Raw genomic sequence first — 51,077 nt, 5'->3', positions numbered from 1 at the left:
CTCGTTCCAAACATTTCTTCCATCTCGTTGAGCTGCTACTTCACTTGAACTCCACATTAGTATGATATTGTACTTTGGACCCAAGCCCGCATGATTTTTTTTTACCACCTTTCCAAAAGGCCTTATACTAATAAAGTTGGTGGAACACTAATCTGAAGTTCTGTTTAGACAGTGTCAAGATGTCTTACACAATGTAAAATTAATGTACGTGACAACTTAAACTAAGATAATAGACGGATAAATAAATAGATGGTGCGTAAGAAAAGACACAAGATATGGTAACCCAGTTCGGTGCAATGTCACTTACTCTGGAGGACAATGTACCTAAGTGAAAATGAAATTTACTATATGAAAAAGTATTACAAGTACAACAATGGACTAATATGAACAATCTTTGCTTCAATTCCCTTTACCTAATACTACCTGTAAATTTCAACTCAAACTTCCCCTAAATCTGAGTTCCCCTCACTTCTAGTCTCAACCATTCTCATGTGTGTTTGATAGATCTCAATCTCAATGCATGTGAACAAGCAATCACACAGTTACAGTACCCACAACAATTCTCCAACACCCAGTAAATCTGAAGATGTGTTTAGAGAATTACAAAACATTCATCAAAACAATTAGCTTTTTAGTGCGCCGATCGTGCAGTCTAGAAACCCTAAAAGAATTTATGAACGCGTAAGAGCTATTAAGGAGAAGCACACGGATTTTATAGTAGCAAGAATCTCCGGAAGTCAATCTAGGGTTTCCTTACCCATATACGCGCATAAAACTAATGTAGAAAGTCCTTAGCGAAACATTCTAGCAGAACGGAAAATTTGCCAGAAATACAAACCAGCGTACAAAGACAAGCTGACTCAGAAGAAATTAGTGCAACATGATGCACGGCATCTTTCCAAACAAACTTGTAGTATAATATAAGCCAACAATAAACGTATCAACACAATCTGTACATATTCTTCTTATGTGGGACTTGGGTTATTACCCCAAAAAACCCTCCCTTCAAACCAAAGACCACATACACGTGACCTTCCCTCCAGCGAAATCATCTCATACAGCCGTCAGCGACCAACGAGACACGTGGCCTGACTTTCAACATTGTCCGGAAGACTTTCTACACAAGGCACTCTCATCGGAGTTCATCATATTGAGGGCTTCTCCCTCTACATCGCAAACGCATCGTAATCTCGTGCTCATAAACCTTAATTTGGTTATGATACCATTTGTTGGACCCCCGTTCTTCCACTTCGTTGGGCTGCCACCTTACCTTAACTCCACGATATTATCCAGTTTGGGTCTAAGCACGCACGATTTTTATTTTTTGGCACCTTCCCAAAAGGCCTGGAGTTGGTAAAACACTTATATCTAAGGCAATTCTTATCTATTATTCTTATGTGATACTTGGATTGTTACTCCAACAAAAAATAGGTAAGTGCCTCCTAAACGAGCTTCCATAAAACTTAGAATCCAGGTACATGCCTCTTTTTATAGTTGGTTTAAGGTTCATCTGGCTTGACTGTGGTAATTGAAAGATAACCAAGTTTACCCGGACATATAATTCTATTGATTGAGACCATCCTATAAAGTTACACCCATTGAACTTATGAGATAATGTAATAGCTTTGAAGAGATTCGGTGGTAGAGATAGAATTCGATCCACCAGGCAATATTCAACAAACTTCCTAACCATTCTCATCATATAATAAGCAAACAACAAATATATCCCTATGTGGGAATTAATTCAAATTGCAACAAATATTATCCGTATTTACACGTTAGAATAATCTAGATTGATTATCGCATATTTTTTTCAATACTTGATAGTTAAGTTGATATTGTTTTCCGTATTTTGAGAATTATGATAAATATATCACTTATTTGTGGATACAGGGCAATCGATTTTCTAATCGCTGGATATTGCCTAGGAAAAGCTAAAAACTTTTACGCCATTCCGACACTTATACTTGATGGGGTAAGTGATTAACACTTCAAAAATATTACCAAGATTAAGTTTATGTGCAATAGTAGTTTAGGTAGTAATTGCTTTTTCGTGTGGTAAATAAGTTTTGTAATGAGTAAATTAGATTTATATACGTTTACTAAGTTTTGTATCATTTATCATGGAAATCATTGTATTCAATTTTTTTTTAACCGTGTCAATATAATTATTTTATAAATATAATTGCAGATTCCGGCCGATATGGTGGTGAATGGAATGTTAGTCGCAATGGTTGCTCATGCAAATAGGCCATCAAATAATGAGATCATGATTTACCATTTTGGGTCTTCACTAAAAAATCCCCTGCATTTCTCTAAGATATGCATTTTTATGCGCCAATACTTTTTAAAGAGTCCATACATAAACAGCGAAGGAAAGCCAATTTTTGTCAACAAATTCACTTTGTGGAATAGTCTTTCGACCTTCAACTTGTACATGATGTTTCGGTATGGATTGCCACTCAAGGTTTGTTTAACTTTAGCTATCTAATATATCGCTTTTTAACATATATACATGAAAGAAAGGGATAATTGATGTACAAAGTATATAATAAAATTATCCATTTCAAAACTGAACAGCTAGCATAATGTTCTTGCTGTGAGCTTTTAAACAAATATTAATCTAATCAAATAAAGTTTTATGTATAATGTATATGTATTTTGTTATTTAAAATTTACTTTTATTTGATTTAGATGCTGGGACTGGCAAATATAGCTCTTTGCGGGTTGTTTCAAGAGTTGTGTGATAGCAGTAACAAAAAGTTGAAGTTTCCATTGCTTCGCGCAAAACTTTACAAACCCTTTTTGGAATTTTCGGGCATGTAAGTTAATCTCATTATCTATTTTAATTATCGCGCGAGCTCTCCTTAGCTAAATAGGTGGCAATTCTCACTTATAAAGTTTTCAACAATTTACTTTTATAGCCTTTTTTTTATCAGATTTACTTTTAAATAGTCGATGGATGGAATGGAACAATTTCATGGTTACTTTAAAGTACTTTTATTTTTACTTTAGAATATAAGCTATCAGCAAATAAATATAACATAATTTTTTTTTTTTTGTATAATAATGTAATAATCTATAATAGAATTCTTAATGAAGTATAATTTATTTTACTAAACCTTTTAAATCAACTAATTATTTGTACTTCAGAATTTAATTTGCAACAAAAATACGATTAAAGTGGTATAACTCTGGAATTTTCTTATGACCTGAATGCGTTAGTTATGTACTTGTTTTTTATATATAAAAACTAAAAATTATCCTCTATAGTCTAAATCACAGCTCTCCAGTATATTGAGTACCTCTATGCATATCCATCAGAGGTCATGAGTTCCATTCATGCCTAACACATGAAACAAAATTCACCTCAATTAAAAAGTCATTTAGTGATATATTTATAGGTTATGATACAACTCATGTTAAATGTTGTTAGCTTTGTCATGCCTATTTGTAGATTCAATGACCAGAACTCTGAAGAACTTCAAAAAATATCAAAGGAGAGTTTCAAAGAGGCAAGTTCATTCAACTTCAATCCAGAATGCATTGATTGGGAAGACTTCTTCATGAACTCTCATATCCCTGGCCTCGTCAAGCATGTAATCAGAAAATAATAATAATAATAATAATAATAATCATGATGAGAAGAAACCATACTGTCCCTGAGGGAATATGAAGGACTGAAAAATTGTGATTTGATGATAAATGTTTATGGTTTAGTTCTATTTAATTAAGTAATCGTGTGAGAGATAAGTGGATCTTATATGTTTTTTTTTTACATGCTTTTATACTTTCTCCGGATGGATGATATCATAGTGTCATGCCAAGTGTTCAAGCTTCATATTTTGTTTTTTGACTCACCATATTCAAGCTTTATATGATAAAAACATGTAAGAACTAGGAAAAAATGCATATAACATCATTATAGTCTTAGGGTGTATATATATATATATATATATATATATATATATATATATACATACATATATATATATATATATAGAGAGAGAGAGAGAGAGAGAGAGAGTATCATGGAGATGGGTTATATCTTAAAACCAATTGGTTCAATTTTTCAAGTGGGATCCCAAATGGAGAGAGTTCACCGCAAATTATTCAACTAAGCTCTAAGAAGTTGGATCAAAGACACATAAATAAAAAAGAGATCGGTTGGTCTCTCTCTATAAAATTAAAGAGATTAGGGTTTTGTTTTGCATAGTTCTTTCATGCTGTCCCTCCCTTACATTGGGCTCATTTCTTTAGTTAACATGAAATCTAGAACGGCATTAAAGAATTATCTATAGAACTCCATTCATAACTGATATGATCCTAGTAAAAGCTCATATGACGACACTCCTTTCATTGGGGGTCTTAGAGCTGTTGCTTTCTTTTTCATTCAAGATTATGATTATCACGGGAAGTATTAAAGATATATAGGACTGACCTCTCATTTGCTTATGTCCTAAAAGTATTATCAACGAAATAAAGAATCCAATAGACGACGACTTACAAGGTAAAATCTTTAGTGATATTTTAAAGCGATGCTCATAACATAACATGATGATCGAGTTGGCTATTAAATCCAAGAATGGCCTTAAGTAGTGTGTCAATGATAAGTCGTGAGTATCCTCATCTTGGTTGTCGAGGATCGGTAATACACAATTAATTATAATATCTTTATTATAAGAGAATATATCTCCAGAGTGAATATTGAGGAAGAAGAAGAGAACTTTCTTGTCTTATTATGACTCATAACATAGTATTTATACCTTGATACAAACTGAGTTTATTGGTCATAAGACCGCATCACACACTATTTACAATATTACCCTTAATAGCCCCCTCAAACTCATGGTGGAGGAGGTGAGAGGGAACGAGTAGACTCCAAAGCGAGTTTGTCACGCAGCACATGAAACACAACCACGAGATTTAAGACACCACTCATACGAAACTCGGATTCAGTCGATAAGCATGAGATATTGAGCTGTTTCTTCGAGCTCCACGACACCAAATTGTTTCCAAGAAACATTGAAATGAGGCGATTTGCGCATATGAAGACCAAAGTCAATGAACTCTCACCAATGTGCATGAACAGTCAAACTACAAGCATCTAACTAAGTAGAAAGTAGAATGTAGAGTGACAAGATCAAATACTACCTCAAAAACCAAATACAGAGCACAATTAAATAAATTAAAATGAAACTGATAATAACTTACCAGTCTTTCTAATTTCACACAAGTGACATTGAACGTCGATATATACATTCAAACAAACAATTCATTATTGATGAGATGAAAGGACGACACCATCAAAATTGTGTACAAAATCGATTTGAAATTATTTAACTGTGTTAAGATGGTTATTCAATTAGTGGGTGGAACAACTTGTTTAACAACTGATTGTACAGTTTTAATCAAAGTGATAAACAAACAAATAATCATACAAAAACGAATAAGGAATACAAGAGAATTGGTAACCTTGTTCGGCTAAAATCAACCTATTCAGGGGGACTAATACGTTCGGATAAAACAATTCACTATATCAATCAGTGAAAGGAAAATAAGAATATTAAGTTTGATGACTCCCTCACAAACACCTCTGTCTTTAACTCTTTCTAGTGGATGAAAAATCCTAGCTCCCCTCAGATTCGAGATTCCATCTCTATGTTTTACCCAATATTCTCCCAAAACTTATTAAGCACGTCATTGCAAAACACACGCACTTATAAATTTAGATCAAGGTAGTGATCTAGAAAATTGCAAGCACCAATAACTAGTTGTCCATGAAGATCTCCAAGGCAGAGAGACTTGCTAAAGGTTTAAAGCGGCGTGGATTGCCTAACAAGAGTATATGAATTAATTCGACTCAAAAGCTCTTTATTAGGTCAATCCACAAAATCTCTTGCGAATCTCACAGAATCGTAAACTAAATATCCGATAATATATACTCAATATATTCTCAACTAAAAACTGGGAAGTTTCCAGTTTTACTTGCACGGGAGGACAAAGTAGTTCAAGTAACCCGAATCTTGAACATCTTTTTGCAGCTTCGCTCGAACAACTTTAACAAAATTATTCTTTAAAACCAAACCATGTCACAAAAGATCCAATACAATTATTTATTCACTTCAATTTGTAAGTTGCTGGTGACCACATGCATAAGAGCAACTTCAACCTACACCAAATTCAGTATGGGCTGAGACATAGTTGGTGTGGATTTGCTCCAATTCACATCAAATTTGATATAGATAAATAGTTCTACACCAAATATATCGTGGGACTATTTGTCTACACCAAATTTGATGTAACACAATTTTTAATTGCAAATCCACCCCCAAAAAATTAATTTATTATTTTGACCGTAATTTAAATTATTTATATAAAAATACATATCATCCATTAAAAAGAGAGTAAATAAGATAACATTAATAAAATACATTACATTAATTAAGCACAATACATACCAAATAAAAACACACCAATCATAGAAATAATAATACAAATACAATCTCAATAAAAATTAAACTTACAAACACAAATTACTTTAACAAAACTATCCTTTAGTAATATGGCATATTAGAGTTGGGTGCTCTGGTCTTATTGAAGAATTGAAATTGAGTCAAATGAGGGTGTAAGATTTTCACAATTTCTTGATCGACGTAGAAAAATCATAAATGTTAACATAGCCCTTCGTAATGTATTAATTGATCATTTATGGGAGGAGTATACTAATGGTACCGAGTAGCGAGTATCAACGTTTTTTGTGCGTTTTATTTTTCATGTTTGTGTTTTTTTTATAATTTATTTTAAGTATTTAATTTTACTTATGAAATGCAGTGTTTATATTATCTTTATTCTATGAAACGTTATCCAAAAAAATGTTTGTTTTTTAGGGTCATTTTTTAATATTAATTGTGTAGTATTAACATAATATTCAATATTAATATAAATTAGTTTGACATTGTTGATATAGAAAAATAATATAACATTTAATAAGATTATTATTGACATAACAAATTAATAGAGGGGTTAATATGTAATTAATTTGAAGTAATATTGAAAAGTATAAAAAGAGAATATTTTTTTTTTGTGTGAGATTTGGTGTTGTGAATTTGAGTGAAAAACATCGTAGCTGCACTAAATTTGGTGTAAAAATTACATTAATTTGGTGTTGTAGGTTGAAAATAGTCTAATAATGAATTAAAATCTACCAGTACTAGGCCTTTATAATTAGGCAAAGCAAACAAGAGAAATTTCCATTTGCAGAACGATTTTCTAAGTGTTTTTGTGTTTGTATGCGCGAAATATAATGAAAAATAGAAGTTTTATCTTCACCAACAATCCCAGCTCCGCTGTTTCTCAATCATTTTTTCGCTCACTTCGCTGTGAGAGCACAGTTACAAAAAAATTCATATTGAGAGCAGCTTTATGTAATATACTCATCTGACCGTACTTAATAAAAAAAAAAAAAAAAAAAAAAAAAAACCACCAACTTATCAATAAAATGAGAACTTGAATTCACTTTGTTCGTAAATACCCTTTGGCCTGATACATGACAGACACACGGATGTTACATTCTATTTGACGGAAAAACCATAGTCGAATACAGGATAGCGAGCATATGAAAATGACTGTAACTAACCTCACTATATTTTTTTTTTTGTTCTGATTAATCAGAAATATTAGAACCAACAAGTAGCAGTAAATTTCCAACTCCAGTATCAATGCTTTATAGGAGCTTGAGTTGCAGATGAAGCATCCAATACTCAGTCCTGAACCACGCAAGTGACACAAAACAAAACAAAAGGATATTAAAAAGCATAGATTAATAATTATCTTAGAAGAACAAAAAAAACCTTTACAAATTCCACACTGAATTGGGTTTCCGATATCACCTTCGAAAAATACAGAGCTTGAAGCTGAACATTGGATCCTGCAGAGAGCAGTAGACTTGATTCAAATTACGCCAAACAGAAAACGTTCAATAACACCAACACACACACACACACAAAAAGGTTCCCTGTGAGTTGTGTCAAAATAAAAAATAAAGAACAAATGTTTATGATGAGAAATGAAGGATGAGAGAGAGTGAGAGAGAGAGAGAGAGAGAGAGAGACAGCAGCAAGTGATGGCAGAGAGTGGCGAGTGATGGTGGAGAGCGGCGGCGTATTTCAAGATACTGTCCCTATGTATGTCACAAATATTTTGTTTAAATTTCGTGACGGTCTAACGGTTGTAAGAAGTGGCGAACTGAGTTCCAGGGCTTCCAGATGTGTTGGCCGAAGTTGTTGCGGAAAAAACATTAATATTTAGTTCAAATATAATTTTGTGACGATCCAACCATGAACAATGGGCAAATTTATGAGACTCTGATTTATGTGGAAATATGGAAAAACTAGATTTCATGACAATTTTGAATAATAGAAATTACATAAGTCTCTAGGTTTATACAATAAAGAAATACAAGAAATGACTAATCTACCCTCACACAACAATAGTAATATTAATGATAATATTATATAAAAATGCTTAACAGTTTCTAGACTTCAGTAGTGACATTAAATTGAAGTTTTCATTGTTCCGTGCAAAAATTTACAAACCATATCTAGAATTTGCCAAGATGAGTACCTCTTTGATACATGGCTACTACAATGTTGATGATGAGAGAGAGCTTGTTTCTTGCTTGGAATACAATGTTTCAGGAGATCTTGGTGGATAAAATGTTGGCCTTGTTGGAATTTGCAATGCTTCTAAACTTCCTTCCAACATTTCAATCACTTTACTCATTGAAGGTCGATCAGATGGCGAAAATTGTATACACCAAAGTCCAACTATGATCATCTTTCTCGCTATTTGATTTTCTTCGCTGGTCATGTTTCCCCACAATCTTAAACTATCCTCGTCTTCGAGTTGTTTATAAATCCAATCGGGAAAATAGATCTCACTTGTTTTGCTCACTTCAGCTTTGATGTTCTTTTTACCCCCAACCATCTCAATAATCATCATTCCATAGCTATAAACATCGGACTTGGACGAAACTCCGCCAAAATTTATATTGCAAACTTCGGGAGCTATGTATCCCATCGTACCTCTTGCGTTCATCAAAGATACATTACTCTGTTTGTTCGGGAAAAGCTTAGCGAGACCGAAGTCTGAAATTTTCGGACATAAATCTTCGTCCAAGAGAATGTTATGCGGTTTTATGTCGAAATGTAAAATTCTAGTGTTACAACCTCGGTGCAAATACTCAAGACCTCGAGCGATCCCTGTTGCAATCTGAATAATTGTTTCCCATTCTAAATTCGGCCTTCTTTGAGATGCCTTTTTGTTGTACACAAACTTCTCGAGCGATCCATTAGGCATGAATTCGTAAATGAGAGCTCTTTTTCGACCTTCAAAACAAAACCCTAAGAGTTTGACGATATTCACATGAGAGGTTTTACTAATGCTTACGACCTCGTTGATAAACTCTTGGGCGTTCTCTTTTGATGAATTTAACAACTTCACAGCTACAAAACGACCATCTGGTAACTCTCCTTTGTAGACCTTGCCACAACCTCCATTTCCCAACTCATGCACGAATGATTTGGTGATCTTCTTAACTTCTGAGAATCTGTACCTTTTTGCGGTAACACTTTCGTTACTACTTATGAAGCCTTCGATATCTTGATCTCTTTTTTTATTATTTGACAAGAAACTCTCCTTTCTCTTGTAACACCAGCTTGTGAAGCATAGAAGTGGTAACACAGTTAACGCTACGACCACCGCTGTTAGATAGTACAATGATTTAGTAATTGAATAAATGCATAAGCAATTGGGAGAAATAATAATTAGCAAATTACCAAAGATAACTTTAATCTTCAGCTGAAGACCTGCAAAATCACCAATAATTCTTGTAAGTAGATATAGAAATTCAATTTGAATTGGTTATTCAACTAAACAAAATATTCGCGTCAAACATCCATAACATGGAATTTTTAGGCTCTTTTCTGATCAAACACTAACAAAAATTAACATTTTATTTTTCTTTTTATAAAAACAAAAATAAAATAGTTATCTATATCTTTTTTTTTAAACCTAACTATCAATATCACATGCTTGTATCACACGCTTCTAAGTAACGCCACATGTGAAAACATCATTTGGTAGACGACCTAATAAGCGCGTTTTATACGCGATCGTTGGCGCTCACGACGTTGAAATGTCGTAAGTTTTTTAGTGTTTTGATGTCGTTTTGGAGTTTTCTCTTACTTTTCAGAGTTATGAACTAATTAAATGGGGGCAATCTGAGCACACGGGAGGCACGGGACAACGTCGAGGAACGATAGAAATTTCTCGAAATAATTTCCGAGAAGCGAGGCTAACACCCCCCCCCCCCCCCCCCCAACTCTGATATTGTATTTTAATTGTATTTTGAGCCGTTGGATCTTATCCAACGACCCATAAAAGCTCTGAAAAATAACCCTAAACAGAATATATTAGAATTAATAGTCTCAATAACACGAGTTAGGTTTTACTTTATGTGTAAGAATAGTGTTTGGCTAGTTGGGATAGAAGGAAAATCGGAGAAGAAGTCCCGTTCATAACTATCATTCACCGCCATTAATTCGTGATTTCGCCTTCTTCTCTTTAATTCTAGAACTCCCGCTTTTATGTTTATTGTTTTGAGTTTGGTTATGAGTTTTATTTATTTTTTTCGTTGTTTTTCTTCTTTGCCATGAACTAATCTTCGAGAGGATGATGGCTTCGCATACTTGAATATGGTTGTAGATTATTTTATTGATTGAAGTGCTTTTCATGTACACCTTCTCTATTGCTTGATTTAATTCCTTTTATGATGCTTGTATGAGATTCGCGACGTCGTTCATGAATTTTAAGATTTATTTGTGCTAGAGAAATATTGAATAATTGTGCATAAGAATTATGTTGTGGTATATTTCTAAGACTATAGATAGTTAGGCTGCTACAGAGTCGTGTAAACATTCTTCATTGTAATGTCTGTCGTATTTTTAGGGTTTGAGATCGAGAGATAAAAATTTGGTATTGACATAGGTTATTCGATGCTCGAGAGAGATTTAGCGACAATATTACGTGAGTGTGATTAGTGAAGAGAGAGAACCTAAAAATCATGCGTAGTTCTAAGAATCCCGACCGTAGGAGAGTTTTGCGACGCCATTGCTCTTGCCGTCTACATATCCGTTATTCCACATTTACTTTTTATTTTTATTTAAATTATCGTTTTTAGTTAATTACCACCACTGTTGCTTTTGAGTTCAATTCATTGCTAGTTAGTTTAATTTTCGGTGAAGTATAATCTTCGTTGGATCGACTCGTATTTACGACTTTACTAGTTGAGCGACTACGCTCACTTGCGTATTGAAATATCGCAACACGACCTTGACCAGTAAATAAGTTTGTGATCCATACAGGTAACTCTATTATTCAAATATTAAGAATATAGACCAACTCTGTGTATTCCATAGCTTTAGTTTGAGCTTTTTATTAATTATTAGACAGTTCTACTAAAGCCCATATGATATATGATATATGATATATGATATGGAGCCATGTCTATATTTTATATTAAAGCCCATATGATATATGATATATGATATATGATATGGAGCCATGTCTATATTTTATATTGTTTCCTTTGTGATAATTGCTTCTTGTAGCCGCTTTTTATATTTTATTTCAAACATAGTGTGTTTCATTTTTACTACGAAAATATCATTTTTTTTAGGTGTAAATAGTTATTTTTTTAAGGGTACATTAGGAAAATAGTCAACTTAAACGTTTGACATTGTTAAATAGTCAACGTTTCGTAAATCTTATATAAATAGTCACAAAGATGACGTGACACTATAAAAAAAATTATGCTTTCTAGATTTGTCCCTCTTTTTTTTTTCCGAATTTTCATTTAAATTTTGATTATTAATTCAACAATTTATTTAAGGTAATTTTTTAAAAAATTTGAATTTTTAATTATCTTTCTTATATTTTCAAAAATATAGAAAGCAATTATTTCTATATTATTTTGTGGATTCTTGATAGTATATCAATGCCCAAAATATACGCAACAGTTATTTTTTTTATTTTGTGTTCTTTAAAACCGTAGTTCACATTTATACGTATTTACAAATATTTACAGAATATTTACAATTATTGACACATATATTAACAGATATTAACACAATTATTCTACGTTTTTATTTGAATATTTTTGTGAGTCATTCATTTACATTTGAATTGTGTTATGTGTTTAAATTTAGAAATTAATTATTTAGTTGACTTAATCGCATTAAGAGGGGACATTAACCAAATTCATTTACATAGTCAACGTTTGGGCGGGAATGATACGTATCATGTATGGGTATTCTTGTAAAACTGCGTTTGTAAATAAAAGTCAGTGGCTATTTACCTAAAATTTACGAAACGTTGGTCATTTAGCAGTGTCAAACGTTGAAGTTGGCTATTTTTCTAATTAATTATTTTTTTAATCTTTACACTTTTTTTCTAAATAAAACTGTTTCTTATTTTTCCCTATCTAATTTTTTTTCTTGGTTACAGTTTCAAAAAAATCTCAAAATTTTAAAATGTTTAAAATAAGAAAAATTAGTCGAATTAAGCCACTTGAAACCTTGAAATTGTAATCTAGCCAACGTTTCGTCCAAATTTTCACTCTAGCCAAAAATGATGGCATGTCTTAATTATGTAAGATGTTAATTACTATAATATCATCTACTAGAATTTGCTTACAAAACTTGTAGCCCACGTTTGATCAACCAAAATTTTCGAAATTAATACACGTGTATATATTTAGAATTTTAAAATAAATTATATATTTGGCAAAGTTTGTTATTGAGCGTTTTCTTATTTCTTTCTAATTTTTTGTTAATCTCTGCTGTTTTGTTAATTTCTGTTAATTATGGTAAATTTACATATGTGCATGTAGAGGTCGATGGTGTTATCAATTGATATTTCTTTCATTTCCTTTAATACGCATTTAATACGGTGTTATTCACAAGCCGATCAAATTTTCCATACGAATTTTCGAAGTTAATACACGTGTATATATTTAGAATTTTAAAAAAAATTCTATATTTGGCAAAGTTGGTTATTGAGCGTTTATTTCTTTCTAATTTTTTTGTTAATCTCCGCTGCTTTGTTAATTTCCGTTTATTTTACGTACGATAAACTTCGGCTAGCTGAAACGTTGGCTAGTATTTGGTTTCTATGATTTATGTTACATAAGGGTATTTTCGATATTTTCTAACCGTTTATTTTTGTAAATGGCTAGATTACAAAATTTACCAAACGTTGGCTACATCCTTAAAACCATGTTTGAAATTGGCTACATGGCTAGATTACCCTTAAAATAATGCTAGTTTAGAATCGTTGCAACAGGGGACATTTTCGTAATTTTTTCATATTCTTTGGGAGTGTTGACTTTGCTCAAGGGGGTCTAAGTCTTGGGCCACAGCGCGGGCAGTGCTTTTGTACAGCTATCACAAAAATTGAAAAAAGACGCGTAGGATTGAGATTGGCTCCACTTTGACCTTGTCAAACTCTCCCAAATGAGTGATTCATGTGCCTTGAATTTTATTTTCCTAACGATCAAAATCCATAAAATATTTATGATTGTATGGTCACAATTGCACATTTATATTCTCTCCGGTCAAGCTAAAAGGCTAAAACTCATTTTTTTAATCTACGCTTCCTATTTTATTTTACTGAATTATTCAATAACATATAATCAAATCGACGAACACCTTATCTTTTTTCAATATAATTTTATTTTGAAAGCCTAATCAAGATATAAACGAGGTATTTCATTCCTCTTTAAGAATCTAACAAGTCATGGTTATAACTTATTTTCATTAAAATGTGACATCCGAATTTATTTTTAACTCATTAAAAGCAGGCGTACGTACCTTTATGTGGATGTGATGACACACATCCGTTTGGACTCAACACACATTCCTTAACTTTATCTCCGGCGAGGCTCTCGAACCCATTGCTGAGCCGCATAATCTCAAGGCCGTTGAGGATCGCCTTGGTACCGTCCGTCAATGAATCGGGCGCCACGCTGATAGTCATCGTCCTCGTCCCGGCAGATGATTTGGAGACGAAGTCTTTGTAGACCGGGACGTTCAAACCGTGGACGATGGACAATATGTCGAACCTCCCAAGAGCAAACTCGTTGTTGATGAAGAAGTTGAAGACGAAGTCGTCGCTTGGGCTTCTGCTGACAATGTCGCAAAAGTGGGCCCGGACGAAGTACTCAAACCTCGGATCCACATCGTCGAACACCCACGTCACGTTGATCGTCGGCATGTACGTGTAGCTTTCGATCATTGTCTGCGCTGTTGCGTAGACGAAGTTCGGCGCGATCTCCGGCGTCACTCCCGGCGGGTACCTAATGCTCGCCGGATTAATCTTTACGCTCTCAGTCGAGTTCTTCATATAGAGATACTTCTCGTCCGTCTCCCATGTGCGATCCAGAGTGTCGTTCTCTGGATTTATCGCCGGACCGCCCATGTTCAGCCGGTGGACGGTTTCCATGGCTAACTCCGACAGGCCGCTGAGCAGCGTCGAGGGATTCACTCCCACAGCTTGCTCCGGGAAGATTCCGTCGGGGATCGAGACGACCTCGATAGCGTTCACGAACGCTAGTGAGTTGTTCGCCGGGATGAAAGTCAACGTCAGCCAGTCGGTGGTAAGGTTGACCGAGTATTCTTTGAAAGACGGTGTAGACTTGCCTTGGAATGCGAAACCTTCCATGAGGACGAACTTGTCTGTGACCACGCTCAGCAGCGAAGCTTTTGCTAGGTTTTCGGTTCGGGTCTGGAACGGGTAAAAATGGAGTCGGATCCAGTGTCTTCCTCTCTTTTCGATCTTGAATTTGAATGACCCGGTCGATGTGAATACCCTCGCTGATCGGTAGATCGGAGACGGGACATTTGAAGTGGCTGACGTGGACGACGCTGATTTGCCGGCTTTCACGACTAGAGAAGAGTGGTCGGAGTCTGGGACGAAAGTCCTTCCTTGGTATATGACGTTCTTCGAAGAACCACAGGCTATCAAGTAATTGTCGATCGGAGTGAACGAAGCTATTGAAAGACTGAGAAGAGAATGCGATAATAATACCAACACTATCATAATCTTCATCATTCTCAGTTTTTTTTATTCACCCAGAAAACCTAAATGGATTTCCCAAACTTTTTTTTTTGTTACATTAGAGAAATGTGTGTGGTGTTGGAAAGTGGGAATTTAGGAGCCCCATAATGATATTGGGTATAAGCAAAGTACCTCGTACGGATAAAGAAGAAATTTAACGAAATATTCAAATGGTTGCTTTCGATTAAAATTAAAATTATACTTCAATTATTCATATTAAAAAAAAATCCATCTCATGTCGACGTGTTTATAGTGTACCGCATGCGCTTCCTGCTTTAATTTGAGTTATGCTCTTAATTTGTAGATAATTTCACTATAACAAAAACTGACAACGGCCGCGACAAAAGTCGTGGCTTTTGCTATGAAAATCGTGGTTGTTGCTCTGTTGCTGTTGATGTTGCCACGACTTTTCGTGGCTAAAATCAGCCGCGACTAGTCGTGGCTATTGTCGTGACTGATTTCGGCCACTATATTTTGCCGGGAAACCTATTTTTTCCGCCAATTTTTTCTCACCATGTTTTTCAGCCACTTTTTCCCGCCATTTTTCCGAGTAATCTTTTTTCTACCAATTTTTTGTCGCTAATATTTAAATGTTTTGAATGTAAAAATAATTACACAAATAAAATCTTATAAACCAAAATAATATATATTTCATTCATATGATGAATTCATAATTATACTTATAATATGTCTCATACTAATAAACTAAAATACAATACTAAAATAAATAACGTTCGCAACGCTAATAACATCAAAATATAACATATTATCAAGGTAAAATAAATCACTACTCGTATTGAGTTCACAAAGCAGACCGACCAGTTCTCTTTTTAACTCTCTTTCGTGCTACAGTAGGCGTACTCCCAGAGCCAGATCCTTCTTCAGCTCGCAGCGGACGTGAAACCGAGGGCGGAGTCGTCTGTGTCGGAGGGGGTGCTTAAGATGACTGGGTCCTCAATGTCGGTGTGCTCTCTGAGCCTGGTTCTACCGAAATTTTGGCTAATTTCCTATACAAGTTTAAATATTAAAGATTATAACAATTTTCAATTTATACAATTACTAAACACAATTTCAATTTGTAACAAGTTTTAATCCTAATAATTCTAAGAATTTTCAGTTCTTTCAAAGACTAAACACATTTTCAATTTGTTCCAAGTTTAAATCCTAAGAATTCTAACAAGTTTAAGTTTTTAAAAATTTTAATTTGTAAGTTCATAAGTTAAACATGCAACTCACTATAAAATTTTAACAAGTTTAAGTTCATAAATCTCCTCTTGAATTACTAAGGTTAAGTCATACAAGTTCACTGACACTATTTATTTGCTACAATCCAGAGTTTTATAAAAAGGTTTTTCCTATTTCCTAATCAGCAAGTGAATGATAGCATCAACATGAATTACAATTTTGAGACATAGTCTTTATTCACTAATCACAGGTGCAAAATCATTGAATATTTGGCATTCAATTTCATCAAATACATGTAAGACATATTAAACAGAACAAGATAAATTAAAGAGAAAAACTTGAGTTTTATAAAACCTTTTATAAAACCGAAAACAAAAGGTGTGCAATCAATTTATATCAAAATGCTTTTTCCTATTTCCTAATCAGCAAGTCATTCCATTCACGCACACACATTCACAAACAAAACACCATCACACAGATTCGATACATGAATGGCGGCGATGAGGCAGAGGAGCTGGACAGCGAGGAGAACGAATATCTTCTCACAGTGAGGAGCTGAACTGCAAGGTCTGTCTTTATGCCTTTGTGACTAAATCAAACTTTCACACTCTGGTATGTAAATAACAGTGATATATATATATATATATATATATATATATATATATATATCAGTCACACAAAACTTCAGTTTAATCGTCCAATTGAAAATAACCGTGGTATGTTACACTGATTTTAACTAAGTGGTATGTAACATTATTTCTCTTAACTCTCTCGTGTATATATATGAAGTTTAGTTTTGTTCTGTAACTAACTCACTAGCACGTCTCTTTGAGAGGCTCAATTTGGGAGATACAAGTTTATATCTTTGCAAGGAGATATAGAGAAACATCGTCGAGTTTTAGAAATTTTCAACTCCTCGTTGGCTGCTTTCGAGGTGGAAGTGTCTTGGGCAGTTGAACCAAAAATTGAACCAATTATTGGATAAGGAAGTTGTCTACTACAAATAGCGTAGTCGCATTAAATATTGACTATAAATGAAGATTAGAATACCGAATTTTTCGACAGCATGACTTCCATACAGAAGAAGCATCGCATAGTAGGGCTTTGAGATGACGATCCAGTCTTGAATGAGGATCGTCGTTGAGGGCATCATTTCCAACTATCAAAAGAGATCTTCTTTTCCTTCTATCCCATATCCCAAGAGGTAGAGAAGGTCACTAACTGTCTTGAGACAATGATCTTCGAGTATATTAATCTTGGATACCTTCAGCATTTCTCGATCGACTATCGAGTTGGTCAATGATTCAGTAATCACTTGGAAAAGACGGTTTCCCTAGTTTTATCTTCCATGTCACTAAGACTTGCTCGGGGATCTTGAACTACAAGTTTGGATATTGGAGCTTTAAACAAGACTACTATTGTTTTGATCCTAACGTATAGATGTCCAAACAAAGTCCTTTACACCCGCCCCATTAGTCTTTATAATTTGATCTGCAAGGCAACTGCATGGTGTATTATTAGACGCCTGAAAGTGATGATGGATATATATATATATATATATATATATATATATATATGGCGATCTCGGAAAGCCAAAGTACTTTTGTAGGGGTAGAAATTTTTTCGATAATATGATTATCGGTTTTGGGGGTCTCCATACTATGAGATGAGGTCGCAACGGTAGCGGAAAATGTGGAGTGTTGTGATATTTCCACTCACAACACGTGTTGCCAAGCAGTAAAGTGTACTAAGTATGAGTATCAATCTCATGAGGACTAGCAAATACAAATGAACTACTGTAACAAATGTTATTAGAGTCATATTAATCTGGCTCGTCTACCAACTAGTATTATAGGTGAAATTATTTTATTCGTCGATTCGTTTGAAATAAATAAATTATATGGTTATTTTATATTTCGTATAAGATATTTAATTTAAGTGCATTTTAGGATTTAAAATTTAAAATAAATGAAATTTTATTTTATTTGTATTTTATGTTGATTTTATAGAATTACTTAAAAATACACATTTTTGTTTTTAAAAGATTTTGCGAAATCATATTTTTATTTGAAAATATATTTGAAACGAATCCTACTTTTGTTTTTTTAATAAAAAACGCTTTGAATTTAATAATTGGATTTATGTTTCTTAGGATTTTCAAAACCCTTAATAAAAGTAATAAAATAAAATTTTGTAATGCCTCTGCCCTCTGGCATTGAATTGATATCATATTCTAATCATTTTTTTATTTGATATTTTCAGTCTAGTTAATATCAGCCATGACTTTGACCAAAGTCCAAAGACGCGTTTAAATTTATGGTGTGACAGAAATATAGAACCGTAGAGAAAGCGATAGAGATTGTTAACTTGGTGCTCGAGTTTCTCTAATCAGTATTGTGGAAAAACACTAGTGAATTTCTCTAGACAAAAATAGACTCCTAAATTAAAAATATATATATATATATATATCTGAAAATGAATTTTTGGTCCAATTCACACACAAATATTCTTAAAAACATTTAAACTAACTTGTTTTCATTTTATAATCTCATTTCATCTTATTCCATCGAAAATCATCGTATTTTATTTTATTCCTGTATTTCATCTTATTTCATTGTTTTTTAATGAACCATCCAATTTCATATTATTTTTTTGTATTTCATAAGAGACCATCGTATTTCATGGGATTTCTATTAACACCATTGTTAAGATGGAATCAGATTAAGTAGCATGGTTTCCAATGATTTATTAATACATTTTGTTTCTTCCGTAAATAGTTTAATTTTTTAAAAAATATTTGCCAAAATCATGTCATCCTTCCCTGTGTCTTGTCATCTACTTTTAAGTTTAACGATACAAAAAAGATTAGAGATATTAAAAGAATGTCTCTATGGTGACCGAACGCCATAGTCGCCCCGTGTGGAAAAATAATTCATTAAATAATTGAGACAAGCGTATGCAAGTTAGGCCGACTATTTGACAAGTTGTGTAATGCACAATAAATACCACTCATCAAGAACAAAAAACCAAATTTCCGGACTTAAAATAATTTACTCTCTTTTGAAAATAATTATAATCATGCCCGGCGATCTAATAATCACCCCAAAATTATTAAACTTCGTTGAAAAGTTACCGTTCAGGCTTTGAAAGAACAACTCAGTTGGAATAATACCAGGTTCAAATTGCATAACTTCTAGAAACAAGATTCCAAGATATCAACATAAAGCGACGAGGCTTCTCAAATATGAAATCAAGCAGGTAACGAAAATCATCTCCAAAATACACGAAACACCGGGTAAAATATATCATCAAACGTTCGCTTAAATTATATCGTAATGAAAACCGCATCCATCATAAAGCTCCCCTAACAAAGTGGTTTAATTCAAAATCATGGATTTCTAACCCATAAAGAAAAAAGTTTTAGATATCTATCTATGCCTCGGTGATTGGGTACTCAAACACAACATCTTTTCCTGAAAGCTTACGGTAAACAGCTGAAAAACTCTCCAGCTTGTACTCTGTGTTGTTACGTTCCTTGGGGTCCAAAAGAACCTGTCAACAAATACCAGTATCGTAATTTATTTACACCCACGAACAAACATAAAACAAAAAATTACTATCCATGAGATGATGATCTATTATTACCTTCATGATCTTGGATCCGTCGAGACAATATCTCGTTCGCTTGCCGACAATCTCGGCCGGCAATACGACATCCTCAAGAATGGCCTCGTGAACTGAGGTCAGCGTTCTTGTCCGTGGCCTCTGAACAGCTGAGCCTTTCTTCGGCGGCCTCACTATCCTCCGTGTCGCAATAACAACAACATCCTAAAAGCACAAAGCTCTAAGCTAACTTCTTGAACATGCAAAAATAAAAAAGAGGTGTGAATTGGGGAAGAAGAAATAGAACACCTTGCCACTGAACTTTTTCTCGAGCTCTCTGACGAGCCTGACATGGATTTTGCGGAAAGCTTTCCTGAGTCTGTATGGGACGTGGATCACGATGGCTTTTCGGCCTCCGGGAACATCAACTTGACTGCACCATAACATCGATGATTGGAATTTGAAAAATGTGGCCTTAATAATATCATACTAGTGAGACTCGTGTAAAGCTTTTCGGCCCACTAATAATGATAAGTCTAGGTATAACAAAAATACCCCTAAATATATTATGCTCGAATACACTTTATAGTTCAGATAACTGTAAAACAGGCCCTTAAAATAAAATTGCTCAAGGCTTATAAAAAGCCTGAGGCGAGCATGATTGAAAACGAATGATAGAAAAATTGGATAATAATAATTTAAGATTAAAAAAAAATATACTCAAACCTTATTACTGCGTTTGAATTTCATCACATGATAAAACACCTGATTCTACGTGTTCATCGACCATTTTTATGTTATCTTATTCAAATGATAAGTAAATAGTGATCCACGATTTAATACCTAAATGCTGTCATGCCTCTAATATAATATTTACGAGTCAATGAAATGTGAAAATCGAATCAAGCTCGATAAATTTATACTATTTATCGCATACAAATAACACAACAAATGAAAGTGTAAAATACTTACAGGGCAGAGTTAATGTATAGATCCTTGAGGTCACTCTTCAATTCCTGGTTGGTATTCTCCAAGTCGAATATCGCCTGCAATAACAACATTTTAAGTAATGCAAACCATTTACAGAAAGATTTACGAAGAACAGAACAAGCTATTGTTTACAGACCTGAGCGACCGAGGTCTCAAACTCGGTGGGCTCAGCCTCTTTCTCCTTGTGGATTTTCTTACTCGACGTATACATGATTCTTTATTTAACCTGGTCAACACCACAAAATGTCAACATACAATACTCTGTCATTTACCCTTATAGTAAATATGCACAATTTATCTTATTTCGATTCTCTGTACCATCTTCCTTGTAATTCAGATGAAATTTTTATCAAACAAAAATACAAAGTCCATGCTAGAAAGAAAAAAAAAGTTGGAACTAAACTAGACGGATTAGAACAATTATTCAACAAAACTTGCTCAATCAAGCGTTTGATGTTTACAACAATGCAGCTATCGAAAAGCAACGAGGACGAAAAACAGAGATCGTCGCTGTGAATATTATCGAAACAATCAGGAATGAGGTTCGCTCACACAGCCATTCGGAGTGTAAAAGCGATACACAATTGAAACTATCTGTTCCGACTAGTTAAAGACTACTTCTTTGTCCATAATCAAATGTCGAAGCTCTTCAGCAATTTACAGAGAAAAAAAAAATAGAGCGAGAGAACTTAGAAGCACAACAACGAGTTGACTTTTAGCCGACGATTGAACGAGATAAGCCGAGAACGTACCTTGACACCGAGTGCGCGATAATACTAAGACTGTCAATGAAGAAACCCTAGTTGCAGCCGAGCACAAAAGTTTTAAGGGATTCATTCAACGGCCACGATGATTTTGTTGTACAACTTGACGGATGCAATTAATCTGCTGATTTGTCTGATCATTCAAATCTTGACCGTTCATCTGAAAGCATCCAACGGTTAGAAGTGAGCGTCAACCATCCAAATATATATATATATTTTTTTATACAATTAAGAGCCTTCTATATAACTGGAAAATTATCTCTCTCTCTCTCTCTCTCTCTCTCTCTCTCTCTCTCTCTCTCTATATATATAATCTATATAAATATATATATAACTATATAAGAAAATATAAATAACCATACATTTTGCCACCTGAAGAGACTATAGAAATTTTTTTTTTTTTTTTTTTTTTTGTGGGGATTGAACCCACGACCTCCACACAGGAGGTGTTGTGGAATTACCACTAGGCTATCCTAGATACCACAGGACTATAGAAATTTTATATATATGTTTATGCTGAACAAACGAAGAAAAAAACCATTGAAGGGGTTGTGAGTTTGTGATTGCGTGCCAATGCGAGAGATTTTTTAGTTTAAGACGACAAGTTAGCTCGAGCCCAATATGAGACGACAAGGAGTTTTCAAGATAGCTCGGGCTTTGTAGATTCTTATCTACATAAACGTGGCCTAACGGTAGCGGGACGGGACGGAATCCCCGCTACCGTTAGGAACAGTAACGGGAGCAGGACTCTCGTTATTGAGACCGGGACGGGACGGGAGTCCCGTTAAGGGGACTAACGGGATACGGTGATCCCGTTAGTCCCGGTGATTTTTTTTTTAATTTCGGCCGTTGGATCCGGCCCAAAAAAATAGCCGTTTTTTTTTACCGTTGAAATAAAGTCGTTATAAGCTATTCCGAGTTTTTTTATTTTTTTTTTACCCATTCATTTCTAAAATCTATAACCCCTAATTCATTCATTTTCTTCACACATTTCTCTCAAACTCTCTCAAAATCTCTCGATCTCAAATATTCTCAAACTCTCTCTATTTTAATCTCTAATATTCTTTACCGCTTTCAATTTTTCATGGCATCCTCATCCCACAACCGAGGAGGTCGAAGGGGAAGAGCTTCCCGAGGTGAACGAATGCACCGTTTTGAAGAAAATTGGTTGCACTTGTCTCAAAACGCCCCCAACCTAAACACTCAATACTCTTTCGATCCAAATTATGTTGCTCCTACTTTCGGCCATTCGGAATTCACCGAAATTCCAAACACCCAAGTGCCATACTACCCTCAAATGGATCCCGAGCAAGCCTATCAAGCTCAAATTCCGCCATCCGAAGTGGCTTATGAAGCATTTCAAGAATTCGAGCAACATATGCGTGAATCCCAAAATCCAAATGAAGAAGAAGATGACGATGAAACCCAAAATTCAAATGAAGAAGAGGATGAGGAAGAAGAAGAAGACGTACCACCACCACCTCAACGTCGAAGTCAAGTTTCACGACCTCGACAACGTGAACAACAAGAGGAGACACAACAACGACGACAACGACGAGCACGACAAGAACAATAACAACAACAACATGAAGGTGCTCAACAACAACAACAACCACCACGACGTCATGCTAGGTCCGTTGTGTGGACTTTCTTTGAAGAGGTGATGGCGAACGGCGAAAAAGCCAAAAAATGCCACAATTGTGGCAAAATCTTCAGCGCTCACAACATAAGAGTCGGGACGTCGCTATTGAGGAGTCATCACAAGCACTACCAGGGACGCAATCTGGAGCGCCTCGACAAGTGTTGTAAGTCACATCGATCATGTAAGCTTTAGACGTGATTTAGTAAAATATTTTGTTTCCACCGATCAATCTTTTAGTCATATCGAATCTAAAGGCTTTGTTAGATTCATGAGTTATATAATTCCAAACGTTCAAATAATGTCTAGGAAAGCCTTGAGATCCGATATCCTAAAATTGTTTTTAGGAGAAAAGGAACAAATGAAAGACACAATATCATCTGGGAGGTATAGCGTAGCCTTAACCTCGGATATCTGGACTGGTCAATCAAAGATGGATTTCATGAGTGTTGTAGTGCATAATATAGACGACGATTGGAACTTCAACAAACGTATCATAATGTTATTGTTTCTTACATTAACAGTGAACATGGCGATGACGCTATCACCGAAGTTGATATTAGGATGGCTGAATCATTTGTTTCTTTTCTCGACATTTTTTTTACAAAGAAACTTGTTATCTCTCTGCTGTTTACACTCCTACTTCTTTTCTCGGTCTTCATACTATGACCAAAATTGCTGTGCATCTTAATAAATATAAAAACGAACCAATTTTTGAAGATTGTATTCAAGCAATGACAACCAAGTTTTTAAAATATTGGGGGGTTGGAAAGGTTCCATTATTATACGGTTTTGGAGTCATTCTAGACTGCCGATGTAAAATTGGTGGTTTGAAAAAATTTCTTAAGTACATTAGAAGCCATTTCAAGGACCAAGATTACGTTGCACTTGATCTCGCGAGGATCGTGCAAGCTTTTTATGATCTTTTCAGGATATACGAGGCGAAACTCCTACCGCAATATCGAGCACAAGCATCTCAATCACAAACGCAATATCCAAGAAGACACCAATACACGAATGTCTTCGTCAACGCCCCCGCTTGCAGTCCATCGCCTCAACAACAAGAAGCTGGGACAAGTCAGACGAGGTCGAGCCCAGCCGACGCACGGTCCCATCCGGAGATCCAAGAGTACGATCGGAACGAGTGGGTCAAACCGGATGACGAAGCCATCAACCTATTGGTTTGGTGGAGACAGAATGTGAGGAGGTTCACAGCCTTGTCATCTATGGCACAAGACATCCTCACCATCCCTATTTCAACAGTGTCATCTGAGGCGGCTTTTAGTAGCGCGGGCCGCATCATCGACAATAGAAGATGTAGCTTGAAACCGGAGATGGTCGAAGTATTGACGTGTGGTAAGGATTGGATTCAACATAGAAATCGAGCACAAGAAACATTCATGTGCTTCGATATTCTTGACGATTTTGAAGTTGATTTCGCAAATGTAAACATCAATGGTTAGACTAACTTGTATAACTAAGGGATATCCCGTCCCTTGTCCGGGATAATTTTTCAAATAATTAACGAGGAAATGAGTGCTCTTTTTCCTCGCCGTCGCACTTTTTTAAGGGTCGGTGAGATTTTTTAGGAGGCCTATTTTTAATTTCACATTTTTTTTTATAATTCTTTTATACCCATTTACTTTAAAATCTTTTCAATTAAGTCATTTTATATAATTATTTAAACTCATTTAAATCATTTTTTTAATATTTTTTCTTTTTTTTTTACACCTAACGGGGTCCGAATCCCGTTAGGTGGGACTCCCGTTTGGCTAAGTAACGGGAGTCTGGGCTTGGCGGGAGCGGGAGTCGCAGTATCTCCCGCCAAGCCAGGTTTATATCTACATAGTTCAAGTCTGTTTAGAAGAACAAGAAGAACGAAAATTAAATAGGAACTCTTTATGTGAAATGTATTAGCTAATATTAATTACTTGAAGTCGCTAGAGCATAATTTTTAAAATATACTTAGTAGCTAATACTAATTACTTGAAGTCGCAAGATAGAGCATAATTGTTAAAATGAAACTTATACTATTTGTGTTCATCATTTTTTCTCCCTCTATTTAAATTAATTTTTTATTTAACCACTAAATAATATATGAGAAATCACACCAAATAAACCACTTCTACATAATCCATTCAAGAAATACTCAACCTTTAAAATTTGTTCAAGGAATAGTCAATCTCAAGTGTGCTTGTATTTCCTTTTTCTTTTTTTCATTTTATTATTTTAGCCTTGGCTAAAGTTGGTTGAGCATGTTTTATATCTACCCAATTTTTTTTGTCTTTTTTAACATAATATTTCTGCCATATTTTTTGGGCATTTATTAGTTTTGAATATATATTCCTATGTTTTGAATTAGTTTTGGTTTTTGGGTTTCATTTATTAGTTTTTATTTATTAACTGTTGTATGAATTTTTTTTTTGTTCGTCCTCGGAAGCTAATTAGATATTACTGAATTTTACCATGGTTTTTAAATTTAAAGGAATGACATTTTGGTCATCTCTAATTATACTGACCGTTTATTTAAAAGCATCAAAATTATGACAATTTTACAAATGGCCAAAATTTAATTTGGCTGTTTTGTTTCATAATCCGTAATATATCCCTTAAAAAAAAATAATGGGAAGTTAGGCATTTAACCTAATTAGAGTAGACCCCCTTAAGAGTACTATATCCATAAAAGGAGAGAGAATTATGCAAGAATTAGGTTTTTTTCTAATATTTGAATAATTTAACTATAATTTTGATAAAGAGTATCCCGTTTAACTATTTCATACTATTCCTTTAAAGAAAAAAAAACTACAAAATAATACATCTTTAAATATACAATTTACAAATGAATGTATGTGTGTGTGTTTTTTTTTTTTTTTTTTGGGAGTCATGCGGGCTCAGTTTGGCCAGAGTTGATCTGCACCTGGGCTTTTTATGGTTTTGGACGGCCCGTGGAAATCACTATTAGAAAATTACAAATATAACTATTTTTAAGTGTAACATTTAAAAAATAGCGATTACTTTCAATCTTTTTAGAAATAGCTTTTTTTTTTTAATAGTAAATATTTTTTCTCCTCTTAAATTAAAATGTAAACATGTAAATAAAGTTAGTTGAGCCCAAAATACTGCACAATTTTTTTTAAAAAGATGGTTAAAAAAAAATCAAGAAAAAAAGTCTGACTACAACTTAAAAATACCAATCTTTATAATAAAAACTTTAAATATGCTATTTTCGCAATAAATTACAAAAAAATGGCTACCAAAACCAATTTCAACATCATTGTTCAACGTGGCTAAAGTAAATGGATGGGCATCAATAGTGGTAGTACCAAACTCAATGATCTTTAAAACATTTCTCCTTGCTATAGCATTTTCCCGCGCTTTGGATAGAAATAATTTTCCTATGATTTGGTAAAAAAAAAATAATAATAAAAAATGGTAGGAGTATTATCAATCTCTATTTTCCCTTGCTATATAACCATCCCATACTATTACGATCCTAGGGTGAAATATGTTGTTTTTCTGCAATTCTTTGTCATGTTAAGGCTTATTGCCCATTTCGAGAGTTGTTTGCATATTAGTATCGACAAAAACCAAGTCATGTCCCAATTCTTTAGAAATTTTTTACACTTTTTGCTTTGCAAGTTTTTAACTTTTTTCTTTTTGTTTCCTATAAATTTTCAAATTTACCTCCCTAAATTTTTAATTACATATTAGTCCCTCTTATTTATATTTTTGGCTTTGTCCCTAATTATAGTTACTATTTTTAGATGCTCATAATACTAGAATCAAAGTGATTTCCATGGCATTCGACTCAGTGTCGACAAAATAAAAACTTGATTTTCATGGCTCAAGTAAAATGACATGATGGCAAATGACTTAAATCAATTTTGTTTCAATATAAATGAGTATGGATCTTTATTTATTTGGCTAGCATCATTATTACGATTAAATGGTAAACAAACATGACACGAGTTTTCAAATATGATTAGCACACAATTATAAATATGTATTGTGTTTTTAATTTATAACTAAGTTTTCAAAGCTACGATTAATGTAGTATAGAGAAATAGTTGACCCACGAGTTCATAATAATCTGACAGCTATGTAACAAAGAGCCGACAATAATTATTATTTTTAAGGAAAAATAGATACATTGTGTCAAAATAAATACATAAATCTAGAAGGAACCAATATAAAAAAAATAAATTAATACATAGTTAATAAGAAAATTAAAGGGACTAGATTGACATGGAATACTACAAAAGAAGATAATATATATATATATATATATATATATATATATATATATATATATATATATGCTTGTTCTGTTGGATATAGAAAATTTGGTTTATGATGGCATGGAGTCCATGCCATGGACTAATTGGTTTCTTATAACTAAAGACTTGTTTTCTACGAAAAAAAAGCCACTAGAAATATGGCACATCGTCTGCTTGATTAAGCCATTTGGTCCTAATGTAATGTAAATGAAATACTATTTCTCAGGGAAGGATTAGAAAAGTAAAGAGTTTTTTTATTAAATGTTTTATAGTAAAAGGTAAAGAGTTGCATGTCACTAATTGATTGGGTATTTAGTCAATCATTAAGCTCCTTTCTTTTTTAGATTCCTCATTTTGTAAAATAGAGTCATTAGCTTTATAGTGACATCAAAGTGATCTTATCATGGATTAGGACCAAAGCTTACCTTATTAGAGCATGTCATCTAAAAGCACTGTTTGGATACTTAGTATGGACACATCACTTATAAAATTAAAATAAAAAAGCACGTTACTTTCAAAGTTCAAGTCTCTTTCCAAAATGCCGTCTCTAATATAAAATATATTAGATTCAATCTTAGCTTTATATTCCTATTTACATATTTTTTGTCTACTAAATTTTTAGATTTGAATATAATTCTTTCTTCTGCTCTCGGTGAGTTTGTTTAAACCAAACAAATATCCATCGTAACTTTTTTTTTTTATCAACAAAATTCTAAAAGGTGATTCTGGTTGCAAAGTGTTATTAGAATCTTTGTAGAGTAGTTTGACAATAGCTGAAATGAATTGAAATAATGAAGTTGAGAGCTACCAATGTTTTCATCATAATAGTAATTACATGCATGTATAGAACATGTTGATAGAATTAGGTCATACCTTCAATACAACGCTCCAATTGGAATTTTTTGCGTCATTTTTTGACACAAAAGACGGTGAATTCGAGTAATTCAAATGCTGGATTGTTAGGGAGAACTTTTGGGGCTTTTAAATAGCCCATAATATCTTATAAATATTTGAATAGAAAAATGATAATTTAAAGATATAGGAATTGCCATGTGCCAAACACCAAGAGTGTAACAATACACGTTGTTTTTTAGACCAAAAGGATTTCCAAAAACAAAGTACTGTTTGTTTTTAGTGAAAATAAAGCAAGTAGTGAGTTGGGGACAAAATGAAATGCAACGCCAAAAGGAGACATGTGGATATGCATTAACTAAAGAAAACTATACTTAGCTTTCTACAGCTATCTTAGAGCTATTGTAATACAAACAGTGATGGGAGATTAATTAATATGATTAAATAATAAGTTGGAAAAAAAAGACTCACGACGATACAAACTGTGACCGCCTAAGGACAGATGTATATTCAATTCTATCATATCATATATAGGCAAATGCCCAGCTTGGAGTGTAAACACTAATATACTATAAGTTATACGAATTGCTGAATCGTTTTGATTAAATGTGTCGGTTGTGACTTGTGATCAAATAAAGAAAATGGAATACTTATTATTATCACCTCACGGCGGTAACTATTATTTTAAAATCAAATCTTACATCTTCTAATCTCTTATCTGATATATCTTAAAAAAAAAGATTATGTTGTTATATATAAATACTACATGTAAATGGTGAATTATCTTAATCTCCGACACACTGTAATTACACCCGATTTATAAAATAAAAAAAATGGCGTTAGCAGGCACTTCTTCCATGGAATTAATCGAAACAAGACCTGCAGGGTTTTTTTTTCGGACGCAACTATAATCGATGTTGTTCCATCGCCATAGAGATTGGGCGAACAATCATCATAGAAGGAGGCATATCCCCCAAAGGAGCTGGATGGACGTTCAAATCAATGTTAATGTTGTCGTTCTGCATTACTACAAAATAAAGGACACAATTTTTTTTTAATATTTCAAATAGGAGAAACTAACATGCAAATTATGAACTTTATGGAATTCATGTTTACACAGAGACAAGATATCAGGTGAAGTGTTGAAACAAATTGTGTTACGAGATATTCTAATGCAATAAATAAACAAAGGAAAATATCATGTCTCTCATGTGTTTGATCGAAATGATGCGTTTATTCCCACAGTTTTCAAAGATATCAGAATTGTGTTTAAAATATCATTCTTGTTAATATCAATTATATACGTTAAAATGTGTTTTAAATATCAAAGTCCTCCGTTTTTATAAAATTTTGTTGATTTTTTTTCAAAATTAAAAATTGAAATGCGCATTTTCAAAATGAGTGATTGCACCTGCCCACCGACGATGATGACAGAAGGAAGATCTTACCAGAGAGAAGAAAAATTATTGTTATCGCCACCATCATAGTCGCCAATCACCGTGCAAGCTCTCTGAATCCGGTTGATTAGCCCAATCAAAATCTCCATAATCGTGATCAAAGACTCTTTGTGTGATTTTTTCTAGTTCGAAACTCTAGAACTCTCTCCCATTTGCTAAATCTTTAACAAAGAAAAAATGGAAGGCCAAGCGCACGAGTCAAACAATAATTTTGTTCTTTTTATCTTTTATTTTATTTATTATTGTCACGACCCGCAAGCGGTAACTCGCCCACGAGCCGCGACATTATCACATCTCTCATTCAAATACACTCATAATGAACATTCTTTATATTTAATAAGTGGAAAATAATCTCGTTTTAGAAGATAGCTACAAGACTTATAGATCAAGTAAAGAAATTTCGGGAATTTTTTTTATTATTACTTTACATAAACAACTAGTCTTATAGCAACTCTTACAAACCAAAACGCATTCCTTTGTTTGTAACATGGTTTACATATAGCTTACCTGCATAGAAAAGTATCGGAATAATAGCTAGGATAGAAAGTCTAATTAGTAAGTATCAAAATATACTTTCACCGTTCAAAAGAAAAACATCACCCGTCATAGGTCGAGCGACACCTATCCGGCCTAGTCCTATCTCCTTCTATTGGGCCAGAGCTTTCCCTTTATCTACATTACCAAGGGTCATAAACTATAAGCCGAAAGACTCGTTAACTGGACTATCTAGTATCGAAAGCGACTAAACGACATGTGACGTGCAAATAACACATAAATGCAAGATCTAAAACATGCGAACCTATCATATGGAACTTATTACATGAATCATAGGCGCATGCATGCTTTCTACCTACGAACTTGTCATCTTGAAATTAAGGTTGTCCAACATCCACTGCAACAACCTTCGAGGTGACAAGTAGCCAACCTCATACCTCGAGCATCGGTCTTTTAGACGACTGAGGTATTTTAAATATCTAGAATCTCTAATGGTACCATCTTCAATCGATTCAGGTGCAAATCATACAAGCCCTCATAGCTCGCCAAAGAGGGTGTGACCCTAAATTTAATGATTAAATACTCAGCGCCCTACATGCCCTCATAGCCCGTCATAACACCGATAATTTTACTAGTTAAGGTTTGGGTGCTCTGCTGCACTCAGAGCACACACCGACTTCGATTTGCAACAAGTACTTCATTCGAAGAAAAACTAGTTTATTTCTTATGGATATCTATAATACGAGTTCTATGAAAACTCTTACTTTACAATTATAAAGACAATTCATGGTATAAAAGGAGGAAATTCATGCAGGGTAAAATGGGTTGTTCAAATTTTAGTTAAAAAAAGAGAAATTGTCCCATTTGCCACTAATTTTATAATTTTTTTCCCACTTTCCACCAAAAGACTAATTTTTCCCAAAATGCCACAATCTATGTCAACAATGTTGACATCTATTTTTGCGCTTCACTATGAGATGTCAACATTGTTGACATAGATGTCAACAATGTTGACATCTCGGTGGTATTTTGGGAAAAATTAGTCTTTTGGTGGAAAGTGGGAAAAAATTATAAAATTTGTGGCAAATTGGGCAATTTCTCTTAAATAAATCAACAAAATCTTATAAAAAAAGGGGGAAATGATGGCAATAATACTCAATGTTTTCTCGAAATACGACTTAAATACTCAATGTTTTTTTTTCTTTGGCAAAAATACCACATGTTACTATAGTATGTTCCGTTACTACTAAGACCGTTAACTGGTAGACGGAAATCCACGTGGCGTTAATCTATGTATCTGAGGAATTAAAATGTTGGAAAAATAGTTTTTTTTAAAATTAAAATCCTAAACATCCCTGCATATAATTTTCCCGAATTCCCTAAAATCCCAAAAACTTCTCTTCGTCTTCAAATACCTTTCTTCGATTCTTCTTCTTCTTCAAGCTATTTCTCAGAGCGAAATTGACGACATGGCAGAGGAGCGGTCGTCGAGTTCATCTAGTAGGATTGTTCGAAAGTGGCGTGGAAGCTCGTCGCACACGAACTCAGACTTGAACAACGTGGAAGGTCGTCGCAATTGCAATTGTGACCTGCCGTGGGTCGAGAGGACGGCGTGGACGGACTTGAACCCAGGGAGGAGGTTCCGATCTTGCTACAAGAAAAAGGTAAGGTCTTGAAAAATTATTTATTTGACGAATTTAATTATTTATTTGACGAATTTAATTATTTGACGAATTTAATTATTTAGGCAGAAGGGGGTTGCACTTTTTTTGTGTGGATTGATCCAGAGATGTGCAAGAGATCGAATGAAGTGATCCCGGGACTCATCAGAAGAATTAATCACTTGGAATTTGATATTGAGAGAATCAGAATTATGAACGACGGAATGAGTGAAATCAGTGATGAAGGGCCGTCGGGAAGTAACAAATTTGGAAAGTTTAGGCTGTTTGGAGTCTTGGTTGTGATTGGTTTGATTGTGTCTTTGTTCTACTCTGTATAGGGATGCAATTTATGGCTATATTACTATATGTCAACGTTTTGTGGTGTTTAGATTGTGGCTGAATGCAATGTAATTTGTGTATTGCTGTTGTTGTGTATTGCTTTGACTTAATAGTATCACTTCTACTCTGTGTAATGCAATTGGTTTTTTTTTTTTTTTTTGTATTGCTGGTGGTGAATGTGTTATGATTGAGAAAGCAGAATGTGAGAAAATGTGAAATACAGCCAAAATATTTTGTTAGTTATATTCATATTCAAATAGGCAATGTCATACTGAAGACAGTCTACCAAAAAGGCATACTGAAGACATACCAAAAACAGACATACCAAAATCACATACTACATGTTCAGCAGGTTCATCATTCTAAAAGACCTACCTAAAACATGCATGTTCAGTAATAGTAAACTACCAAAAAGGGACCTTTACACATATTTTTAGTACCTACTTATAAGCCTATTTGACACACTAATCTAAATGTTTGGTCGATATTTTCTCTTCCACGCCGCGAGTGCTGTGAGTGGCTGGGGCTGTGATGGCTGGGGCTGTGATGGCTGGGGCTGTGATGGTTGGGACTGTGATGGCTGGGACTGTGATGGTTGGGACTGTGTTGGGCCATACTCAGATGGTTGAGACTGAGCTTGTTGCTGCATCATTCTTCTCTCAGCTCGCTTAACTGTCTCCGGATTTGGATTGACCTTCATTGGTCGACCTCTTTTCTTGACTTGCCGAGACTGCAAAATGTGACAACAATTTTACAAGATAATCCAGTTGGTTACAAAATGTGAAACAAGACTATAATTTACCTCTTCTACAGCTTGGTTACGACATGTGACCCTTGAATGGCCTGGCTGTTTACATTTTGCTGCACTGATTTACTTGCCCTTTTCTCGAGATTTTTGTTGCATGTTCAGGGAATGGCCCGTATCCAGGTGCAGGTTCATCATTCGATCTGTTTCTCTTTTTCTTTGGCCTTCCAGACATTGGCTGTTCTGGTGGTGGAAGGATGGGGTTTAAGCCAACTTCAGGCCATTTGTCCGGACTAGTCATCGGCTCGATAATCCCCGAGTAAGCAGCAGTATATGCTTCCTTTTTGAACCAGTCGTCAATGAAGTCCATGTAGTCAAGACCTGATGACCAGATACAAGCCAGTGCATGGCCACAAGGTATCCCTCCTAATTGAAATAACATGCACGTACATATCTTGGCTCGCAAGTCAACCACGAACTGTTCAGATCCATGGTAAATGACTTGGAACTTCCCATTTCCAGCAAATGTTGCCTGATAGTACCTGTGATAACATCACAATCATCACAAAATAAAAATTTTATGTTTATAAACTTCTTATGTTAATGAAGTATATGTATTTACCTTGTAGTGTTTTTATGCATCTCAATAACCTTCAGTATCTGCTTACCAACATGTGCACTCCATTTCTGAACCTCCATTCTTTTAATGGCAAACCGACGCATGAGCCAATCTCTGATTTTCTCTAGCATAGTTACAATAGGTTTGTCGCGAGCTGGCATAATCGCCAAGTTGAAGCTCTCACACATGTTGTTGATAACCATATCACACTTGCCTTCTACTCTGAAATGTGACTTGGTCCATTCCCTAGGATCTTTCTTCACCAACCATTCATGTGCTTTTTCATCTTCTTCTTTCAGCTCGTTCATTCGCCTAGTAAACTCTTCACGTGTAGTTGCGCGTGCATAAGCCCACAACATCTGTTTGAGCAATAAACCACCATGCTCTTTTCTGAAATTCGCGTGCAAGTGTCTCACACAAAACCTAATCTCAGCCCCGAGAAAGACGTCTCCCAATGCCTTCTCCAATCCCTTCTGTCTATCGCTCATCATTGTGAATCGGCTTGGATTATCAACCTGCAAATCCTCACTCAACAAATGGATAAACCAAGTCCAAGATGACGTGTTTTCCTTCTCGACTACAACGAAGGCTACTGGAAATTGAGAGTTATTGGCGTCAATACCAATAGCAGCAAGTATCATTCCCTTGGAAAAACCTTTCAGAAAACACCCATCAAAACCTAGGATGGGTCTGCAACCTTTATTGAACCCATCTTTACAAGCCTTTAAGCAAATGTAAGCTCTTTCAAATACTCTTTTCCTTGAACTAAAGTAGTTTTAAGAAGGGCTGTTGTACCTGGGTTTGTAGCTTGTAGTTGTTTGCAATAGTCATCGATAATTGCATATTGTTCCTTGACCGAGCCCTCTAATTTTTCAAGAGCCAATTTCCTTGCCCTGTAGAAGACTGGACTCGACACATGACAAAATTTGGACGCCGCAGCCATCTCTTTGAAGCACTTGTAATCCAAGTTAGGATTTAGTCGAAAGTGCTCTAGGAAATGGTTCGCTAGCCAAGGACTCGTGACATGCTTGTTGTTGAACACTATTCCGCAGTCATGGTTGTCAATCAGCGTATTCACCCTAATCGACTTCTTCTCCGATCCCTGCAGCCTTGCATACAAAAGCCAATTGCAACCCGTGGCATTACACTTAGCCCTCAACCGAGTTGTGTCGTTCACCAAAATCTTATACTCACGATCATTCTTAATGAACACTTCCTTCAACACATGCCTCAGATGACCAAAAGAAGGAAACTCCATCCCTAATTTGAACTGAAAATTGTCCAGACTTGATCGCGGGTTGAACTCTCTTCTACTCTTCTTCGACACCTCTTCACCATCCTCATCGTCACTGCACAGACTATCGAGAACGCTATCTGATCTCACACCTTCAGAATCTTCATCATTAGCCTCTCCAATGTTATAGATATCATTCAAGACTTCACGCCAATCTCTAGCGTCCGTGTTCTGAGCCTCCTCACCTTCAGAATCATTATTGTACTCAGCTTCCTCAAGCCGAAATCGTTCGTCATCACCATCTCCATCACCTTGATCAGACATTGTCACCTTAAGCCGCCGAAATTGACGATTTTTTAATTTAGGGTTTCACAAATTTGGGGGTTTCACGAATTTGAGGTTTTTTTTCTTCAGAAATAATTTGCAAACGTTTCCTTCCTATTTATTTCAACCTTTAATTTACAAATACTCGAAAATAAAATACAAAAACAAATAATTAATATTACTTCTTCAATCTTGGCCGTTCATTTACCAGTTAGCGATCTTAGTAGTAACTGAACCTTACTATAGTAACATGTGGTATTTTTGCCAAAGAAAAAAAATATTGAGTATTTAAGTCGTATTTCGAGAAAACATTGAGTATTATTGCCACCATTTCCCCTAAAAAATGAGGGTTTTGATATGTAAACACGTTTTAAGGTATATAATTGTTATTAATAGGAATGTTAAGGGACACTTCTGATATTTCTAAAAATTGTGGAAATAAACGCAACATAACGATTAAACACAAGAGAGACATATGATATTTTCCCAATAAACAATCAAACAATGTGATAAAAAAAAGACACAAGAAATTATTAACCTATAGTTTGGTGCAATGTCACATTTAGAGTACTATTGCCTAATAGAAAGAAAAAAAATTAAATAATAAGTAGTCACTAGTACACGTTGGTCTTATCTGAATGATTACCTGGTCAGAATCGGCCTTTCTCTATCATTAACATTGAATTTCAACTTAAACTCTCTTTGAATATGAGATCCTCTCATTTTCACTCAAGATTCACCCAATATTTATTATTTTCAATTACGATGATCATGAATAATATTCACAAATTACGAAACCACTTACTATCACTCACAAATAAGCGAAAAGACTAATATAGAGACACACACCCATACACGATCTTTTTTCGACACGTAAGCGTATGCGCTCGAAAACTCTGAATCTTAACTTAAAGAATAATTCATACCTAATTCAACAATTGTTGACAAGTCATTTGTATTTAATTATTTATCTCAACCGACGTAATTTCGGTTATTTGCCGCGGCACTAATTAGTCGGTTTTTGCTGATCTTTTGTTTCTCTAATAGATAATGAAATTAACAAAATTAAAATATGAGATAAAAAAAAAAAATGAAGAGCAAGATAAGATAAATATAATATCTATTCTATATGTGTGCCCTTATTGGTCACCAGCTGATAACGACGCCCTTTTCTACCCACCTCTCTCATATAGATATTATATTATATTATTTTCTATATAATATCAATAATAATACCAATATTTACCCTTGTATTATGAATTTTGTAGCAAATGAATGGCTGTTATTATTCTACAGCATTTAACTCAATCATTATTCAATTTATCTCGAGTGAAGAGTGTGTGAGAGGCAAAGACAATGATGGAGGCGAATTACTATTGGATATATCCCCTGAAGTGGGACCCACACAAAAAGCCAAAGCCAAACCTGATTTGCAACGTGGCACATTGCCTCTCTTCTCCACTCTTCCCTATTTCCCCTTCCCCCAAAATAAAAAATAAATAAAAAATAAACTTAAAATACCGAAAGTGATTGCCTTTGCATGTTGATATGATCCATTTCCATTCCACACACACTATATATACCATTCGAAGCACCACGTTATCCAAAAAAAAAAAAAAAACCCAAATATATAAACAGAGAGAGAGAGAGAGCAAATAAGCTGAAAGGAAGTGAAGATTATAATTATGGGAGAGTTCGTGATCACATCTGATAATTTCCAAGGGCTTATGATAAAACCCTTGTTAGACCATCATCATCGTCAACATGTAGTGTTTGATGATCATCAAACTCAAGGCATGGAATTTGACAATTCTGCCCTCTTCAACTCCCAAGCCTCATTCCTGCCCAATTTCTCATCAATTCATCCCAACTTCTTTCCCAACCAAAACCAACCTCCTCCTGAGTTGATCATTCCTCAACATTTCCAGCCAAATAATATTATTAATCTCTCTTCTGCTTCTCATAACCCAATTGAGAACGATAATAATAATAATAGTAATAATAATAATAACAATAATGATTATTGTTATTCCCATGAGAGCAAGAAGAGAAAGAGTGTAGTGAACGTTGAGGCATCAGATCAAAGCAGCTCAGGAATGTCTGTTTCTGCCACCACCACAAAAAATGTAACTCTCTCTATCCCGTTTTTATTTATTTACTACTGTTATTGTTCATTCTGAATTTTGATATATATGTGTTTATTTTTGCAGGGCTCCAAAGGGAAAAGAGTGAAATACAGTCATGACAAAGTGGAAGAGAAATTAAAGGATGTTGTTCATGTTAGAGCCAGAAGAGGCCAGGCTACAGATAGTCACAGCCTAGCAGAAAGGGTAAAAAAAAATATAAATTTTTAAAAATTTTTGTCTCAAACTTTCAATATGAAAGATGTTAAGTGGGGCTGAATCTGATCAAATTTTTTTTATTTAGGTAAGAAGAGGGAAAATCAATGAAAGACTCAAATGCTTGCAAGACATTGTCCCAGGGTGCTACAAGGTAAATAATTAATTATTTTTATTTTTTTCATAGATGAAAATAAAATTATTTTATTATTTTATATATATAACTCTAATTTTCATTGATGGTGGTGATTATTGCAGACTATGGGCATGGCGGTAATGTTGGATGAGATAATCAACTATGTGCAATCATTGCAGAATCAAGTGGAGGTTAGTAATTCTTTTCCATCTTTTTCACACAAATTCAAACAATCATTTTATTTTTAAAACAGTATTTTGTTTACTTAATCTAATTTGCCAATAATATTTCTTTCAGTTTCTTTCCATGAAGCTGACTGCAGCAAGCAGTTTTTATGATTTTAATTCAGAGACAGATGCGGTGGAAAAACTTCAGGTGAATAATCTCTTCAAATTTCAAAATATTAATTGTGGATGGTAATAGCGTTTATTTTTCTTTCTTCTTTTCCCTAAAGTGGCAACTCATAGGTTACTCGAAAGGACACAAATTTTAACTAAATTGAGCACAGTATTATGAGCAGTTATTGTCCATACTTGGCACTTTTTTTAAAATCTAAAAATGGTAAAAGTATAGTCAGTCTCGCCACTTTATTAATTTCTAAGGTTTAAAAATATAATATATAAAGTGGATTTAATATGACGACTTTTTAAATATTTGTGCTCTTTAATTTTCCAAATCAATCGAATTTTACATTTGCATAGCACAAGTTTATTTGAAGCTAAAGAGTTTTGTCTCCAAGGAAAAGGATAAGTGAGGCCTATGTTTAGGACATGTGGGTGTGCATATAATTGATTTGTGATGTTATTTTTTTTTCTAATAAAAATATTTATTTTGATAAATAAACAATAATGAGCAGAGAGCAAAAGCAATGGAGGCAAAAGAGATGGAGAGATTGATAAAAGAAGGATATGGAGGAGGACTTGGCTGCTTCCACTCAACTTGGCCCCTTTGACTTCACTTTTGGATATTTACCTTTTATTGCTACACAACACATGAAGATGCTCGAAAACATATCTCTCTTAATATATTGGGGATTTCAATCACACAAAAAAAACAAAAGAGTAAAGAGAATAGCAGAATTATTTATCAATTCCACTCTTCAAGTTGCTATAAATATATCTAGCAATTAGTGGAATGTCATACTTGTATACTTTCTCACACATGCATGTGGGAATTCCAATGGACATTAATACAAAATGGAATATAACCATTTTTTTTTATTATCTCTTTTCAAATAGTTAATCTCAACTCTTCTTAACCTTTTTTTTTCTCTCTTTCTCAATTTCCTTTTGGTATCAACATGTAGTTGGCACTTCCAAGATATATAAATGCTTAGGAGTGATGATAAGGCCGTTTATACATATCCATTGAGAATGAGAAGATAATATTGGAACATAATCGCTATGTTTGGTTCTCATCTCAAAAACAGTTTTTGAGTTAAAAAAATTGGAAACAAAAAACGAAAATGCGTTTGGTTTAATTTTCCGAAATTTTTTTTAAAATTTTTTGCAGTTGTTTTGTAAAAGAGTAAAGAAAACTTAAAACAAATAAAATGTGTTTTTCGAAAAAAATTTATTTTCTTCTCTCCTCCTTTTCCTCATCTTCTCTTTTCATTTTTTCAAAAACAAAAATGAAAATTGTACCAAACACTTTTTTCAGTTTTTTCAATTTCTCAAAAACAAAAATTAAAACTGTACCAAACAGTTTTTTGAAAATAACTGCAAAATAATTTTTCAGTACAACTACAAAAATTAGAAAATAAAAAACAAAAACTTTTTGAGTTAACTACCAAACAAAAACATCTTTGATTTGACTTTGAATTTGATGTTTTGCGTTTATGTACGCGTTCATGATTAGCACAAATGAACAGTAATACAATACCAGGAATATGAACAAATGCAATCCAAGATACCAGTAAACCAGAATTATAATACAATTTAGGGATTAAAATACTGGGGTTACCGAAAGAAAATCGATCGGTATACCGGTTTTTGGCACTTAATGGTATGTGTATGAACATAACTGCTAGACACCGAGAAAACCGCCGGTTACCGAAAAAAAAAATCGGATCGGTTACCGAAATCCCGAAAAATTAAGTCAATTTTTTAAATTTTAAAAAATTTCAGCCAATGATCGTGGGCCGACTTTTGAAAATTTTAAAAAAGCTCATAATCGTGGGTGTTAAATAATAGAGGGTTGATTGCTCCAATGAGTGTGTTGAATTGCAAAATGTGATGTATTGTAATGAAAATATCGTAGACTATTTATATTTCTATCCTATGTATGAAAACACTTTTTTTATAATGATGTGCTCACTGGATACCCATCGGTAAATTCGGTATTTTTCGATAAACCATGTCGATAACGATAACGTCATCGGTACAATTTACCCTTACCCTCACTGGATACTCCAGTAAATCATTGGTATCTCCCGGTAACCTAGCAAAATATGAGCCCCGGTACGATATCGGTAATGGTATTTAGATCCTTGGATTAAACTACAAAAACATAGTCGGTTTTAGTCTTCATACTGATTATATCATATTTAAAATAATAATTTTTTTTGTAAAGTTAGGGGTGGACGGACATGGACCATGTAGGTCCGCCACTGTATATTACCTCTTACAGGATGCTAAAATCGACGAGCAATTATTTTTCAACATACAACGTGAGAGAAAATAATGTGCACCAACTATTTGACTCAAGCTAACTAAAAGCTATATCAATTGATTAAAAAAAGAGAGAAAATCACTCGGAAAAGGAGGAAGAGATGAATGGTTTCTTCGTTGTACGATTTTTTTAGAAATTGTTTCACCCATTACGTCCGTTTTTATCAACAAACCATACTTGAGGCTTTAAAATTAACTTTCAACCATTCAAAACGGAATCATCTAAATATTCTAAAAAGGTTCTCTCTCCAAAAAATTAGACACTTAAGTCTCCCTGAAATAAAATAAAATAAAATAAAATAAAATAAACTAAATATTCCATGTTCATTCTTTTCTTTATGCTAGCCCTCATCCTAGATATCCGAACATCAAAGTCTCGATTTTTGTTTTAATCAAAGTTTTATCTGGTTATCGTTGCCTATGAATTCATGTATCGGATGAGGGAAGTTTTTCCTCAAATTTGGTGTGTTTTCCCTTATCATTTTTCATCTTTGCCCTATGGACCTTCCCTTCATAGAACCGGCATCTTGACATCGTGATGTTGTTGGTCTCTAGCGACCTTTCGCATGTAGTCGGGTTTGACATCCTAAGTATTATTTCAGCTTGACAATCATTGGTGCTATGCCTCAATGTTAAGTATATTGAGGCCCTTATCTCGATTATGGGTTACATACTTTCTGGTGTTCTTATTTTTGGATTGGTGTGACTTTGGCGTCGCACCACTATCGCTTCCTCTGATGGTGTGGATTGATGGCTCCGGAGTCTCGTGCTCCGCGAGATTCTTATAGGTGGAATTTGCCCTATATAGTACCATAATAGTTTTTTCATTCATCTTCGCGGATCCCCATTCAACGGTTCATTCTTGCGATTTATTCTAATATATATGTGCTTAATAACTACATACATTCACCAAACCTCGGCTCTTAGAGGCCATCAATGATCAACTTAATGAGTAGCATGTGAGCTTGTGTTAGAGAATAGAAGGTTATAGAAGGAGTGTTCGTCATAGTTTTTTTGTGTTATTAAGGATATGAGTTTTAATTTTGTGTGTTTTTTTTATTTGATGTTTTATCTTTGATTGTTTCCTATGATATTTTAATTTTAATTTGAAGATAGACTAGTCGTCTTTCAGGTTTTTCGATTAGAGTTTTGGTCGTATAGATTCTCGGACGTTTTCTCGTAGTAAGTGGTCAACAAGTGTTTGGATTCATTCATTAACTTTTAAAGAATTTTTGAACAAGCCATAGAGCATCTCTAAGTTCAGTGTGTATTATCGACTTCCATTATTTGGAACTTAGACAATGTATGCTATCTTTAAATTTTAGTTTCCGAATCTTTCACGACTTGAATTCTCACATTCTTTGGTGAAAGGAGTTTTGTGTATGTACTTGTGGGTATTATATAATTTTTCTAATGAAAAGTCTCGTGTTACTTTACAAAATAGGACAATTTAATTCACATTTCAAGCGCTTCCGACATTTGACCAAATTGGATTTAAGACAACAAAATACGAAAATTAGGACAAATGGCTCGCTTCAGGGTAGCTAATCTGGTAAAAATTAATTCATGAATTTGTAGTTACTTGGACCACTATTCGGGTATCAATTCTCTTAATGAGTATTGGTTATTGAAGTGAGATAATCTCACATTGTTTATATATCAGTTAGACCTCTCCACTTAACACCAATTAGTTTTGAGTTGAACTTTAACATGGTATCAGAGCGTTGTCCATTCACACAAATTTAAATTTGGCCCGGCCTACGCGAAGCGTGAGGGAGATTGTTACTCGGCCTGGTCACGCTATGTGTGAGGGAGAATATTGAAGTGGGATAATCTCACAATAGTTATGTGTGTGAATGAAGATGTGTTTAGATATCAGTTGGACCTCTTCATGACTTAACACCAATTGATTTTGAGTTGGACTTTAACCACTTGGTACACTCGCATACATGTAGCCCTCTCACGTAATAGTGTTAGCATGGTGACAAACATTATTTTTCATTTCTTATTCATCCCGGTTTCAAATTTGATAAATAATAAATAATTGATTTATATCTTTTATGACGATGAGAGAAAGAGAGAGAAAGATTACTCTAACTGCAAAAAAAATGTATTATTTTAAAAGCATGATTAGATTTTTAGTTCAAACCGATAAAGGTATATATTCTAATTAAGAAGAATCTATCTCATAATTGGACAAATGATAAGCTTTCTAGAAATGCTTAATTATGTAAAGTACTCTCTCAGCTTAAAAGATAATGAACTTGGTTAAGGATGTTATATTAATTAGGATTATGATGTTTATATCCAAACAAAGCATGTTTAAACATTGAAAATAACATTGAAAACAAAGTCTGGATTGGACTTGAAACTGACTACGTGTTATATTTATATTCATGGAGTTGGAATAAAGGGATTTCGCTAGAAGACAATCAAGACTGGATAGTCCTTAATTAATGTCGATTATCTAGCTAGCTGCTGTTGTAAACATCAATATTCAATTTCACGATCAAGCTAAGCATCGCTATAGTATACGCAAATACTTATATTGTTCCTATACTTATATGTCCTATAGATATCACTAATCCAAAAAATTCAAACACCATCAACAGGCACATCACATCTATGCTAACATATTACTAATAATTATTAGTAATTATTAACATCTAAATATTAATATTATAGTTGCGCAGGCATGTTCTTCTTGGACGAGCTTGTAAATTGTAATGTCTATACTATATAGTACGTTAAAGTACCCATAATCTGTGTGAGGAAGTCATTTTTTGGATGCATGAATTTTTTTTAATTTTTTTTTTTTAGTGCTAACTTATTCTTAGGCATATACTTTTATTGAAGCTTTGACCTTTTTAAATTCATCATTAAGATATATGAAAATTTGGTAATAATTTATAAAACACAATACCAATCTTGAGTTGGGTTACAATGTATTACGCCGTGATTTTGGTCGTATTTAGACCTTAAAAATTTAGGAAGCTGATCAAGGGAATTAATGTTTCTTAAACTTATTTTATTTAGAAAGATTGGATCATGATTCTTTGTTGTTGACATCAATAGAACGATATCATAATCATAGTGCTCATTCAACATAACAAATTATATATATATATATATATATATATATATATATATATATATATATATATATGTACAGATATGAATAAATATATACATACATATCAGAAATTGAGGGGACAAACACTGTCTCTTTTATATTTAAATCCTGTTAGAAGATACGTAGTTTACAATAATTGCATATACAAGTAGCTGTACGCCAATAGTTTAAATTATTACAAATTCCCTACATTCACTATTTGCCCGCATAAAAACAATATTGTACACCGTTATAATATAAGTGAACACAATGACACTTTTCTTTCCGTTGTTGATAATTTTTTCTGAACCTGAAAAGACATTCCTTCATTTTCTTTTAATTAATATATAAAATTAAATTTTTTTTGGTAGTATTATGTGCATATTCATGGCAAGTGACCAATCTCCAAATGTACGCGTAATTCACTCAGATTTGAACAAAGTCCAACAATATTTTCTTGTCACCAAACATATACATATATATTAGTAACTTTGCAATATGCCTGGGGCCAAAAAAGAACACGGATAATTATTGTACATCACCAAACAACTTGTTGCTGAGTGATTGTCTAAATATCGTGTATGTCGGTAAAACAGTGATTTTTTGGACAAAAATTGTACAAAATTTCACTATAATATAAACCTGTTTTCGTATTATAATTAATTTACGTGTGACTAAGACCCATGAACCGAAACCTATAGCAATAGAGATAAGAAAGCAGATTATTTGAAAGATTGGCCCTTCTTAACCAAATGAATAAAACCAATTCGTGTGTATGTGTACAAGTACAAACCACTTCTTGGAATCCCAAACTCAGATAAAAGGCATGAAATCTCATGGATGTTGCCAATTCATGAAGTGAATGATTGGAGTGAAAGAGTTTAGGGTGTGTGTCCTCTCATTATTATTATTTAATTTGATTGCAATATATTATATAATATATATACATATGTATGCATATATACGGTTGTTGTAGATAGAATTTAAATGGTGGTTTCTTTGATGTTATGATTATGATTACTGTATTTTTTAAATGAATATGTTTTTGTGAAATTGAGTTCAGACTCAGATGCATTGCATCCATGAAGCTGGGAGGGACATTGGGACTCCACAGCTTTGAATTGGACAAAACTCAATGGGTCCCACAACAGAATGGGGTCACGTGACTCCAAAAATGTTTCCTTTTTTTCTTTTTTCTTTTTTGTAAATATATGCCATAATATATATTTTTAGAGAGTTGATTGCTTCCTCTCTCTCCCCCCACTCAATCTTTCTTCTGGACCTCTTTGACCCCCTTTTGACCATTTCTTTCCCCATTTTTTTTTTGCTATCTTGAATTCATGCATGAATATAAAGGGAAGAAGATGATAAAAAAAAAAGTGGGATTGTCAAAATGGGGTCCTAAAAGTAAAGGGTATTTTTTTTTTAAAAAGGGAAATCTGAAATATTGGATTTTGGAGGGGTCACATAATATACAGTTGGTAGTGTTTAGGGGAGGGGAAGAGAATAGTGATCATTATCTCTAAATTGGGGTCAAGTTCAAGGACTCTACGAAAGGCCTTGTTCCTTTATCATCATTCATTATGGATTAATATGATCAAATAAAGCTTCCCTTGAGTTGTTAGGTTGTCAAGAATCTTTGGGGTCACATATCAACCAGTACCACTATAACGGCAAATGAGACACCATAAATAAATAGGACTTCTCATGTGCATGCATTTATATTTTATGATTGTATAGGCTTACATTTCTGAGAAAAAAACAAACCATATCACAATTCTTAAGTCCAATAAATAATGGTTTTACTAAATAAAAAATTAAAAAAATTCGTCACCTATTTGAAAACTAGTGTTTGGTTTTTTTTTTTTTGGTAGGTAGAAGGAAGTTTCAGCTAACATTAACAAGGTTACTAAATCTAAACCCAAATAATTAAGGAAATTTAAAATTTACATTCAAACTAACCCTTGCATTCGATATATTATATATATATATATATATATATATATATATATATATATATATGTGTGTGTGTGTGTGTGTGTGTGTGTGTTTAATGTGGTTTTAAGAGGTAATTTAATCATATTTAAACATGTGGAGTTTTATTCAATAAGACACTTCAAACAAAAAGGAAAAAAAAAACATAGTTGCATTTAGTAAGTATGAAATAAATAATAATTTGAATAACAAAGTGAGATACTTAAAATTGAATACTTACCAAATAGTTCTATATGCATTTGAGGATATACAATTTTATTATAAAAAAATTGGCTGCTTAAGCCACGTAATGTGTAGCAATTTAAAATTAGCCAACGTTTTGTTAATAATCCGTAAATAGCCTAGATGCTTACGTGGCAACTCATTTATGAAGGATTTTTTTTACTGATTTGCCCTTTGTTTGACCGATTTAGTAACTTCTTTTTTAGGCAGTTTTTTTGTTTGAAATTTGAAAAATAATTCGGCAAGTTTTAATTAAACAATATTCAATATTTGCGAGATTTTTGAAAATTCTGATTCAAAATTTAATTTTGAATTCGTGCAGGTAGTTATTATGAGCGCATATTTTTAGGTTATTAGTTTCTAATTTTGTTACAAAATATTTACTGAAAATCTGTTAATAATAATTCTATTTATTGAAAATATTTATAGTTGATATTTGTTGAACGCTTTATTCAAATATTCAATATTTACATGAATATTCAATAATAATCTGTTATTATTCAAATCTGTTAATAATAATCTGTTAACAATATTCAATATTTACAGTGAATATACTGTAAATAAGCGGTCAATTTACAATGAATATACTGTAAATAAGTTTTGTATTTACAATGAATATACTGTAAATACGCTTTGTATTTACACGAATATACTGTAAATATGATTTCTATTTACACGAATATACTGAAAAAAAAAAAAAAAAAAAAAAAACTGTTCTTCGCGGATTCCATAATATCGATCGGGACCTTTAGACGCAGATTCTTCTCTTCTCGGAAAATTCAAACAGGGAGCACGAGAGGAAAAAAAAGATCAATCTCTTGAATTCCGACGGTTCTCTTTGATGAATACCTTCTCAATTTGATGAATTTTCACGGGAAATACCTTCTCAATTTGATGAATTCCAGCCGAACTCCTCGTCAATCTCTTCACGACAACTCCCGGCGACTCCCCGGTCCGCTCATGACGGGGTGTTTGGTGGTGGTTCGGTCGAGCGTTCTCTTCTTCCTCGAGCTCTCACTCCCTCGATCTCTCTCTTGGCTCTTTCTCTCTCTCTCAGCTCTCGTCCATCTTTTTTTTTTTTAAAAACAATAAATGAGAGCGGTTGCGTGTGAAGTGTGAACGCAGCTATACGGTTTTAATTACCTCCTCAATTTGCGCGAGCATTAATGACGAATATTAGAGCTGATCACGTATTAATGAGCCGATACATAGCGGGCGGGAAAATATAAGGGTACTCTCGTCCTGTTCTTGCTGTAAATAAATCCTCCTGGCTATTTACCACTTATTAACAAAATGTGAGCTAAAAATAAATTGCCTATTTTCAGGAGGCTATTTAGCTTAATTACCCTTTTATTATTGTCATTTCGATTAAACTAGAGGTGGAGATTTTCGCAAAAGTTTAAAACATAATAAGTATATTCCTGTCATTTTGAGGAAACTGTTGACAATTTTTTTTTCAACTTCTCTATTTTGAATTGGCTGAAAGTAGTAATCCCCCTTTTTATATATTTTCGTGGGTTTTTGGCTACTCGAATGGAGGGTCGGGAATTGATCATGAATGGAATTATTTAAATGAAACAAATATTGTATGTTGCTTTTATTCAAGGTTAATAGAAATATATATGAGCCATGTGAGTTAATGAAATGGTGCTAAACTCACCTATCAACTGCATTTCTTTTTTACTACTACCTATCAACTGCATTTGAATCGATAGTTTGAGTGGAATCAGCGACTCTAACTCCAGAGCCTTAGTGAAGTTAGTGCTATATTTAATTGATACAGTTCTTTTTTTTTAATCCCCTCAATTATGTTGTATTATCTCTTTCAATCAAAGTATAGCTTTATAAGATGGCATTTATTGCTATCTTATTTTTGTTGGTATTGAAATATTGGTCTATTTCTTGTAATATTGATGATAATTTATGTGTTTCTGTAGATTTTCTCTTCTTGATGGAGTCCTAACTCTTACAATAATCTATATTGGGGAAATAACAAAAATAACACTTTTAATTGTAACATTTTAAAAAATAAGCTATTTCAACTTAAGAATTCCGTGGACAAGTAAACTAGCCCTTCTTATATCATACTTAAACGTTAATATTGTTAATTTAAACATAATATTCAACTGATATATTGATTTCTTTTAGGAAAATTGCCAAAAGTAGGACTAAATTAAGGCAAAATTCTATTTTCCTATTTTTTTCAAAAATTTACCAAACTAGGACCGGTCAAACAAAAGTCAAATGAGAGATACACAAAAATCTACCTATTATACCATCATACAAATTACCAACCTACAATCTTCCCCAATAAAATCTTTTATTTTTTCTCTTTCTTTCTATTTTCCCGCTCATCCCATCGAAAAAACGATTTTTTTTTATTAGTCTTAGTTTGGTAAATTTTTGAAAAAAATAGGAAAATGGAAATGTCCCTTAATTTAGTCTTAGTTAAGGAAATGTAGACTCAAATGAGTTACTCGAGTGTTCTATTTATCACTAGTTGTTTTTATAAGCCCATGCTCTTGAAGATGGGGTCAAATGGCCCAAAATGTATTATTTTTTATAACGGCCCAACAAGTGTTTGACAAAGCAAATTTCATTGATAAAATTTGGATCAGTGCCGAAAAAATAAATAAATTGGCAACCAATGACAAATTGTTTTTCCACATGAAAAGCCTGCTTTGGAAAAATATCATTCATATCCCCCTAAGTTTAATCGAATGTTAAATTTGTACCATAAATTTTCGAGTATATCATAATATTAATAAAGACTCTTATCTTGTATAGGGAAAATAGACTATTCTAGGCACTTATTATGAGTGTGAGTGGCCATGGATCATAAGCTTGTAATGGCTAAGTTTGTTTATGTAACTGATGTAAAGGATAACTTTTAAATCTCGCTGTTTGTAAATTTACGGTTAATAAATGAGCTTTCGTGTGTCGCAAGTAAGTTCTTGAATGGATTATGGATGTTGAAGTTTATCGAGCTGATTTAAATTATCTTAAGGTGATGGAAAATCTCGGAATAAATAAAGGATTTATCGAGTTCGTCTCGAGTAATAAATTATTTTCCGAGGAAATATTCCGAAATTTAATTTAAGAAAATAAGTTCTCAAGGACGAGAATTATTTCCGAGAAACCTTGAATATATTTAAATTAATCGAGAACGAACGAGAAAATTCTCGGTTTAATTATTTAATTAAAATCCGATCGGTCACGGATTTAATTAAATAACTAAGTCACAACGGGTATGATTGTAATGAACGTTAAGGACCCATTTGAAAGAAAGTTTTCAAGAGAGGTCGGGTTGGAGATATGAGGAAATGAGAGGTTTAAAAAAAAACTTTTCTTCCTTATCTTATTATACCTTCTACTTTCTTCTTCTTCATTTTGCACGATATTTCTTCTCTCTTCTTCTCCTCACCGCGCGCTCAACCTGCAAAGGATAACGAAGAAATAAAAAATTTGGACAGCAGCAACTGAGAGCTCTTCCTCCGGCCGCTCAACCCTCCAGCCCCACCCTTCCATCCCCTCTTCTTTTTCCTTGCGTGCGCTCGTCGAGCGCCTCATCACTGAGCCGCGCGCGCGCCATCCAGCCGAGACCGAGCGACCGCCGGTGAGCCGCCGCGAGCTAGAGTAGACGCTGGTGAAGAAAAAGGTGAACACCGAAGAGTGTAATTCCTCCAGAAACAAGCTCAGTCACAGATCGGATAGAATCGAGCGAGAGCCGGCAGAACTGAACGCGTCGAAGCCAAAGTATAGTGAATTCAGAAAAAGTTTTTAAAGCTCGATCTCACTCGTTTTAGTTTCTCGACGCTTCAGGACGTGTTAACGCTTCAAGACGTGTAGAGTCTCGGGAAGCGTGAAAAGCAAGGGAACTCCGGAAGTCAACAAATTTTCAGACGATGTTTTCCGGGTAAGTGAGGAGACCTAAGTCAACTACTTACAAAGGGTATAACCCTATTTGTTTGCTAGTAAACAAGAGTAGGTGAAAGCCCTAAAATGAATAAACTTGGAAGTTAAGGCTTCGGCCATCCTTGCTTGAAAACTTAGTTCGGGTACACCCGTTAGGTTCAAACGCTAACTTGAACCAGCCACATTTGCTTTGTGTTTAGTTAGACTCTCTTCTAACTCTAGGAAGTAGGCTAGAATCGAGAGGACGGAAGAGCAATAGACTCTCAAATTCAATCGAGAGTAGAGAGTTCGAAAGTCACATTTCGAGCTTTCAACTTAAAACACTTAACGAGCCTCAAAGGGAAACAATAATTTCTTTCGGGGTTTATCCCGTTACGCTCTTCCGTATATAAGTTTAACGTGTACGCTGCTAGCTACAATGTACCCAAACTTTAATTAACTCATGTCGGTGGTACTCACAAGTTCACGACTTGTGCTTGGCGGGCCATGCCGGTCCGTGCGCCGAGTACTCGAAGCAATGGGTGAAGGTCGCGCATCGCGAGCTCATTGTTAGCTGGAAGACTCACCGGAGGCTGCCTTGAGCGCCCCGGGGCGTAGTGGGTGAAGGTCGCGATTCGCGAGCTCACTATGCCAGAGACCAGTGGCGCTGACGTCATGATGAAGAAAGTACCACTAGTGGATCCCATACAGGTGTTAAAACTTAGATCAGCTGATGACTACTGCTCGAAGTCTGAAGCTGGTCTCTAGTCGGACCGGAGGTTATAGCAGTGAGGAGTGTATAACCTTGCGGGACGGCAAGTATGTAGATAGAGTGTGACGTCACGCGTCAGTCATGCTCTAGTCCTAGAATCTAGCTGCATCTAGCGATCATTTAGCATTCTTATCTGTTTGTTTGCACGTCACATGCCATTAGTCGTTTTACTTTATAGATAGACTCCCACTTACTGAGTCAATCGACTCATAGTTTTATGACCCTTGGTAATGTAGATAAGGGAAAAGCTCGTAAGCGGGAAACGAGATTGAAGACCGAGACCGAGCGCGTATTGCCTTGACCTATGGGCTATGGGGGTTTCTCAATCGGGGGTTAGTATCTTCTGATAAAACGTTCCGGAACATATTTGTATAGGAGTCGCTATAAGACTCTAAGTTATAAAAGCGAAAAATTTCCCCGAATTTTCGCAAACTATTTTATAATATAATCTTATGAGATATTATGTTTAATTTATGTGTTTATATTATGAGTTATGTATAGATTTGAGCTGATCGGTCGCGGCTCGTGGGCGAGCCGTCACGGGTCGTGACAACTGATCAGTGTAATTTCATTCATA

General features: G+C 34.2%; 5 protein-coding genes across 6 annotated transcripts in view; 2 read left to right on the top strand and 3 right to left on the bottom strand.

Moving 5' to 3' along the window:
- LOC149384016 (putative fatty acyl-CoA reductase 4) overlaps positions 1 to 2,589 on the top strand; it is a 7,780-nt gene extending 5,191 nt beyond the window's left edge. Inside the window, exons 7-9 of the mRNA XM_089627970.1 lie at positions 1,894 to 1,975; positions 2,192 to 2,467; positions 2,581 to 2,589. Coding sequence (XP_089484096.1) covers positions 1,894 to 1,975; positions 2,192 to 2,467; positions 2,581 to 2,589 — 367 coding nt within the window. The remainder of the gene's footprint in view (positions 1 to 1,893; positions 1,976 to 2,191; positions 2,468 to 2,580) is intronic.
- Positions 2,590 to 7,583: 4,994 nt separating this feature from the next.
- LOC149384015 (receptor-like protein kinase THESEUS 1) lies at positions 7,584 to 15,245 on the bottom strand. 2 transcript variants are annotated; one of them, XR_016301864.1, is made up of 5 exons: positions 13,932 to 15,245; positions 9,840 to 9,869; positions 8,626 to 9,764; positions 7,893 to 7,930; positions 7,584 to 7,769 (listed from the first exon to the last, which is right to left on the bottom strand). XR_016301864.1 is itself a non-coding variant. In XM_089629381.1 (3 exons), the coding sequence occupies exons 1-3, from the start codon at positions 15,169 to 15,171 to the stop codon at positions 8,644 to 8,646; spliced, it is 2,391 nt and encodes a 796-aa protein (XP_089485507.1). In that variant the 5' UTR covers positions 15,172 to 15,245; the 3' UTR covers positions 8,443 to 8,643. The 2 variants fall into 2 exon arrangements, 1 of the variants encoding a protein (XP_089485507.1); XM_089629381.1 differs by lacking the exons at positions 7,584 to 7,769; positions 7,893 to 7,930 and having other exon boundaries at positions 8,443 to 9,764.
- A 4,376-nt stretch (positions 15,246 to 19,621) lies between these two features.
- Positions 19,622 to 21,862, bottom strand: LOC149384014 (small ribosomal subunit protein eS7z-like). Its single transcript, XM_089629308.1, has 6 exons — positions 21,708 to 21,862; positions 21,092 to 21,181; positions 20,938 to 21,011; positions 20,275 to 20,398; positions 20,008 to 20,190; positions 19,622 to 19,914 (listed from the first exon to the last, which is right to left on the bottom strand). Exons 2-6 carry the CDS (start codon positions 21,164 to 21,166, stop codon positions 19,795 to 19,797), a joined length of 576 nt encoding a protein of 191 aa, XP_089485434.1. The 5' UTR covers positions 21,167 to 21,181; positions 21,708 to 21,862; the 3' UTR covers positions 19,622 to 19,794.
- Positions 21,863 to 33,290: 11,428 nt separating this feature from the next.
- LOC149384013 (uncharacterized) lies at positions 33,291 to 34,827 on the bottom strand. Its single transcript, XM_089627969.1, has 2 exons — positions 33,807 to 34,827; positions 33,291 to 33,726 (listed from the first exon to the last, which is right to left on the bottom strand). The coding sequence occupies exons 1-2, from the start codon at positions 34,442 to 34,444 to the stop codon at positions 33,291 to 33,293; spliced, it is 1,074 nt and encodes a 357-aa protein (XP_089484095.1). The 5' UTR covers positions 34,445 to 34,827.
- A 2,087-nt stretch (positions 34,828 to 36,914) lies between these two features.
- LOC149384012 (transcription factor BEE 1-like) lies at positions 36,915 to 39,064 on the top strand. The gene is made up of 6 exons (XM_089629028.1): positions 36,915 to 37,487; positions 37,572 to 37,691; positions 37,789 to 37,854; positions 37,959 to 38,027; positions 38,134 to 38,211; positions 38,693 to 39,064. The coding sequence occupies exons 1-6, from the start codon at positions 37,047 to 37,049 to the stop codon at positions 38,786 to 38,788; spliced, it is 870 nt and encodes a 289-aa protein (XP_089485154.1). The 5' UTR covers positions 36,915 to 37,046; the 3' UTR covers positions 38,789 to 39,064.
- Positions 39,065 to 51,077: the final 12,013 nt, after the last annotated feature.

This window comes from Urtica dioica, chromosome 10 (genome assembly GCF_054948205.1).
Source record: "Urtica dioica subsp. dioica isolate 48M chromosome 10, U.dioica_male_clone48M_v1_H2, whole genome shotgun sequence".
NCBI classification, from domain to species: domain Eukaryota; kingdom Viridiplantae; phylum Streptophyta; class Magnoliopsida; order Rosales; family Urticaceae; genus Urtica; species Urtica dioica.
The sequence above is the reverse complement of the archived record's forward strand: the minus strand, read 5'-3'. Positions and strand labels throughout refer to the sequence as shown.

Excerpts from the sequence above, each read along its gene's own strand:
- LOC149384015 (XM_089629381.1), bottom strand. The coding sequence starts at position 15,171 with ATGATGAAGATTATGATAGTGTTGGTATTATTATCGCATTCTCTTCTC. Across the intron at positions 9,870-13,931 it reads GTCATCACATCCACATAAAG|GTCTTCAGCTGAAGATTAAA; the intron begins GTACGTACGCCT and ends GTGATTTTGCAG. Across the intron at positions 9,765-9,839 it reads GAAGATTAAAGTTATCTTTG|CGGTGGTCGTAGCGTTAACT; the intron begins GTAATTTGCTAA and ends ACTATCTAACAG.
- LOC149384014 (XM_089629308.1), bottom strand. The coding sequence starts at position 21,166 with ATGTATACGTCGAGTAAGAAAATCCACAAGGAGAAAGAGGCTGAGCCC. Across the intron at positions 20,191-20,274 it reads AGAAAAAGTTCAGTGGCAAG|GATGTTGTTGTTATTGCGAC; the intron begins GTGTTCTATTTC and ends TTGTGCTTTTAG. Across the intron at positions 19,915-20,007 it reads ACGGATCCAAGATCATGAAG|GTTCTTTTGGACCCCAAGGA; the intron begins GTAATAATAGAT and ends ATTTGTTGACAG.
- LOC149384013 (XM_089627969.1), bottom strand. The coding sequence starts at position 34,444 with ATGATACTTGCTGCTATTGGTATTGACGCCAATAACTCTCAATTTCCA. Across the intron at positions 33,727-33,806 it reads ATGCATAAAAACACTACAAG|GTACTATCAGGCAACATTTG; the intron begins GTAAATACATAT and ends ATGTTATCACAG.
- LOC149384012 (XM_089629028.1), top strand. The coding sequence starts at position 37,047 with ATGGGAGAGTTCGTGATCACATCTGATAATTTCCAAGGGCTTATGATA. Across the intron at positions 37,692-37,788 it reads GTCACAGCCTAGCAGAAAGG|GTAAGAAGAGGGAAAATCAA; the intron begins GTAAAAAAAAAT and ends TTTTTTATTTAG. Across the intron at positions 37,855-37,958 it reads TTGTCCCAGGGTGCTACAAG|ACTATGGGCATGGCGGTAAT; the intron begins GTAAATAATTAA and ends TGATTATTGCAG.